The following is a 72089-nucleotide window of genomic DNA, read 5'->3' on the forward strand; positions in this document are numbered from 1 at the left end:
AGAATTATGCTGCTATAGAACTTGACAAGTATGTGCGAGTCTTGGAAGTAATTGAGAAAAAGGAATGAAGTTAATTACTTTTTGGGGTGGTACCAAGACAAGCTAAAAGAAAGAAACAGTGTGTGTATGTACGTGTGAACATATGTGTGTGTGTGTGTGTGTGTGTGTGTGTGTGTGTGTGTGTGTGTGTGTGTGTGTGTGTGTGTAAAAATTCCCAGTCTCAGAGCACACAGGGGAGGGGAAATGATAAGGGCCAGAGATGGGCCATACAGAGTCAAGACAACTCAAAAAAATATGTTAACTGCATGTACAAATACTTAAACACAAACACACAAATATCTATGTATGTATGTGTAGATACATATATATATATATATATATATATATATATATATATATATATATATATATATACACATCCACACATGCATATACATATATATATATATATATATATACATTCATATATAAACTTACATGCACATGCATACATATATATACATACACTTATATACATATATACACATAACCAACCAAATACACATACAAATGCAAACATGCATGCATATGCACACATGCAGAGAACTATATGTACATTTATGTATATATAAATACACATGCATATATGCACATATATACAAATACAGACAAACATAAACAAATACACATATATAATGTTTTGTCCCCACTCTGGGCCACTAATCAGGGAGCCTGAATTCTAACCACTGGCACTGCAGAGAGATGTTCACATGGAACAAAAAAGGATAAACTCAGTATTTCCAGATGCAGCTCTCTGCATCAAGCACAATTTCCCTTAAGAGCACACACAGAACACACTTAGTCTGGGGTCTGTGTTTCTCTGTTGTCTCCCTCAAGGTCCCCAATAAGACTCCCCCACTGGCACAGCAACAGAGTTTAGACCTCAGCTGCTGTGAAACCAGTGCTTTATGTTCCTGATCCAAGAAGCTGACACTCGCATACTTTGAGATTTGATTTTCACACACACACACACACACACACACACACACACACACACACACACACACACACACACACACACACACACACACACACACACCTGGGAAAGGCTGGCACAGAGTTACTAACTATGCCCCCTTTTGCCCAGACTATAAGGTAGTTACACTCCCACCAGGCACCCCAAAGCCAGCTACTCCAAGGCTCTTACAAGGGTACTCAATTATACTGAGTGAAATTAATATTAATACAAATGGTAATATTAACCAAACTACGCTGATACTGAACATGCATTTAATAACACAAAGCTTTCATGTCAAACAAACCCTTCATCAGTGTATAAAATACTAACACATGCTAACCATTTTTATATACTATCACAAATCACACAGCCATTAATTATTCAATTAAACAATCAATCTTAGTTAAAAACAATAGTTGCAGAAGCACAGAACTCTATTCCAACACATTTGTTTATACCTTAGTACAGGTTTTAAAGAAATTTAAACCTGGTAATACATCAGCACAAAGACGTATTATCCATTGATATTCCTTCATCTCAAGCTTATTGTTAAGATCTCCCCCTCATATATTCTTACATACTCTATCACCATAAAAGAGAATTTATGTGCATTTCCATATGTACTAATATGCTTAGCCAAGGAATTAGTGTCAATGTTTCTTCTTCTTTCTGAATGGTGCTCAGTTATTCTTTCCTTCAGTTTTCTGGTAGATTTCCCAACATAAAATGTTTGACATCTATTACAGGTAGCCAGGTATATTATATTCATTGTAACACATGTTGCCAAGCCAGAAAATATATAATTCCTCCTAGTTATTGGGTGTTGAAAAGTATTATTTTTATTAATGACTTCACAAGAGCTACAATTGTAACAAGGAAAGGTACCTGATTTAGCGGCTGTTACCCCCCCCCCCCCATTCTTGACACACGTCTTTATAGCATAACTTCTGCTTTAAACTCTGACAATTTCTGTATGAGAAACTGGGTTTCATGCCAACTATGGGACACAATTCCGGTAGAGATGTTAATATACACCAGTTATTATTAATAATTCTTCTTACCTCAGTAGTAGTTCTGTTAAAAGCTGTAACAAAACGTAGCTTACCTACATTTAAGTTAGTTTCATTAGTTATAAAGGGTACTTCCATTGTGTTCATAGACAAATAAGGTTTAGTACTATCATCCCTACAGCACAAGACATATTTAATTTCCATATCTAGGGACTCCCTCTTATAGCCTCTCTCCATAAATTCATTTTTCAGTTCCTGCATTTGTTTCTTACATTCTTCTATAGAAGTATTAAGTCTACTAATTCTAACAAACTGAGCTTTTGTGATACTTTTAAACACGTAGTGCATGCATACTGTTTTGATGGAGAAATGTATTCCTATGTGTAGGTTTTTTATAAACAGTAGTTTGAATTTCAGTACCATCAAACAAAATTCTCACATCCAAAAAGTTAATGCTAGTATCTGAACATGTCATAGAAAAATATAAAAAATCAGTGCTGTTGTCTAAATAATTTAAAAACACATCATCCCTACTACCAAACAAAAAACAAATCATCCACATATCTTTTAAAGCCACTAATATTGTGAGAATACTGCTGCGAGCCATGCTATACAAATTCAGTCTCCCATTTATCCAATACTAGGTTGGCATTTATATTAGCAATGGGAGTACCCATTGCTATGCCAGATATTTGATGGTAAATTCTTTCATTAAAAACAAAATAATTATTATCTACTACTAACTGGAGTAGTTCACATATAGTTTCACTGAATCTACCAGAGTATTGTCCGTTCCCTCTTTATGGCATCAATGCCATATATACCATATATAATGGTGTAAGTGCATCAGTTATCACCATTAGAATGTATTTTAGTACCAAGAGTATTAATGTGTTAAAACCAACCAGAGAAACTTCTCAAAATATCCAGTACCAAGTCATATAGTTTTTGTATATAGTTTTTTGCTGTTTTAATACATTCTGTAAATAACAACAAATGGGCTCATGAAATCAAATCCTCCCAGATACAGTTGGTTTCATGGGAGGGGGGGGTTCTAAGTTGGGTTGGACCTTTCCATATAAATATAAAAACATGGTAATTTAGGAGTTGGAAAATATTAATAATATAAAAGCTCTATGCTGATGCCATTCATCAGCTGTAAGTCATATATCATTGTGTTAATAACACTCACAGAATTATAAACATCATTACTACTTACACATTTAAAAGTACTAGCATCAGCTAAAAATAAAGACATGCTGTTAAAATACATTTGCTTGTCCATAACAATAACAGTGCTACCTTTTTCAGCTTCTTTTATAACCATACTATCCTCTTGTATCAGTTTCTTTAAGGAAGTACATTCCATAGTATATAAAATGGTTAGTATGTGTTAATATTTTATACACTAATGAAGGGTTTGTTTGACCTGAAAGCTTTGTTTTATTAAACACTTGTTCAGTATCAGCGTTGCTTGGTTTGTTTCATACTACATCCAGTTTTGGTCTTATGAACTAAGCTTTGTTCTGCAACTGTTTGGCTTTTTGAATATTAACCAAACAACCAGGCTTTCAAGAGTGGCCACAGTGTCACCAAATAGATACAAGTCCTCTCAAAGTTTAAAATATTCTCTAAAGGATCAGCCACAATGAAAAGTTTAAATATATTTAATAATAAACAATAAAAGAACATGAAAATACTAAATATCTATTTACAATACACACCAGAGTTTCAGGCACAGGCAATATTACAAATAACACAGGTGGACAGGTTCCCACAGTTACAGAAAACAATACTTAACTAATCTCGCTATATTTTCCTGACTGTTCTAAAGAATTATTTACTAGAGCAGGGCAAGATGAAGTAGGTGAGAGATCCTTCTTTGTCAGGTTATAAAAACAGTGTGTTTTGAGACTTCAATTTAACCTAGTATTAAACATTATTTTTAGTGATGGATTACAGAATGACACCACACAACTGGTCATCTGACTTCTAGTTCCCATGCTCCCCCCCGGCTAGAAGCCATCAGGATTTAGAACCTATGTGTCTGTAATATGCACACACAGAGACTTGCTAAGATCTGCTGCAGCTCTTGGGAGTCATAAAACAATGTCAAACCTCCACCCTTCCAGAGTAGGAATTAGTTCACCCAAAGGACAATGCAGAAAGCTTCCTAGTACAGACCTTTTGTCTCTGACTGCACTGAGAATTATAAGATACAATCTCAATCACCTAAATTAAGTAATTTAAATTTCTTACTATTTTCCAAAGTCATATGGATTGAGATTAACCTTCTCTTCCAGTATCCTCTGTTATAATATATACATTTCAGCAGTTATAATACATTACATTTCTTCCTCTATTCAGCAGGATACACTGTTGATACATTTTCAGCACATGCATTTGTGCAAATCAGTTTGATATTCAAACTGAATACAAAATTCTAGCTAGCTGTGCTGGCATATGTTATATATCCACTGCTCTGTTTCTCCTGGTATAGCTGGCAGTATCTCACACTGTCACATTTCTTCCCTTTTGAAGGCTCAAGCTAGGTTTTTCAAGTGGCCATTGAGAAACATTGCTTGGGAGGAATGGTCCTGTTGGGGAAAACCTTGACTCATGGCCTATCTTGAGAACCCATCTGCATTCACATTGCTGATCCCACTACAGTGCTGCACTGTCATGTCATATGCCCACAACCCTATGCTCCACCTTAGTAACTTGATATTTTGCTGGCTAGATCGATGGAGCCATAGATCCACTCAGACTCCTCCTGTCTCCTACTGAAAATACTTAGCACAAGGACCTTCCTATCATGGTAAGGCTTCATCATGTAAACATGGTACAATTTGATGCCCTTGCTGCCTGCTACCAGTTCTACCATGTAATTAACATCATTGACCTTCCTTACCACTTTGAAGGGTCCCTCCCAAAATGCCTGAAGGTCATTGTGTCCTACAAGTATGAGAACCATCACCTGCTGTCCCAGAGCATACTCTTGTGCTCAAGCATTCCTGTCATACCAGACCTTTTTCTGCTGTTGAGCTCTTGCCAGGTTCTCCTGGGACAGGCCCATGAGCTCCTTAAGCCTTGTCCTAGGTTTAAGACATATGCCACAACAGACTTCTTGTCAGATTCATACTCACCCTCCCACTCATCACAAATCAAATGTAAAGCTAAAATGAAATCTAAAGCTAGAATCAAATCTAAATCTAAAATCAAAATCAACTTCTTCTCTATAATCAACTTACCTTCGCCCGCAAAATACTATATCAATCAGAAAAAAACCTTGCTCTCAAGGATATCATACAGCCTTATTCCTCTTCAAGACACCTTCGCTACAGCAACAAACAACTTCTACATATCACCAAAGCTAACAATTCAGCAGGGGCATCACTGTTTTCCAACTGCACCTCCAAATACTGGAATAAATCTACCAAACTCACTAGTAATGAACTCCTCAAAACTTCAATTTAAAACACCTCTAAAAACACATCTTACTAACACCTGGCTGTGCACCTGCAACTCCCCTGGATAATTTATTCCTCCTTTCCACTCTCTTATCAGTATTCTTAATCTAGTAGCATGTTCTACCACTATTGGTAGTTTCACTTTTAACTGTACATAATCTTATGGATATAGTCACTAAATGTAAACAACCATTTTTGATATACTACTTAGGAGTCTTAAGCCACTGACCTGTATGTATTTGATTCTCATTTGGATGCATTTGTTTCTCTGTTGTATGTATTTGTTACTCTTGGAGCTTTTCTCCCCGGGCCTTCACTGAAAAAGGACCTGTATCCAGTTGGACATTCCTGGTAAACAAATGTAAACTAAATAAAATAAATAAAGGCCCCCTCACTCTATGCCCAAACAGCAATTCAAGGGGTGAAAAACCTGTGGATTCCTGGCGTACCTCTCTGTATGCAAACAGTAGATGGGGCAAATATTTATTCCACTCTCTCAAGCTGGTCTGCAAATGCCCATAGCATGATCTTTAGTGTAAAGTTTAACCTGTCCACAAGACCATTAGTCTGGGGATGGTAGAGCGTGGTGTTTAGGTGCTTTACCCCACAGCACTTCCACAGACAAGCCAGCAGGTCTGACATGACATTGACAACTCTGTCAGTTAGTATTTCTTTCAGGAAACTTACCCTGCTGAAATTCTCTAACAAAGCATTTACCACTTACTCTGCCTCAGTGGAGGACAGAACCACTGTCTCAGGGTATCTAGTAGCATAATCTATTACCACCAGGATATACTGCTTCCTTGTGGAACCTGGGGTACTCAGGGGCCCCACAATATCCATAGATACCCTCCAAAATGGCTCCTCAATCACAGGAGAATGCATCAAAGGAGCTTTGACCTTGTCTTCTGCCTTGCCTACTTTTTGGCACTGCTCACAGGTCCTGCAGAACCCTGTTACATCCCTTCCCATCCCAAGCCAGTAAAAGTTCTGCATGATATGTCTCTTGGTACGCTTTATGCCCATATGACCTGAAAAAGGAATATCATGGGCTATGTCTAGAAGTGCCAGATGGTAGGCTTTAGGCACTACTAACTGCTGTATTGCCTCACCCTCTAAGCCTCCTTCAGGGGTTCACTATACAGGTCTTTATACAGTAATCCTCTGTTCCAGTATACAGAATCCCCTTTTCCTTGAGAATCAGGCACTTCCCTAGCTGCCTCTTTCAAGCCTCTCAGTGTATGGTCCGAGAGCTTAGCCTGTCTCAACTCTGTCTTTGTAGGTCTTCCCAGCTCCCCTTCCACAGGAAGTCTAGCATCATCTGACAGCAGTGCCTCACTGTCAACCTGGGTACTACCACTCACCTCTGCCCTTGCAGTCACTCGGTCCAAGGGAACATCAATACCTACCAGCAGCTGTGGCTCACCTTCAGGCTCACTGCTACTGGTTAGCTCTCCCCTGAAGTAGCCACATCACCAGCCCTGGCTTCAGGTGTGGGTCTCCCCCAGGCTACCAGCTCCACATGCCTGTCTCCAAGCCTGACTGCATGTAACTGCATGCACACATATTACTGCATTATCAAAATCATTCCCTATCAAGACATCTTCAGGGATAACCTCAAACACACCTACTTGCTTGCTTCCTTTTCCACCCTCCCAGTCAAGGTGAAGCATGGCCAAAGGCATTTGGAATGGAGTCCCTCCTAAAGCTCTGACTGGAATGGATTACCAAGCAAGTAAATCTTCTCTTTAACCACTGCAGGCTTCACAATAATCATGTCAGAAGCCATCTCTTAGCAATAGCTTGTTTTCCATCCATTAATATAGGATATAACCTCTGGTGATACTTTGGTACCCCTGTTGTCTCCAGACAACTTACCACTAGCATACTGTTATTACCACTTGCTGGCTTCCCCACCTTTTGTTCCCCACCTTGCCTCTGTGGACATCTATATGATACATGGCCCCACTGATTACATTTAAAACATGTAACCCTTGATCCTGTCCATGTACCTGAACTAGTGGCTTCCCCTGTTACTGGTGGACTCTGTTGGGGTGGCTTAGGTTGCCTACCATAGGATCCCTTATATCCTTGTTCTGTACTGGGTATCCCTTTCCTGTGCAGTGATGCCCTGCTTGCCAAGTAGAGATCCCCCTTTTTCCCCAACTCATGTGCAGAGTTACATTCTCAGTCTATCAAACACACACACAACACCAGGATAAAGTACAGTGATGGGGGCATCTTATGCCCCCCGTTTACGCAATTTTGTTCAAGGATTATTTTGAAAAAGTTCATATGTACACCACAGGATTTTATAAAAGCAATGTTCTGAGGTTTAAATATATAGATGATCTTATTTTCATCTGCAGGGGCGAGACAGAAGAATTTTGTCATTTCATACAACATTGCAGGATAATCATTTTGGACTGGGTTCACCTTTAATACCAGTAGGGATGCAATGCAATATTTAGACTTGGAGTTTTTTTGTGGATGACAATTTTACAGTGGCATTCAAACCTTACATGAAGGATACAGCGGTCAACAATTTTCTGATGGCTGATAGCATGCATGCCCCTCATTTATTGGCATCATTGCCATATGGAGATTATTTGCGAATTGCAAATAACACTTCGGAGAAGGATAGGTTAATACATGTATTCAGCAAGGTTAGGGACAAACTCTTAAGAAGGGGATATAAAGAGGATGTTTTGGTAACACCGGAAAATAGAGTTAAAAGGAGGCTGGGGCTAACACACAATCAAAGATATGGAGAAGATAGAAGAAATAGAGACATGGTTCATTTTAGGAAAAAGGATAAGGAACAGGAATCTTTATTTTTTTGTAAACAAATACTTCCCATTTTTGGAAATACTGAGAGATTTGGTAGATAGGTTTTGGCCCATCATCCTCAATGATGAAAGATTTGGGAGGAATTTTCTAGATAGGGTTACTTTTCCTTGCAGCAGATAAAAGAATTTGAAAGAATTGCTATCCATATGTAAATTGGAAAGCAAACATGGTAGGAAGGGTAGTTTCCCTTGTGGAAAATGCATTATATGTAAGAAAATAAAAAATTTAGATGGGGTAAATATCAATGGCAAAACTTATAAAGCCAGGGATCAGTATAACTATGAATCAATGGGAATGATTTACATTATTGAATGTGGTTGTACCACTGTTAAGTGGTACATAGGTCAAACAAAAAGAGCCATGAAAAAAAGAATCATGGAACACGTGGGAGATATTAGAAGAGGCAGGATGGAAAGCCCTGTGGCAGAACATTTCATTCGATCTCATGAAGGCTCAGATAAATCCTTCTTTTTTAGTGTGTTGGCCAAACCAAAACAGCAGAAAGGGGATGAATTATTTAGTAATTTATCCCCATTGGAAACAAAATGTATTATTCATTTTAAAACTTTATATCCTAGGGGCTAAATTTGGAGCTGGATCTAAATTGCAATAATTATTGAGATAGTTCAAACATATAGTTGTTTAGTTAAAATAGGTAAAGGGAACTATTACACTATTAGTTCCATTTCCAGCCTTCCATCCTAGTTGGGGCTAGTTCACATATTTACATATACATATAATTTGTTTTTCATGAAATTTGTATATTGTTGAAATCAGTTTTAAAGTCATGTGTTTATTATATGTATATGCAATTTCTCTCTATGGTAAAAATGAGTTTTTAAATAGCAATGCATATGAAAATTATATATTTTGTAATAGAATGTTTAACAGGGAATACACTATAGGCACTTTAATGGATGTACCAATAATCTAAAAGCAAGGAAACAGTCTTCAAACATTCACAAAACCAGAGTAGAACACAGATAAATACATCCAACTGTAAGACTTCATCAGACAACCATTCATTTAAAACAACACATTTTATACATTCATGTGGTTGAAAGTAAATAATCCCATTAACTAGTTAAAAAATTCACAAAAAAAAATTAAGAAAAGTTAAAAACACTTTGATGCTCATAACAATAAATACACAATTCATTTTGTTTGCTGTGTTTAAAACCATTTGTTTGTGATAAATACTCAAACTTAAAAACTCAATAAATGTTTAAATAAATAGTTAAAATCTTGTTTCAGTAAATAATTCATTCCCTTGTCTTACTCACTAAAAAAATCATGGTTAAAATAGCACCATCTGCTGTTCTTACTAGGCTATTACTGACCTTCATCTAAATTCTAGCTGCTCTTAATTTTAGTACTGAGCTTAGATATATGATCATTCAGCCCAAAAATCTGCCACCACAACTTTTGATGATTAGCCTTTCCTCCCACAGGCCTCCCCTTGTTTCTTTCTTGACCTGTAGAAAGTAAAACACAGACTAATGTGTGCTTGTATAGATATTAGATGTGTTGAACACAGAGTTGAAGTGACCTGTTGCATTTATGTTGCAATCCCTTGCTGTTATGGCAACCTTAGCCTTATTACTAATATATGGAAATGACCACACTGGAATGTCTTGTGACAGGTGTGGCTATTTGCCAGAACTTCTCTGGTGTTCCATTTGTTGTGTTCTAGCAACTTTTGATACTTTTGCCATTTTTGTATACTATTTTGGTATATTCTTATTAATGTTCTGAAGGTCAGAAAAAGCAATAAAATTGTTCCATTCCTTCTGGAAAATCTTTTAACTTCAGTGTTAAATGAATTGAATTCCATAACCAAAGCTGATTTGTACTGATCATCATCCTTATCCCTAGTATTATTCATTTTCTCCTGTGGTGGAATGTTAATGTCTGAACAGATAAGTCCTTTGCCCTTGATGGGCTGGAATTTTGTAGGTCTGTTCAGTTCCACTTCCCTTCTAATATTAGAAATAAATTCTTGTGGATAGCCCCAAAAACAAGCTCTTCTGTATACATTCTTTGACAAAATCCTCATTTTTTTTAGTCATCATGACACCCCCTCACAAATTGTCCCTTAACAATATTCTCCTTTTTGTGGGGCAGTGTGCTAGTAAAATGTAAAATGAATTGCAGAAGGTGCTTTTTCTAAAGACCTTAGTTTCAAAGTCTCCCATTCTTATATATTTCTACATCTAAGTATTGTAGTCTGTCAGTAGACATAGTGTATGTAAATTTTAAGAAATTTGTGGTGTTTTGAAGATAAGGAAATTTCTCAACACCCCTTCCAAAATGACTATGTCATCTAAAACAGTATTGCTCATACCCAGAATTCAAAACAAAGTTCCATTGCTACACCACTTATTTGGTGGTAGTATTCATCATTGAATCCAATGAAATTGTTCTAGTACTACTTCAATTAATTCAACAACTGCTACTTTCTCTGAGTGTGTGAGTTTATTATCCAAAAATACCATATCCTCAAAAACCTCATCCCTCATTATGGGAATACATGAAAATAAGTCTATCTATTGTCACAAAAGTAAATCATTAGTTAATAGTTCAGGAATGTATTTATTGGTATTACACATATGTTTTGTTGTGATATCAACATATTTAGCTATGGGAGGGTCTCTGCCACAATGGGTCTCATCACTAACATTTTATGTACCTTGGGTATACCAAAGATGATGGAAAGAAATTGATGCAATTTCACATCCATGGTGCCCTCCATAAGCATATTATTTAAAATATTGTCTATTTTCTGGTATGCCAAAAGAACCTCGCTCTGAGAGACTATCCTGTATTTGTTGTCATCCCCTAGGATGGTATTCATTTTCCATCATAGATGATATTTTCCATGATGACCACCCTCCCCCTTGTCAGGTTTCATAATCCTTATTTGATTGTTCTGTCTTAACTCATTCAGCATCTTACATTCTTCTTCCGTTATGTTGTTCTTTTTTACTGAATTTGAATTCTTTCCTAATTTTCTTTTCCAAAACGGAATCCAAGTTTCTTATTTGGGGTGGTATGGTGGGTTGAATGTACTTTTCTAGTTAAAACTTGTTGCTGGAAACAGGATCCAATCCTAAAGTAACTTGTAAGTTCACTTTTCTCAAAACAATTTCATATCTATTATAGTTTGTACTATGTCACCTTTGTTGGGAATATATTTAAAACCTTTACTAAGAACATCAAAGTGAATTTTATTAATGGAATGTTGCTAAAATTATAAATAGAAAAATTGTATAATGAAAAGGTAGTACCTGTTTGTAATATTTCTTCATCCATTGGGCTGCAAATTCTGAGTAGGGAAGAAATATCCCTCTGCTGAAAATTTTGAAAGCGTTTATTATTACCTTGTTGCGGTATTTCATTCATTAATGGAGGAAATTCAGAATCATAGTCCATCCTGTCATAGAAATTGTTGGAAAAAACTCTAAAATCATTTCTGTTGTTGCCCTTATTGTTATTATTCACCCTCCCTTTGTGCTCCCATGTTACAGAAGGTGGCTTTGGGTAACTAACATCATTTTCGATGTATTGAAATTAATTTAATGCAACAATTGATTTTATATAATTAATTGGAATCAATGAATTAATTAGTTGGTGCTATAGCATAAAAGATGGCTGCTTGATGTAAAATGTATTCCTTGAACATGTAAGCCGAGGTACCAGATACATCTTACACCCTCTTACCCACCTAGGAAAATAAGTGCTTAACTCCGCAATGTAATCACACATACTTTCATCTCCCTTGCGTCTATGCTCACCAAACCTTTTTCTGTATGCTTTGGATGTTAACTTAAAAGCATTCAAGCAAACATTTCTTTACTTTTTCACAGTTTAAACAGTCAATATCAGGCAATTTAGAAACAGTAGTTACAGCTTTATATGGAAGTAGGGGGGTCAGAAACCATATCCAGAGCCCTTGGTCAACATTATACTGTGTACTCTTTCAAATATATAAACAAAACTATCACCTTCTGTAATTTGTGGAAGAAATTTACTGACCTTTATTGCTTCTGGGTTAGAATTATTCCCTTCCCCATTACCTCCATTATCATGGCAAAGAGTCAGCATCTCCCTCTCATGTTGACGTTGAGTGTCATTATTTTCAGCCTCCAAATGTCGCACTCTCTCATTTTCTTTAGCCTGCAAATGCAGCAGTCTCTCTGCAGATTTTAATTCCATCTGTTTTGCCTGCTGCAGTCTCTCATTTTATTCAGCCTTTAAATGCTCCAGTCTCTCTGCTGATTCTAATTCCAAATGTTTGGCCTCCATTTCGAGTCTCTAACTCCAGATGGGTTTTTAAGTCCTCTGAGGAAAAGGTTGAACTGTCATGCTTCTGAGGGCTGCAAATTCCAATCACTAGACTGGTTATCCTCCTAGTTGCTGGTCTGAGCAGTGACTAGGGCTGAAATAATTTCCTCTATAGTTAGGTTTGCATGCAACAGTCCTTTGGCTTTGCACACCTTGGCCAACTGGTTCTTTGTCGGCTTGCCATAATCCTCTGCTGACATCTTTGTCTGCTTTTCCCAATTAAACAAAAGTAAGAAATAAATAAATAAAACTGGTGTGAAATGAAACTCTGAATGTTTACTTTGTGGCTACTGACTAGAGACAACTACTTACAGGCTACAGAAGTTCAATTAATATTCACACCACTGCTCACCAATAAGTGATGTCCCCACTCTGGGCCAGTAATCAAGGAGCCTGAATCCTCACCAGTGGCACTAGAGAGGAAGATTCACTTAGAACAAAAATGGATACACCCAGTATTTCCAGATGCAGCTCTCTGCATCAAGCACAATTTCCATTAAGAGCACACAGGGAACACATTCAGTCAGGTGTCTGTATTTCTGTCGGTCTGTCTCCCTCCAGGTCCCCAGTAAGACTCCACCACTGGCACAGCTACAGCTACAGAATGGGGACCTCAGCTGAGTGTCCAAGCCAAGTTCTTCATCTATCTCTCTCTCTCTCTGTGAAACCAATGCTTCATGTCCCTGCTCCAAGTAGCTGACACACACACACTTTGAGATTTGATATTAACACAAACACACACACACACACACACACAGACACAGACACAGACACAGACACACACACACACACACACACACACACACACACACACACACACACACACACACACACACACAAACAGACACACAGACACACACACACACAGACACAGACACACACACACACACACACACACACACACACACACCTGGGAAAGGTTGGCACAGATTTACTAGCTATGCCCCCTTCTGCCCAGACTATGACTTAGTTACACTGCCACTAGACACTCCAAAGCCAGCTACTCCAAGGCTCTTACAAGGGTACCCAATTATACTGAGTGAAATTAATATTAATGCAACTGGTAATGTTGACCAAACCACTAGGCTTTCAGGAGTGGCCACAGTGTTGCCAAATAGATACAAGTCCTCTCAAAGTTTAAAATATTCTGTAAAGAACTAACCATAATGAAAGGTTTAAATATATTTAATAATAAACAGTAAAAGAAAATGTAAAATAACAAGGGTGACTTTGGATACACCTGAAATTTAACTTCTACACCCAAAACTACTTGGCCAAAACTGGAAAAATATGCAAAAGACTATAATGAAACAGCAGAAACTGCATATTACCTGTTCTTCTAAACTTTGTCTTTAAACAGTGTAGTGGCCGGAATCTGCAGTTCTAAGATAACTTGCTAACATTTCACTTGTGTTGAGTGCGCACCCCCCCACCCAGTACTTGTAATGTGGCTATCTCTTTTCCAGCTTAAACTTATTAATACTCATTCTAGTTTTTATATTGTCACTATGCTAGCAAGCCACAAACTACCTAATAATGCAGCTGATGTGAAAGCTGTGTGCATGACTTTATGACATTTTACTGTGCTCCCTACTCTATATTTGTCCTATAGCAAGCATTCTATTTTCATATCTATTGTTGCCTTTCTGATTGTTTTTCTTGGGAAACTTTCCTGAAGTGTATTGGTATCCAAGGTTTTGACCTACTTCGTTTGCCTTCGCTATGCTTGGGCTTACTCCGGTTCCCTACCCTGCCCCTAAATCCCACCCAATGCCACTACCTTTATATTTTAAACCTAGCCACACCACAACCTTCTTCTCTCAGTTCCTCCCTTCTCAGCCAATCATACAACCAACCTGTCTTCAAACATTTCAGTCTCATCCTATCCGTTTTCTACTTCCTTGCCCATACCTGCAGAAATTCTTCTGCCATCCTCTAGCTATCCACCAAACCATTATTTCTGACTATGCCTCTCAAATCTTCCCATCTTCCTAACTTTATATATTCTTAGCCTAGTATAACTCATTCATCATTCCAGTCATTTATTTAAAATGATTCTGCTCACACTCCTTTCACTAATACTCCTCTCTTTCTCTTCTCTCTCATTTTATCTAGTACCCATTGCACTACTCTCTACTCATCACCCCTAAACTATTTAACATATATTATAATTTATTCTTAAAACCCAAGGTGTTTGAAACACATCTATACTTATCTAATATAACTACAGACAATTTAACCAAAATAAAAGCCTACCTCTAGTACGTGTTCCTTAAATTTCTTCAGCTATGTGGGGACATCCACATTAACCCTGGTCCCAACATTACACAATCCCCAACTCAAACTCGTACTTCTACTAAAAGATATACTCTTAAATTTATCTCTGCAAACATACTTAGCATGTGCAATAAAATCCCTCAACTGCACTCCTGGATAACTGCACAATCCCCTGACATATTAGTAATCACTGAAACCTGGCTTAAACCACACATTGAAGACCTCAAAGTACTTCCACCTAGTTATAACATGTTCAGAACTGCCTGCCTGAAATGGAAAGGAGGTGGTATAGCAGTACTATATACAAACTCTACCTCCTTAACTCCTCACAACCAATCTGTACCATCCTTTGACAAAGCTGAACCACTGATCACCTACCTAAATTTAAATTGCAACAAAACTCTCTGCATCACTGCATTATATATGTCGCATGGTAGTATACTTTCAAGAGAGAGATTAGTTGACACCCATGAAACAATCATTTTAGGCGATATCAGCATTGACTGGCAGAAACTTAACTCCCAATTCCCCACCAATAGTATTAACCTCTATGGATTTTCTCAACTTATTACTTCCCCAAACCATACCAATTTATCCAGCAATAATGGCTCAACCGTTGATTGGATACTGGTTTCCCATCCTAATAATTTCACAGATTCTTATACACTTCCAGACTATTAGTGATCACCACCCTCTCGGTACGATTAGACTTGCCTCACACCCATGCAAACAATATACCTACAAGACTGCTCACAACCTAACTTTGACCAGCAGGCCTTTATAAGCAACTTAAACTCTATTAATTGGTCTTTTCTAAAGGGCAGCTGTGGGGGTGCAGCGGTTAGCATTGCCACCGCCCAGCAATAGGTTCTCCAGTTCGATCCTCGGCTGGCGTGCCTTCTGTGCGGAGTCTGCATATCCTCCCTGTGGTTGCGTGGGTTTCCCCCAGGTGCTCCAGTTTCCTCCCACATCCCAAAGATATGCTGTAGGTGGATTGGACACTCTAAATTGGCCCTAGGCGTGAGTGCATGCATGTGTGTGCCTTCTGTGGAAGGTTGGGTGCTGGGCTGGCAACTCGACACTGTAAAACTCCACTGCCAGTCATGAGCAGACAGATGATCCACTGTGGTGACTTCTAACCGGGAAAAGCCAAAAGAAGAAGAAGAAGAAGAATTGGTCTTTTCTAAAATACTTACCACTAAATGAGGCAGTTGAACAATTTAACTCTACATTCCTAGACATTTTGAGCAGTTTAGCTCCCACCACAAGGAAAAGAGTCAAAACCAACTATACCCCATGGCCTACTGCCTATACCAGATGAATAATGCAAGAGAGAGAGAGATAAGGCTTGGGCTATCTACCTAAAACAAAAGACACACAAAATCTACAACAGTACAGAGCTCTGCATAATCTTGTAAATAAACAGGTTAAACTAAGGCAAAAAAATTCTATGCTAAGTCTCAAGATCAGTAGAAATCCAACCCTAAAACTTTCTGACACACAATCAAAAAAAATTACACCCTGGAAATCAGCCCTCTCCTCAACCAGCCTATGACAATATTGCAGCTGATATAGCATCTCAGTGTAACTCTTACTTTATTAATAGCATAGCATCTATCAATAATAATTTCTCCCCATCCCCTCTAGCTTCTCTCAACCTCCCACCATCTATCTTTCCATGTTTAAACTTAAATTTCCTACTTTCTACATAAAATCCCTCTTGTGTAAACTCAAGCCTTGCCCCCTCTCCCCTTGCAGATATCTTCTCAATGAATTACAGGTTACTAGAGCCAATAACACTGCTGGAGAAGCACTATTCCCCAGCACTATAGCCAAATTATGGAACACCCTCCCCCCCACAATAACCTCTCTACCATCATGCACCCACTTCAAAGCTTTACTTAAAGTGCACCTAAAAACATGCTGGCTATGCCCTTATAAGTTTCCCCTCTAATGTCTCCCACTCCATCTACCCTCTACCTCTCTTCCACCCCACAAACTACCTTTGATTACAGCAAGCTCTGATACTTTCATGCCTATCTACTTATTATATGGCAGTAACTTCTTATTGTAACCATTGTTAAGATCTGCTATGACTTCGTGGATAGAACAGATGCTAGTTATCTACTGAATGTACTATGTTCTTCATCTGTAACTATGTTTGTAATATTTTAATTGCTAGGATTCTTTATCTGTAACTATGTCTGTAATATTTTAATTTGTGGAGCTTTTCTCCCCGGGCTTCCGCTGAAAATGGACCTGCGTCCAGTCGAACATTCCTGGTCAAATGTAAATAAATAAATAAATACTTCTTAAAATGGCAGCAGATTCAATGGCTTACCCAGTATCCATAATCATCAACAGATCAGTGAAGCTTATGTCCCTGCTTTGTGGAAAAAGTTCTTTTATCATTCCTCTCCACAAAGGTAGCACTTCCACAGAAACAACTACAGGCCAATTGCCATTCTTTCACCACTCTCAAAACTTCTAGAAATATGTATCCACAAACAACTTCAATAACTACTAGACAAAAATCTTCTCCCCCCTACCAACATGGATTCAGCCCTGCCCATAGTACCATAACAGCTGTGCTAGCCTTTACTGACATTGCCAATAAAGCCTGTGACTCTGGAAAATTTGTCTCATCTGTATTTTTAGCTCTATCACAGGCCTTTGACAGTGTCTCCCACCCCAAACTCTCAGCTTGGCTTAACTAAAACAACCCAACAATGGTTCACCAGTCACCTATCTAATAGTTATCAGTCTGTTAAATGGAACTCTCATTTCTCTCCACATTTACCAGTTAGCACTGGGGTACCCTATGGCTTCCATACTGGGTCCACTCCACTTCAACATTTTCATAAACCACCTTAACAACTCCTCAAGCAAACAACTCTACTTTAATCTGATCTACTAGTAATCTTGCCCATCTTCAAAGTATGACCCAAGACACATTCAATTCCATCGAGTCTTGGCTTGCCAACAACCATCTCCTGCTCAATCCAAAAAAACTAAACTTTTACTATTTGTTCCAAAATAATACACTCCGGATACTGCTAACTTCAATATTAATTCTCTTAACAATGCTTCAATTGATGTATTTTCACACACTGAGATGCTAGGTGTAACAACTGATAACCTGAAGTTTGGCCTGCATATCCTCAACAATATAAAAAAAGCCAATCAAAAACTGGGCATGTTGTATAGGGCTAAAAAATGCATCTCCCAACTCAACAAAATTGACCCTTGCCACCACTTATCTTTTACCCTCCCTTCTATATGCTTCTCCTATTCTAACCAATCTTCAAAACTTCCCTCAAACTAAGACTCAGTCAGTGCTATGATAATACAGCTAAATCTGTCACAGGGCAGACCCAACACTCTCATCACTGCTGCTTTTTCAAGTACCTTAACTGGCTCAAACTACCCCACCTACTGACCTTTAATCAACTAATGTTAACAAAGAAAATACTGTACAAGTCCTCATTTTCACAAACTACCTCATCACTTATTCAACATTATAATCCATTTTGAGACCTATGTTCTTCTCACAAGCATCTACAATCTATTTACAAACTCCAGAGATTTTCTATTGCATACTCTCTCTCTTTCTACTCATAACTCTACCCTTTGTTTATCTTAGAATCATTCCTGAAATTTACTGCTTAAATTCCCTTGCTTCAATCTGTATTTAGTGTGTCACAACTTTAAATTTGTCATGTATTATCTTAAAGTCATATATATTAGGTGTTTCTCAAGTATCATGTATTCAGTGTGCCCTAACTCTATTGCTTCTGCTACTATAACCACAAAGCATGGCTCTGATACTGTACTAGTTGTCTCTTGGTTCTTGCATGCTGACTGTCCTACCACACTGTTTCTTGTACTTAGAGTGCCCTATTATACCTCTTTGCATTTAATGTAACCACTAATTGTATATCTGTGATATTGTCTGAATCTTTCTAATATTGTCATTTAATCTGTTTTAATAATGTGTTCATTGGAGCTGTTCTCCATGGGCCTCCGCTGAAAATGGGCATTTACCCAGTCGGACTTTCCCAATAAACAAATGTCAGTGAAAATAAAATAAAAATAAATAAATAAAATACTAAATATCTTTTTACAATGCACATCAGAGTTTCAATCACAGAAAATATTAAAAACAACAGAGGTGGACAAATTCACACAGTTACAGAAAAGCAATACTTAACTAATCTCACTGTATTTTCCCGACTGATCTAAAGAATTGTTATTCCCTGGTTATTTACTAGAACAAGTCAAGATGAAGTAGGTGAGAGATCCCTCTGTCAGGTTACAAAACAGAGTGCTCTGAAACTTTAGTCTCACCTACTATTAAACATTATTTTTAGTGATGGATTACAGAATGACATCACATACAACTGGTCATCTGACTTCTAGTTCCCATGCTTCCCCCCTTGACTAGAAGTTGTCAGGAATCAGCACCTATGTATCAATAATGCACAGAAAGCCTTGCTAAGATCTGCTGAAGCTCCTGGAAGTCATAAAACAATTTCAAACCTCCACCCTTCAAGAGTAGCAATTAATTCACCCCAAGGAAAATGTGTGAAGCTTCCTAGTACAGATTTTGTCTCTGGCTGCATTGAGAACTCTAAGATACAAGATACAATTTTTATGTCCTAATTTAAGTAATTTAATTTCTTCCTATTTTCCTAAGTCAGGTTGACCGAGATTAACCTCTTCTCTTCCAGTATCCTCTGTTACAATATATGCATTTCAACAGTTACAGTAATACATGTACATTTCTTCCTCTGTCCTACAGGACAGTGTTGATACATTTTCAACACAAGCATCTGTACAAATCAATCAGTTTGACATTCAAGCATATAATTCTTTACAAAATTCCAGCTAGCTGTTCTGGCGTATGTTACACATCCACTGCCCTACTTCTCCTGGCATAGCTGGCAATACCTCACATTGTCACACATATATACATGCATAAATATATGCACACACAAAAATATCACACCAAGAGGGGTGACTTTCCAGATAATATATAAAGGAAGTTGTATAAATTGAAATCTTGTATGTCAACTTGTGCTTACCAAAAATTATTATTAAAAAGTGCTTGTGCCCATTTTTGTTAATGATGTAGAGGGCTTCCTCAGATTTTATTACGCATATATGCTAATGTGGTAGTTCATATTACTGATTACACATACTGTATCAAAACATGTGGACACCAAGTTGACATTAAATTAATAGATAATTACAAGAGGTATAAAGTAAAAAAAAAGTCTAAATAAACAACATATGAATAAAAAATGTATATATTTATTATTAAACATTTAGTACTAAAGAGAAAAATGAAAATAAAATAATCATGTGTAGCCATGAAAAAGAGAGAGAGAGAGGGAGGAGAACCGCATCCACAAACTGAAAAAAGCATGCTTATTGTATCATGTCTTGATGTTTCCTACATTTTAATACCACTTTGGGGCTATACTTATTTTTATATTTTTACATGTAATTTCAGAGTCTGCCCATATGGGGTCCAGCATCTTGACATGATTTTTTTAGTCTACCTGTAGGTATCCCACAATGCAGTGTTTGGCTTTAAAATATTATATCACAGCTGTCACTGCATTGGTTTCACATGTGTTTTCACACATACCGTGATTTATTTTAGTCAGTCAGGTTTAATTACCATTTCATGCTTTTTCAATGACTACTTAAAGGGAGAGTGTCAAAGTGTCATCCCACTCTAGGGTTGCTCAAAGAGTACATCCCATGTAGTTGACCTCACCGTTTCCCACCCCTTTCTTTCCCTACTTTAAATATACCAAAGCTGACACTTCCAGGATTGTTTTCATTCCCCTGATAAAACTAACTCTAAAGCAATTTATTTCCATTGTTTTTCTATTGAGTTTGAGCACTTTCAAATTTACACTAGATTAAAAGATGGCATTTGTTATTTTGTAGGAATTAAACGTATCTGTTTTTTTATGCTGTTCAAGTTCCATGTCTATATTTAGACAGTAATTGTAGTTTACAACTGCCAATCATGCTTTACCTAATAACAGCCAATTAAAGTAGGACTCGAATGTGATCAGCAACTGGAAAGTCCTTTTTTTTTTAAATTTACATAAATCAAAATAAGGTCACAAAGTCATTGGGTGACTTCAGTTCATGGAGCCACAATTTGCTTTACATGATTGCTAGCATATCACTCAACTGTCCAGAACGGTCAGGATTTTAGCTAATATGTGGTATTCTTGCAAAGAGTTAAACATTGCAGTCATTAAATAATGTTAGAGAATGGGAGACCTGTAAAGCAGCACCCTAATTGGACAAAAAACACAGGGTATTAGAGGTAATATCTGCTGAAAAACGATTCCGCAGCTTCTGTGGATCTCAGAATGAAAGCTAAAGTCTGCCATTATTTTATGCTCACTAAGCCTCTATACAGCACTTTTGCTGTTTAGTGAGTGTGCATGTAGTTATGTCATGTGCATGTCAGTGTATGCTTGCATGAGAGTGAGAACCAGAACAATCGCCATTATTTTACATTCACTAAGCAGTGCTTTTGCCATTTAGTGAGTGTTAAAGGAAAAGATATATAAAAAATAATGTGTGTGCACTTATGTGCGTTTATGTTTCTGTCTGCATGCTTGTGTGCATGAAAGCAGAAGTGTGTTTCTGTGTGTATGTATGTATATGTGCATGTGTGGGTGTGTGTGCGTGTGCCTGAGAGAGAGAGACTGAGCGAGATCGATAGACCAGTGGCAGACACATTTCAGAGGTTTGCATACCTCTGGACCTCCTAGCTGAAGAAATCTGGATAAAGCCTAAAATAAAGGGGCACAAAGGCTCAAGAATAAGAACAGGTTCTAAATATTGCTCTTATAAAATTATAAAGTTGAAAAACAAACAAGACACAGACCGAGAACAATAAAACAAAAAAGGAGACACAACCAGACCAAAACGGACTTCAAAACATTTAATGTTAAGTGCTTTCATTGGTAATCAACGAAAGACTTCCTCAGAACAAAAGTTACTTCAAAAAGTGCATTGCATTTATAATAAAAAAGGAGTCACCTGACTAATACAACAATTAATTTAAATTGAATAGACTGATTAAAATAAAATTATTAAAATCCAATTAACACCCACATTGCAGAACAGACACAAAAATATGAAAATGCAAAAATACACAGATAAACCTCAGGTTCCTAATACACCACCCCCATTACATTAAACCAAAAATACTGTTAAAAACATCATGTCACTAACACCAAACACTGAATACTAGTAACTGACCAATAAAAAATAAAAATGAAAATATACATAAGATTTTACACCCCACAATAATCTTCATGCACAATCTATCATAATCTATGTCTATTTAATTTAAATTAAATTGCTTTTTTATTAGTCAGGTGACTTGTTTTTTTATTATAAATGCAAGGCGTTTTTTCAAGTAACTTTTTTCTGAGGAAGTCTTTGGTTGATTACCAACAAAAGCGCTTAACATTAAACATTTTTGAAGTTTATTTTGATCTGGTTATGTATCCTTTTTTGTTTTATTGTTCTCAGTTTGTGTCTTGTTTCAGTTTTCTAGTTTGCACTATGGAGGAGAGCAGCAGGACTGACTCAGTGGCTTCTAATTTCCCACAGGATTTGGCCACAGCCATATGGAATCTTACAGCCCTTATGCAAGGGCTTACACATCAACGTTCTGGTTTTGGGAGATGTGGAGACATTTCATGAATGGGTTTTGGAACTAGTAGAGTTTGCATTTGGTATCCACTCAAAACACCAAAGTCTCTTTAAACATGCTGGCACAGAGGAGTCTGGTCAACCAAACACAGGGTTGGATGAGTGAGTCAATTGGACAGGCTGAGTTAGATGGATTTGGTTACACCGTTTCCACCAAAGAGTTGGGTTCTTCTCATAGCACATTAGATTAACAATTTAAAACTTTGGAAGCACAGACATTCAAGTTTCAGAAGCTTCAGGTGGAAAACTGTTACCCGTGTGAATATTTAAAAAGGGAACATATCCCAAAGGGACTTCTCAGTTGGAAATTTCCAACCGAATTGGTTTGTGGGTCTGATTTACATCATGAATTGATCATCTTGTTTAAATTGCCATGGATGTGAACTTCTAGAAGTCCTGGTAAGATTTAATGACAAGAAATTGAATGCTCTTAAGGACTCTATCAATATTTTAAATGACCGTATCACAAATGACTTGTGTTTTGACAAAATCAAAATCAAATGAGCACAGGGCACTGTTCATCAATGTGGATAAGACTATTTCCAATGTTAAAAAGAAAAAACTAAGAAACTAGAAAGAGACCGGGCAGATTATGAGGCTGGAAAGGCATACCCCATACCTACAGGGAATAGTATAGACAGATGAGTTTTGATGAAAGGAGCTTCAATGAAGTGGAAGAACAACACTGTGGTAACAATGAGAATGCCCCTTTATGGGCTGTGCCTTTGAGAAGATCAGAGAGACTTGTGAACTGGAGACAGCAGGAACAGGATCCGCATGGGCCAACAATGTGCCCCTTTGGGAATTCCACTCCACAAGGGTGAGGACATTCAGAGGGAGAGGAACTGGGAGGGGGAGGAGATGGTAATGAACAGGGAGGATGATAATTGTAAGATTGTGGTAAATTAACACGGGGGATTTCAAAATCTATAACTTGAGTAGTTATGAGATCACTACACAATGGGTCAATTTATTCCAAAATGGCCTAACCTTTGTTCCACCGAGAACAGTGAAGATTGATAAAGTGCTGGTGGATCTTAAAATGTACATAAGAAAGAAAACTCAATTGTTGTTTCTACTTTGATGAGAGCATTAAGACAGGTTTGCCCATAGGATGCAAGAGATCCAGTACTTTCAATCCAACTTTACATCCAATTGTGTATTTATTTGAAATGATCTGTGCTAATGATATAAAACAGCTACTTAGTGGGAGGCTGAATTATGTGCCCAATTTGAGTGATGATGAAAGGAAGTTATTATATGACATTAACCAAAAAAACAGTTCTCGACCAAAACCAAGAAAAACAGGCAATTCTCTGAAGAATGTCTCAAAGCACAATTAAATCCACCACATTCAAGAAGCAAAATGCAATTATATGACATTGCTAACAAGTCCATTAGAGTTATGAAACCTGATAAAGGTGGGGGACTTGTTGTTATGAACAGTCATCTTTATGACAGCAAAATGTTGTCATTTTTATACAGTGACAATTATGATGAAGTCTCACTGAATGAAGTGAACATTGCATATAGACATATTGTCATTTTGAATTATTTGCTTTTAGACAATCCGGTTACCATCAGTGAATTTTAATTTTTGTGTGTTTTCCCCATATATCCACCATCTTTGGTATTCCTAAAATCTACAAAAATATCATAGACCCCCCCCTTCCAACCTATTGTGGATGCAAAGGCCTCTAATACCTTCCCCACAGCCAAATTTGTTGATTTTCATTTGAAAGGATTATTGGCTGTGTTTATACACATATTGAAAGACTTGTGGGATTTTTTGACCAAAGTTTTTAAGCAACTTTATTCTGATTAGTTGATTTTTGTCACTGTTGATATTAGAAATTTATTTACAGTTATTCCTCATTATGAGGGATTAGAAATGCCATAATTCAGGGTTTGAGCCCTCTAGAATCTTGATGTTTAGGACCCTTATGGTGATAATTTTAGAAAACAATTTAATTACTATTGATCATCAGTTGTTCAGACAGAAGAGGGGTGTTGCAATGGGGCAGCTTGTGCCACCATTTTTGCAAATATTGTGTCAGAATGGGAGGTCAACACTGTTTTTTTCATCGGAACTTTTTAAATTCTGTCATTATTATGGTCATTATTTGGACAACATTATTATTTTTGGGATGGAACCAGGGACCAATTGGAAGACTTTGACTTTTTAAATTCTAGTCAGGGTTTCTTAGGTTCACTATGGACACCAATGAGGAGGCAATACACTACCGAGATATTTTATTATATGAGGACAGAGCAAATCAACAGTTTGCATCCTCCTTGTATAGGAAGCTGACATACTCCAATTCTTTGTTACATTTCAAGAGTTGTCACCCATTACATCAGAAAAGATTCCTCATGAAGGGACAATGTGTCCGTTTAGCTCGAATGATTAGTGATGTTAGTCTTTTTTTGAGGGGGATTAACAGCTTGAGGGGTGTGCTTACTAGAAAAGGATACCCAACTACCTTTTTAGATCCAATTTTTGAGGAAGTAACCCAGAAAAGAAGGGTATTTCTTTCTTTTGTTAGGTTTAGTGGACTATGAGGACCATACGGTATGGAACAAAACTAGTTCCAAGATGAATACCCCCAATCAATACAGCAATGCCTTGGTTTTATCCTATAATTTACATTATCAGGGCATTAATGACATTATTTTCAGGAACTGGGGTATTTATGAGGCTGAAAAAGATCATTTAAGAAAGGTAGACGCTAAACATGTGGTGGTCTACAGAAAGGATTTTTGTTTCAAAACTTTCATTGTGAGAAGTTCGAATATATGTTCAAGTGGGAGAATGAAAAAATGTGGCCAATGTCCCCAGTGTCACCACATCCTTGAAAAGGATGGTGTGTTTATAAAAGGTTTTGTAAATATTATGTTAAGATTTAAATTTGATTGCCATAGTAAAGCCCTAGTGTATGTGGCCATATGCCAAAGCTGTGAATGTTTTTATATTGGAAAGACCATTAACAGGTTCAGAAAATGTATTAATCAACATTTATATGATATTCAGAAATTTAATGGAAACAATGCTTTGGAAAAGCATATTTGTGACTTTCCAAACTATCTGTTCAAATTTATAGATACTGATCATGTGGAAGAGGGGCCACAAGGTGGACCTGTTGAGTCATTTTTAGAGTACAATGAGTTAATGTGTCAATTGAAGTGTAATGCCACACATCCCCCAGGCCTCAGTGAAGTGACCTCTGTGACGCCCGTCCCCCTGGCCCAGCAATCAAGGAGCCTCAATCCTCACCACTAACACCAGTGAGGGGTGTCTCATACAGGAGGAAAGGATAACAAATACACACAGTAAAGTGCAATTTCCCTTAAGAGCACACATAGATCACAGTCAGTCTGGGGCTGGTTGCTCCATTGCTCTTCAGGTCCCCAGTAAGACTCCCCACTGGCACAGCTATAGGGTCCAGATCTCAGCCAGCTGGGCAAGCTAAAATCTCCAGCACCCTCTCTGTCCAATCAGTGCTTCATGTCCCTGCCCAAGTAGCTGACACACACATACACACTTTCGAGTTTATACAACCACACAGACACTTCTGGGGAAGGCTGGCACAGGTTCTCCAACTGTGCCCCTTTTACCCAGACTATACGGTAGACATCACTGCCACCAACCAGCTAATATTTATCAGCTACTCAAAGGCCCTTAAAAGGGTCTCCAATTATTACTGTGTAAATATTATTATCCAACTGGTAGTATAACTAAACAGTAAAGGCTTATTAGAGTGACTTGGTACAGGATCCCTATATACATGCAATGTACTGTTAGAGCTTAACTTATCTCTACACAAAACAGCCACAGTTGAAAGGTTTTAAAATATTTAATAATAAATAATAAAAACACAAGACAACACAGTCTAGTCAAGAGTTCAGAGATCACAGAGAATTACTTAAAATAATTCAGTAGTACAGTTCTGACATCACAGAAAACACTTTATTTCTAGTTTCTTGCTATTACTAAGAGAAAACAAGTGTAAGATAAACTTACATATAGAACACAGGCAGAGTGCTGATGAGTTGGATGGTCAAGACAAAAATGCTTAATGCTCTGTGATTCTCTCTGTTTATAAAATCACATTCCTGGATCCCATTACATCATTCTTCACACTTCCCTGGATTCCCAGGGTAACATAAACTACATTTACATCTCCTTTTGTAGCTGGTTAGGAAGCAGAGCAATAAAAATAAGTTTGCATGTTTAAATCTAGCAATTTAACTCTTGGTTTAAACAATAGAAAGAATGTCTTCATCTAGACCGACTGGAGCCAACTTTAAAGATCAAAAACAGTCATAAAATGCTTGACATGGCTTCCTTACAGCAAAATGTACTGTTGTTACATTTTTTTCAGTTCCACATGTAACTCTATTTTTACCATTTAAGACAACAAGCCTGTGGTTTACATTAATATTTACACATGACAGAATTATCTATAACAAATTGTATCTGGCTAGGCTGGCAGCCTTCCCATATCTTCACACCCCCCCCCCACGGAAAACGCCAGTTAGTTTTTCAAGTGACCATTGAGAAACGCTGCTTGAGAGGGTTAGGTCTTTCTGAGTATACCTTACCCTATTCCCTGTCTTGAGAGCCCATCTGCATTGGTATTGCTAATCCCATTGCAGTGCTGCACTGACATATCACATGCTTGCAACCCTAGGCTCCATCTTAGCAACTTGGCATTTTGCTGGCTGGCTCTGTTTAACTATGTTAGGGGGTTGTGATCGGTAATAACAGTGAATTTTCTTCCATAAAGATAAGGCTGAAGTTTCTGCAGTGCCCACACTATGGCTAGACTTTCCTTTTCTACAGCGGCATAGCATTCCTCCCTGGGTTGGAGCCTACGACTGAGATAAACCACTGGGTGCTCTTCTCCCTCTGAAGAAATCTGGCTAAGTACAGCCCCCACCCCATGGTTCAAAGCATCCACCTGCACAACAAATTCTTTGCTGTAATCTGGACTGGCTAACACAGGGGGTACTCCCAAAGCGTCTTTAAGCTTCTGGAATGCCTGCTCGCATGCTAGGGTCCACACTACTTTATCTGGCCTGTTCTTCCTTGTCAGGTCTGTGAGAGGAGCAGCTATGGTACTATAACTGGGGATGAACTTTCTGTAGTACCCTGCTGCCCCTAAAAATGCCCTCACCTGCTGTTTAGTTACAGGTGCAGGCCATGCCTGAATGGCTTCCACTTTGGCAGGTTCTGGCCTTATCTTACCACTCTCCACTCTATGTCCTAGGTAGGAGACCTCTACCATATCCACCTGACATTTGCTCGGCTTAGTGGTCAACCCTGCCTCTATAGTCTGCCCAGCACCTCCCTGACATGCTGAAGGTGCTCTGGCAAGGAATGGCTGTAGATGGCAATATCATCTAGGTAAGCAAGGGCAAACCCTCCTGCTCCTGCTAGGATATGATCTACCAGCCTCTGGAAAGTCACTGGGGCATTCTTCATCCCAAAGGGCATCTTTGTGAACTCATACAAGCCAAAACGAGTCACAAAGGCTGACTTCTCTCTAGCACTGGGAGTCAAGGGCACCTGCCAGTAACCCTTGGTACGATCAATGGTTGTAAGATACTTAGCCCCACCCAGCTGCTCTAGGGCCTCATCTGTCCTAGGCCTGTGATAAGCATCTGACTGTGTGTGACTATTTCCTGTAGTCTACACAGAATCCGGTGCTGCCATCCTTCTTTGGCACCAGCACCACTGGGGAGGCCCAGGGACTGTTGGACTCTTGAATCACCCTTAGTTCCAACATCTCATGTACCTCCTCCCTCAGAGTCTGTTTGACTCTCTCAGGCACTCTATAAGGGTCCTGCCTAATTGGCCTTTGGGGTCCTGTATCCACCTGGTGCTGCCCTAGGTGGCTGCACCCTGGTTTCCAAGTGAACATGTCCCCAAATTAGTGCAACACTGCTCAAATTTCTCGAACCTGGGTAGGAGATAGCTGCTGGGACATTGCTACCTCTTCCACTGAGGTGTCAACCCGAGCCTCACTGAGGAGATCAGTCCCCAGATCTCCCCCAGACTCCTCTTGCAAACCACTGCAAATGCTCAGTACAAGGTCCTCCCTATCATGGTAAGGTTTCATCATGTTAACATGGTACAATTTGTGCCCCTGTCTTCTGCCTAGCAGTTTAACCATGTAGTTAACATCAATTACCTTTCTTACTACCTTGTAGGGTCCCTCCCAAGTTGCTTGCAGCTTTTTGTGTCTGACAGGAATGAGAACCATTGCCTGCTGCCCCACAGCATACTCTCTAGCTCAAGCATTCCTGTCATACCACACCTTTTTCTGTTGTTGGGCTTCTGCCAGGTTCTCCTGGGTCAAGCTCATGAGTTTCCAGAGCCTTATCCTGAGGTTTAGGATGTATGCCACAACAGACTCCTTGTGAGATTCGCACTCACCTTCCCAGTCATCTCACTTTAAATCTAGAGGTCTCCTCATACCATGCTTTTTGGCCCCAAAACTCGGACCGAACCACAAGAGGAGGGGGAGTATCCATATTCATCAAAGATACCCATACCTCCAGGCTAGTGGCACTGCATGAAGCATCTGAGACCATCCATGTGCAACTAACAGTGGGCAAAACTGCCTTCCAGTTTGTAGCCTGCTACAGACCACCCTCCCAAACTCAGGAACCCAATTCGGCTTTCCTGAAGACACTGGAGAATATGAAGGTATCTCCAAGCACCATTATATTGGGTGACTTTAACTACCCAAACATAGACTGGTCAAGCCCCAACACTCTAGCCCAACGGTTCCTAGAATTTATAAACTTCAAAGCTATGGAACAACTGGTCAACACTCCCACAAGAGGGGGAAAACATATTGGACCTGATCATCACCAACATGGGGACTCTATGTTCCATACCAGAGGTATACCCCTCATTGGTAAGATCTGACCATAAATTAATCACTATGGACATTCATATCCCATCCCCACCCCCAGCAAAGGAAACCACGGTCAAATACTTCTCAAAAGCAAACTTCCCACTTCTCAAAACCGAGGTGGAATCCTTCAAAGCCCCAGGGCCAGTGGAAAATATGGCCCAAACCGCAGAATCCTTTACAAACGCATTCTATGGATACCTACAGGAATGCATGGATCATGCTATCCCAAATAAAATCAAGACACACTCCTCCAAAGGCAGGAGACCTGTCTGGTGGACCCCAGCCATAAATAAGCTGTACAACAGAAGGAGGAAACTACTACATGATGGAGCAAAATCCCTGAAAGGTAAGGCAACTCTGATCAGTACTAGCAAGAAACTACGATCCCTCATAAAATCATCTAAGGCTAGCTTCGAAAGAAAAATTGCACAAGACGCTAAAGATAATCACAAGGCTTTCTTTAGTTATGTCAGAAACCTGGGAGGAAACTCCCAGATATGCTCTGAGTTAGTGTAAAATGACAAAAAATACACTGAACCCACAGACATTGCCAACATCCTGGCAGACAGGTTCAGTGCAAACTCCCCCCCCCCACCCAAATGAGCAAATCACTATCCCAACAGAGTGTAGCCTCCCTGACATCACAGATGCACAGGTGAGAGCCGCCCTCTCCAAAGCAAAAAACACAGCATCAATGGGACCGGCCGGTGTCCCGGGCTGCATTTTACATGAGCTCCAAGAAGAACTGAACCCTTACTTAAAATCACTGTTCAGTCTCAGCCTTACAACAGGATATGTACCCAAAGAATGGTGTACAGCAACAGTGGTCCCACTCCATAAAGGTGGTGCCACAATGGACCCCGGAAACTATTGCCCTATAAGCCTAACTAGCCTGGTCTGCAAAGCTATGGAGCGTATCATCATGGAACTCATAAACAAAGACATTGGGAATCTCCAAACACTGGATCCTACCCAATTCGGCTTTGTTAAGGGCAGATCTTGCCTCTTGAACCTGGTCAATTTCTTTGAAACAGTCACCAAGGCCATAGACGAAGGGAAGGTAGTCCATACAGCCTACCTTGACCTTGCAAAAGCCTTCGACACAATACCCCACTCGGGCATCATAAGTAAGCTCACCAGCTTAAATATCAATCCCTGTGTCACAAGATGGGTTGCAAACTGGCTTAGGGATAGAACCCACATGGTCAGAATTGCAGTTGCCATGTCAGACTCTAAACCAGTTACAAATGGTGTCCCACAAGGCTCAGTCTTGGGACCTCTCTTGTTCAGTATATATTTCTCCGAGGTACAGGCTAACACAGGAGGACTATGGCTGAGAAAGTTTGCAGATGACTGCAAACTGGGGGGCCATAATCAACTCACCGGCTGACACAAGCATCCTCCAAAAATGTCTCACAGAGACGGATAACTGGTGCCAGAGCCATGGCCTAAATCTAAATGCCAAAAAGTGCATAGTCATCCCCTTTGGGAAAAACAAAGTGCCCACAAATTACCACATAGGTGGTAATCCATTAAACTGGAAGAAGTAATTAGGGATTTGGGGACCCAAGTAGATTGCAATCTCTCCTTTGACAATCACATTGCCAAAGTGGTTAGAAAGACATTCTATATAGCCCACCTTATCATGAAGGGGTTCACATCTAGATCAAGAGAGGTCATTGTGCCCCTCTACTCATCACTTATCAGGCCCATAATTGAATACAATGCCCCATTTGGGATGTACCTTACCCGACACCTGCTACAACTACAAAGACCCCAAAAGTACCTCACCAAGAGGATCAAGGGACTCAAACAGATGCCCTATGCAGTTAGGCTAAAGAAACTCCAGCTCTACTCAGTTGCTTACCGCCTACTCAGAGGCGATCTGTGCCTGACGTTTAAAGCCATGTCCAACCCAGAATTAATGGACATGCTCCACCTCAAGAAATCTAAATCCATCAGAACTACACGCTCCAGTGACTTAAACCTCAGCACAGAAATAAATAGAACATGCTGGAGGGACAGATTCATATCCCAGAGGCTCCCCTCACTCTGGAACAAAATCCCAAACCATGTCAGACAGAGCCCCTCAATGACCCTGTTCAAGAAGAATCTTGACGTTTGGATGGGAGATCGTAAATTTACCCCTGGGATCTCTTCTGTGTCACTGCTAGACAGAGGCACGGTAAACTAACCTTAAATGGGCTATCTTCTGTGACCTACTATACAGATCTAATCTAAGAAGGGTGGCGAAAGCCAAACACACTCTGGCTAGGCTTGTAAATGCCCTAGGGCAGATAGCCTAGTATCACCCTATGAACCTATGAATTATCCAGTCTAATCCAGTATAACCAACTGATCATGACTTATAAAATCCTTTATAATCCGGATAATACTCTTTCACTTAAAAATCTTATCACCCCTTATAACAATCCACAACCGCTTAGATCCTCTAACAGACTACTAATTCTGCCTAACAAAATTAACATCGCAGCTGGTGACTCACTCTTTGCAAACTCTGTGAGCAGATTCTGGAATACACTTCCAGCTGACATTACTTTACTCTCCTCCCTAGGTCAATTTAAAACTAGACTCAAACAACATCTGGCACTAAACTGGCTATGTCATTGTATCAAGCCTGGCTATTCTAGAATGAGTAAAATCTGTTAAATCAGCTTACTGTTTTTCAATTACCCTGACTTTCATCAGGGATTAACTCCAACCTGTGGAATACGTTTATTCTTGATTGTTTATGTACTCTTTGTCAAAACTATATTTGTAGCATGTTTTAATGTTTCTGTGTACCTTGGAGCTTTTCTCCCCAGGCCTCTGCTGAAAATGGACATGGATCCAGTTGGACTATCCCGGTCAACAAATGTAAAATAAAAATAACCAGTTTTCTTAAACTGAAATCTGATTTTTTTTTTTTTAGGTTGTATGGGTGTTTTCTTTCTCCTTGGTTCTGTCATTCCAGGGGGTCCTTATGCACAAAGATTATTGTGGGGTATAAAATCTTATGTATATTTTCATCTTTATTTTTCATTTGGTGCATTAGGAACCTGAAGTTTATCTGTGTATTTTTGCATTTTCATATTTTTGTCTGTTCTACAATGTGGGTGTTAAATGGAAGTTAATCATTTTATTTTAATCAATGTCTATTCAATTTAACTTAACTGTCGTTTATTAGTCAGGTGACTTGTTTTTTTATTATAAATCCAATGCAGTTTTTGAAGTAACTTTTGTTCTGAGGAAGTCTTTGGTTGACTACCAGCAAAAGCCCTTAACATTAAACATTTTTTAAGTCTGTTTTGGTCTGGTTGCATCTCCTTGTTTTGTTTTAAAATTGCAAAGTTGCTAGAATAACGTGATTTGTTTCAGCATGCATTTTCTGAAGGAAATAAACTGAAACTCAAATGCATGTCATTATTTAGTGATGTCAGTCCCAAACGACTGACAACACACCACACATTTTATTATTTATTATTTGCAGTTGGTTTACCAGGATAGTCCATTGGGCCAAAAAGAACCCGTTTTCAATGGAGTCCTGGGGAGAAAAGCTCCAAATACAAGCAAGGTTACAGTCATGGCTTTAGGTTACATTAAGTACAAATACTACAGAATACTAAAAACAGTTACATTAGAAAGAACATTGTATTATCGAATAATAAAAAACATTTCATTTTAGAGAACATTGCATTTTAAGGTAATTTTTTCTGACGAGAAATACTCTTTATAGTTTCTAAGTAGTTTGTTGCTTGTGGGTTAATATAAGCTAGAGCAGAGAGTGTGAATTAGAGAATGAAGAGAAGCAGATGTTGCCAATGTAAAGTGGAGAAGAGATTATGTGGGATGGGAGCAGGAGCATTCCCACAGGGATATTAGATGCGAGTGAAGTGATTTTTTGAATAGAGAGTGATTTGTGGTGGTGCATATGGAAGGTGGTAGGGAGTTCCAGAGGCGTGCAAGGGTAAAGGATAGGAAATTTTTACCTGGGGGACGAGTTGGTTTGTACAGTTCTATTAGGTTGTGATTGTTAGATCTTAGTAGTCTATCTGGGAGGTGCATTTTGAAGGTAGAGGAGACGGAGGGACAGAGGGAGGGGTTAAAGATGAGCTTGTGAGTGAGAGTGAGTTGAGTGTAGGTGAGATGATTGGATAGTTTCAACCAATTTATTTTGTGGAGGGATACACAGTGGTGAGTGGATGACTTATGGCTGGTAGCGAACTTGGCAATTTTGTTGTAGCATGAGGAGAGTCGTGTCTTGGGAGAGGACTGTAGGTTAGTTAGGAGTGGGGCACCATAGAAGAGAGAGGGGATGAGAAATGTGGTAGAGAGGTTAAATTTAGTGGAAGGGGTGCTGTAGCGATTTTGGTGATAGAGCATGCCAAGTTTTTGGTAGTTTTTTTTAATATTTAGTTGTAGGTGGGAGTTGAATTTGAGCTGGTTGTCTATAAGGAACCCTAGTAGTTTTGCCTCAGGTACCAAGTTGATTGTTGTGTTGTTGTGGCTAGAGATAAAGAATGTGCTTATATTAATGGAGGTGGCTTTAGAGGGGGTAAATACCATTAGTTTGGTTTAGAGGCATTGAGTGCTGGGTGATTTTCTTTCATCCACTGTTCAATGGCCGAGAAAGCATCTTGAGTAAGTTTTAGGAGTGTGGAGATGGAGGTGGCAGAGCAGATTATAGTTGAATCGTCTGCACATTGGATAAGATTTGTGTAGGGGATGGAGCAGTGGAAGTCATTTATAAATATACTGAAGAGGAGGGGACCCAGTATGGACCCCTGGGGAACCCCAGTGGGGGTATTAATGAATGAGGAGGTGGCTTTGTTCCAGTTTACTGCTTGTTGTCTGTTAGAGAGGTAGCTGTTGAACCAGTTTATAGAGGAGGGGGATATGTTTGGTTTAGAGAGTTTAGCAAGAAGGAGATTGTGAGAGATGGTGTTGAAGGCTTTAGATAGGTCAAGTAGGAGTGTAGATACAATGCTGCCAGAGTCCAGTGCTTTATTTACAATTTCAAGGAAGGAGAGAAGGGTGGTCATGGTACTGTGTCCGGGTCTAAATCCATGTTGTGTGGCAGTTAGTAGATTATTGTCAATAAGATAGGGAAGGAGTTGAAGATGAATGCACTTTTCTAGAATTTTGGAGATAGGATGGCGATGGGACGTAAATTAGAGATATTGTTATTGTTGCCTCCTTTGTGCAAGGGTATGATAAAAGCCTTTTTCCAAATCTGGGGTACAAGACCTTCTTGGATAGAGTGATTGATTAGAATACTGATGGGCAGGGCAATGGCTTCTGCAGCTATGCTAAGAAAGTATGAGGGGATATTGTCAAGGGCATTTGAACATGGTTTCAGTTTCTGGAGGAGTTTTTTATGGTAGATGTGGGTATGGGATTTACTGAGAAAGGTAGGGGCTGAGAAGAGAATGTGTTTGAGAGTGGATGAGATGGGGAAGATGTGACAGGAGATGCAGAAGAGAAGGGTGAACTGTTGTTGGAGAAGGATGGGGAGAAGTGGAGGGTGTAGTGTTAGGGAAGGATGAGGTTAGTTTGGAAATGGAGTCAATGAAAAAGGAGTTAAATTGTGTGGCAAGATCAATGTCTAGTGCATTTGGGTATGGGCTGGGTTTTTTTTTGTTTTGCTGGGATTGAGGAGGTTGGAGATACCTTTCCAGAATTTTTGTGGATTAGTTTTATGGTTGTTTTGAAGCAAGGAGAAATAATTCTGTCGATCTACAGTGATAAGCTTTTTAACTTTGTTGCGGAGTGTTTTGTATTCATTAAGGGTGGAAGGAGACTTGTTTTTCTGGTGATGTGCCCAGGCTTTATCTCTAAGGTGCATGATACCTAGTGTGTTAGTTAGCCAAGGGGCAGTTTTGCTTTTTATTCTTTTTGATATTATGGGGACATGGCAATCTAAGAGGTTTAAGAATGTTGAGTTGAAGTAGGCAACTGCACTATCCAGGGGTAGAGTTTTTAGAGGGCTCCAGTTTATTAATTTTAGGGAGTTAGAGATGCTATCAGGGTTGACATCTTTTTGGTTGTGGGTGATGATATAGTTGTGAGTTAGATGTATGGGTGAAGGAAGTTGGTGAGTAAAAGTGGGGAGGTGGTCACCGAGGGAGTTGGGAAGGGTGCCACTGTTAGAGAAGTTATGAGGATGGGAGACTAAGATCCAGTCTAGGGTGCTGCCTTTGGAGAGGTTTTTAGAGGGTCTGGTTATGGAGTCGATAAGCTGAGAGAAATTATAGAGATTTATATTTAGAGGGTTTGTGGGAGACTGAATGGAGGACCAATTATGTTCAGGTCACCCATAATTATTGTTTTGTTGTTAATATTGGTTGAAAGCCATGAGAGGATGTCTTCAAGCATTGAAATATTGTCACCAGGGGGGATGTAAAGAGAATCTATGCATATGTATTTGTGTCTATTTATTTGAAGTAAGGTTAGGAGTAATTCTGCATTGGCGAAGATGGGAGTAGGTTTGTTATAGGGAGTTACTGATAAGGAGGATGAGTATAGAAGAACTGCTCCTCCCCCTTTTTATGGGTTCTATCTTTTCTGATGATTGAATAGTTGCTATTTCAGAGAGTAATTTATTTGAGGTTTTAACCATGTTTCAGAGATGGACAGGATATCAGGATTATTGTGGACAAGCCAGGCATGGAGGCTGGGGATTTTATTGGCTATACTTTGAGCATTTAGAGAAGCTAGTAGGATGGATTTAGATGCAGAGGGGGAGGTGTGGGGGCCTGGGGTGGGGTGTATATCTCCAGATAGCAGGATGTTAGTTAGATGTTGGATTAGGCTGGAAAGGTATGAGGACTTAGGGTCTGGGTTGAGCTTTGTTAGAATTGTGAGGGTTTTGATGGTTTGTGAGGGGGTAGATCAGTTGAATGAAGTAATAAGTTTATAGGGAAAAAGTAGTAAGTTATTTATGGGATATAGTGATACGCGAGTCTGAGAGTGGTGGGATAAGTTCATCAGTTATGTGAAAGGATAGTGAGTGGTGAGTGGTTAGTGGAAGTGGGCTGGGTTAGGTAGTGGATGTAGGATAAGTTGAGATGCAATAGTAGTTGGATAGAGAAGGATATAGGTATTGAAAGCATGGTGAGACTTGAGTTGCTAAGAGTGGGTATTTGGTAGCTGAATTAGAATGTAGGAGCAGGTTGAACAGTAGAATTAATGGGGGGATGGGAGTAGAGAGGTATAGTTGGTAAAGAGGAAGTAGGTGTGTTTATGTGTGTATAAATGTAATTGGTAAAGAGGAAGTAGGTGTGATTATGTGTGTATAAATGTAGAGGTTCTAGGGGTGGGTGAGATTTGGGGGTAGGGAGGAGAGAGAAACGGCAGAATAATTCCCAGTTGAAGTGAGCAGTGAAAAAAGTATCAGCTGGAGCAGTTAAGAGCAGCACTCAGTAACTGAAGTAGCAGGCACCGGGGGAAGAAACTAACAGTGATCCTGTTCAAAAGAGAAGGAGGAGGGAGAAAAATGGAGCTCTGCTGCCACCTACTGGCAGAAATACAGGCTTACAGCAGAGAGGGAGTGGAGGAGGTATAGTCCCTGTTAGTGTGCACGCTATCAGGGAAAATTGTACAGTAACAAGTCTTAGTACAACAGGCTATTATAGCACAAAGGAGCAGTACACTAAAAGCCCGCAGGAGCTTACATTTGAGTTTTGCAGTAACAAAAACTGCACGTGTCTTTTGGGGAAACTTGGTCCAGCAAGAGGTGTCAGAGACTTAGATGGTTCCTTAGTATCAGGACGGGAGGGTGTTGACGCCAAGCAAGATTTGAGTTTTGCAATAACAAAAAACGCATGTGTCTTTCGGGGAAACTTGGTCCAGCAGGAGGTGTCAGAGACTTAGATGGTTCCTTAGTATCAGGACGGGAGGGTGTTGACGCCAAGCAAGATTTGAGTTTTGCAGTAACAAAAACCGCACGCGTCTTTTGGGGAAACTTTTAGGAGTAAGAGACCCCCACAAAAATGAAGCAATTATCAGGATATTTTTTGAAAATGTTATATTTTTTGGGTATAAAATATTTCCTCCAGCACCATTCATATATACTAACAGCAAGTTTGAAACATTAGGCAGAGGGACTACTTTACATCAAAAATATAAAAAAAAATAATATACTAATAAAAAAAGTAAAATGCAACAATTTTACAGACAGCCCATTCTCTACGTGGAATAATGCTCTCCAGGATATGTGTGTTATTATGGAAATAACACCCTTCCAGGGGTGTAAAGGCCCTCTGCCTGCGATGTCAGGCCTCATAACACCTCTGGGTGGGCATTTACACAGTAACTCACACCCTGTTGGACATTATTGTTTGCATTGGAAATGGTACACGAGTTTCCACTTTTTAACGGAGCATTCTCATTTGTCTGCTAGTGCTTGCTCTTAAGAATAGCAAGGTAAAGTGCCGTAGTTTGCTAAATGTATCTGTGCTGTTGTACAGACTAACACATTGCTTGTACACCTGCTGAGCGGCAGTGACAATGTTCATATATGGTCTTTCTTTCGGCCTTGCCGATTGTTCAAAAATGATTAAATAGCATTTTAGAGCATTATGTTATTGAAAGCTGACATGCAGTAAACCTTTTTAAAGATGCAGTGAAGTTTTTCCTAGATATGATATACCAATAAAAACTCCAGTGCCTCTTTAAAAAAGTTCACTGACATCTGTCAATAACGTAATGTTCTAAAATGCTCTTTTGAAGTTACTGTTAGTCACTTTTTTTTTGAAAAATCAGCAATGCCAAAGAAAATTTTACTCTATAGAACTTTAACAGTTTACTCTCATTTGATGATATTATGGTTAAGGAAATGGAAACACGGATTATTTACATATTAATGTAATGCCAGATCATATGTATGGAGGTGTACACTCCAGATATGTTTCCTTGTCCGAGATAAAAAAAACAAACTGCATATTTAACTTTTGTAGCTAACCTGATTTGATTTATCACTGCGTGAATTTTTATCTTGGTTTACCTATATAAATACAAATAATATTCAAATATTGTTGTTCACTATGGCCATCTGTATTATATTATTCTAACAATTCCTCCTTTTTTTATTTACTGTAAGAGATTCATGTTAAATTGATGTTTCAGTGTTTTACGAAGCTGTATTAACAACTAGTGTCATTAAAGCAAATAGAATAATTGCGACTTGAATGGCTTCTGTATACTCAGCAGAATTGTACTACGTGTACCACCTCCCAAACTGGTTTGTGAATAGGGTAGTCACAACAACTATCAAAGTGAAGTACTCATGCATTGGGACCCATATCCTTTTAATTAGCAAACTTTATTTACCATTAAATCTATTAGGGAGGAGATTTATGTGGCACCCATATTGTTCCTGGCTTGATCTTGAAAAGAGGCCCCCGTGAACAACAGATTTAAACCTCTAACAAATTAATAAAAGGCAATAACAATAGCAAACCAGCAATTAAAGCAATACCACCAACAAAATATCCTTGGTAAATAATAGTTTAGGTCATGTCAACCTCGGGATAAATACACATAGGGACTTGTCATCTTTATTGAAATCTGGGCTGTGGAGACACATAAGAGGCCTGGTGTCTTTAAATGGCTGCAATGGGGGAAGAGCAAGAATTGCTTAACAGAGGAGAATGGGAGCAGTGGTCAAGAGAGGCCTACTGATTTGTAGGAGACAGGATCAGTAAATAAAAGATAAGGTTATGAGGAAAAGGTTAAAGGCTATGGAATATTATACTTTTGTAATGTTGGCAGGCTGAGGAAAAGATGAGGGGAACTTCAAGCACTTTTGGTGAGGACGTGGCATTGTGAGGGGGTGGCATTGTTATAGCAAATATCACAATGAGTTGGTAAGTGGTGTGAGGTGTTTGGACATGAACATACTCAGCCAGATTCCATAACCTTAGAATAAACAGTGGGTATTGTTCCACTGGGACATCAGTGCTCCAGATACATTGGTACCTACTTCATGCATAGAGATAAAACTGTAGGAGGGTTTCTGTGTTTACCTGAATGGTACCCAAGCATATGCAATGACAGAGTCCCAAGACATGTAACAGATGTCTTCTGGATCCTAAATGAATGGGTTCCCAAAATCAGTATTAACACCTACATCTGCATTCATACAGTCTGTAGTTACAATCAACTGATACAGCATTTCAGCAAAAATTCCAAAGTTTACTAAATGGTGGGAGTCATATTAAGCAAGGAGTGCAGCAGGGTGTGGAGCTTGCTCCCCATTTCACTCAGGACTACTAAGTTATTTCTTCAGGAAATAATTTTTGCTGAAATAGTCAGCAGATTGAGACTTGGCAGACCACACCATGACAGTGCAATGTGATTGCATCTCATGCAGTCACATTAAACTGTGCATACACCTTATCCCAAAATTATCTCATCAGAAAGCATTACATAGAAAGCCTACATGCCCAAACCTCTTAGTGCAAAAAATTCTGGAGAAAGCCATCATAACAGGGAGACAAAGGCTCAAAAATAGGAACACATTTTAAATATTGCTCTTATAAACTTAGAAAATTGATTGCTAGAACAACAGGATTTGTGTTAGCATACATTTTCTGAATGATATGAAGTCTGAAAGTGAAATGCATGTCATTATTTAGTGACTTTAATCCTTAGATCATCCCACTGATTTGTCACAAAAACACAATTTTTGCAAGGATCACACCAAAAATATAAGGCAAAAATCTGGACATTCTGCAAAAATCTGTACAGTTGAGAGGTTCGTCAATAAGGGAACCTCAGAGGAGGGATCATGCTAAGGCTAGTTGTCTGAGGCATTAAAAGGCACAGACAGCAAAATACAGCCACACTAAATGAGCTGCAGGTAAGATAATTGTAGCATTGCTACTTCTCGGTCCACTATGTAAAAGTATTATATTATAGTGTAGAGCCAGGGAAGGACAGATTGCTAATAAAATACAGCATATAGCTAGCTAAAGCAGGGTGCAAGTAAAATACAACATACTGTTCAGCTAAGGCGTATAAGGCATACCAGCCTGGTTGCTAGCATATTCAATATAGAAAAAAGTAAGAGTGCACTACAAGATAAAACACAAGCAACAAAATCCATCATTTAGTACAAGACAATGACTACTGTTGGTTAAAATCTAGACATACAGTGCTGGCAGGTATTCACAGCATAACCAGCTGAGTATTACACATCACAATGTGGTTTTCAGAGTATAGGGTTTCATTAACAAGGCTGCCATAATTGTGCCCACTCATTACCATTGTGGGTGCTAGCATACAAAGTATGAATAGCGCTTTTAAAGGGGTATGTCTAAAACTTCAGTCAGGCAGCCTAATTGTATTTGCTTCTGGGATCAGAAGAGCTGACAGTGTCAGTTGCTATTTAAACAGGACTAACAAGTGGGTGGTCTGTGATGGTGTCTGTTTTTCATTTGCACACTTCACATAAAGAAGCATCTAAAGGTGCAGCGGTAGCATTGTTGCCTCACAGCAAGAGGTTCTCCCATTCGATTCTCGGCTTGGGTTGGGAGTGCCTTCTGTGTGGAGTCATGTCCTCCCCGCGGTCAAGTGGGCGTTCGAAAGACATGCGTTGAATGGGCGTGCCTTCATTGAAGGTTGGGCATCGGGCTGGCAACTCGACACCATAAAAACCAACTGCTAATCATTAGCAGACCGGAGTTCCGCTTGGCGACCCATAACCGGGAAAAGGCAAAAGACAAACAACAACATAAAGAAGCATCTAAAACTACTTTCTAACTTCCCTGTCATGACTCTCACATACTCAATTGCAATACCTCTTTCTCAGTGCAACAGTTTTGTAATCTGGCCCATTAAGAAAAAATATCATTAATAAAGTACAGAGTGTATGGAAAAGGCATCTGTTTATACAGGTTAAGGTGTAAACTAGTAGATGATATAAGTTTGGACTTTTCTGAGGATAAGAAAGAAGAAAGTGGCAAGTGCACTGCTTTAATAGATGAAGTTGTGTTGAAGGGAGAAAGAGAAGAAGGCCTTATTTTCTCCATGAAGAACATGAGCATTTAGAGTGTACATTTATACCCACTCATTCTCACAATGGACAAAATGATCATTTCCTTTGTAGATCTGCCAATAGAAAGGCAAGGGGAATGCAGTGTTCTTGAGGAATTTTAATCTGCAGGGAAAAGAGTGGAATATAAGTATTTGGGAGGGGTGGTAGAGGAGAAGGGAAGTCTGAATGAGGAGATCAAAGCTAGAAACAGAGGGGCTACAGCCAAATGGCAGTTAGTATCATTATAGTATCTAACAAAGGAATTACAAAAAGCTAAAAAGAAAGGTGTACAAAACAATGGTGTGACTAGTACTACTGTTTGGCACACTAACTTGGCAGCGAAAGCAGAGTAGTTGAGGAAGCTTGAGGCAATGAATATGAAGTGACTGCAATGGATGGTAGAATTTACACTGTGGGTCAGTTGAAGAAATAAAGACATCAGAACAGAAGCAAAAAAGTGTCCCCAATAGTAGATATGGTCAAGGTGAACAGATTATAGGGCTTTGGTCACATATGCAGGAAAGAAGTCAAGTTGCTGAAGAAAATCTGAGAGAGAGATAAGAATAAGGCAAGAGGAAATGAGGGTAACCCAGCAAGAGATGGATGGATTGTATGACGGCAGGTAGGCTGTAGAAGAGGGACATTGGATAGAGAGACATGGAAACATCTGATACAGCTCCATGACCCCATGTAAAAAATAGGAAAAATGGTGAGGATTTCAATGATATTGTTTATGCTAGGTAAGGAAAATGGTGAGGATTTCAATGATATTGTTTATGCTAGGTAAGGAAAATGGTGAGGATTTCAATGATATCGTTTATGATAGGTAAGGAAAATGGTGAGGATTTCAATGATATCGTTTATGCTAGGTAAGGAAAATGGTGAGGATTTCAATGATATTGTTTATGCTAGGTAAGGAAAATGGTGAGGATTTCAATGATATCGTTTATGCTAGGTAAGGAAAATGGTGAGGATTTCAATTATATCATTTATGCTAGGTAAGAAAAATGGTGAGGATTTCAATGATATTGTTTATGCTAGGTAAGGAAAATGGTGAGGATTTCAATGATATATTTTATCTTTTAAGCTAGGTAAGGAAAAGTAAATGTCCACTTTTTGCACAGGTCACATAAAAATAATTAATTTTAAATTTACATTATGTTGGAATCATTTCCTTGAAGTGACCACAATGTGCTACTTGCATAACATTCTCAATTTAGCCTGAAAAGTAATATGTTTATGCATTAATCATATTATGTAGACGTTTCTACTTTACACAATTACTCTGTGTCATTTTGTTATACAAAACTTTTCCTTCTAGTGCATCTTTTTCATTGCACTTACATACTACTCACATCACTGGCTTCTTTAAGTTTCTCATCTGCCATAAACCTCTGTGTTTTCTGTTCTCTCTTCCCCCTCTGATACCCCCCCCAGAAATGTTGAAATGTACATGTGATATATACCCACTGCTAGTAAGCTAGGTCCAACTTTGACACTGTTTATATAAAATATAATTAATAGCATTCCAGACCAAGAGACAAGTTTCAAGATGTTTGTAGCTGCTCAAATACCTTAGAAAGGTGCATTTCAGCCAGGCATACACAAACACTTAGTGTGCCAGAGTAGCTGCACTTAGGCATACTACACTGGTTTTGATAAATTGTTTTATAGTTTTATGACCAGCAGTTTATGTGATTTGGTCTCCATGGCTTACTTTGTTAAAACAGACACTAAAATGTGATGCAAGAGGGCTCCAGTACACAGCAAAATGTAATGGCACTTGGCATTCTGTTTTCCGAGTAGTGTGGCCTTATAAAGATGATGCTTCATTATCAGGATGAATACATCTGTTTGCTTATGCCAAGCCTTTTTATTGGAAATTGTTGACTTTTGATTGCAAAAACAACTTTATTCAATAATATTGGAATGTGTTCTGTGATGTGTGTCTTTTTCTATTATTGATATTTATTTTTAGTATTAAATATCTGGTTAGATTCTCTTTTGGTGTATTCCAGTCATAGAGGTCTAGACATAATTGGACCAGACATTACATCATGGACCAGGCAAAGGTCACCAACAAATAACCTATAATGAGCATTATATACTGACACTTTTGTCAAGACTGTTTTAATGGCTTGACCACTTACTTTGTAGTCACACATTTAAGTCGATTTTGCAAACATTGTTCTTTGAGATGCATGTCTTACTGTCACTAAGGTCAATGCATTGCTACTGGATCAGGTATAGATTTTTATAACATTTTGAAGAATATCAGCATCTTTTAAAGATATATGGTATCTGTAATGTGCCAAGATATCTGTCTTTGCTTTAGGATCTATATCCTAATGCAGGGAGAATGAGGGCTAGTGGGCCTCAAAGAAATGGCAGCAGTAACAGTGGAGGGAGTGGTGTTGAACTGTGTTGTGGCACTGGTTTTAAGGCAATGGAATTTGGATGGATTGAGCAGAAAGTGTTTCAGTTGTTTATGGAAATTATGGGTTGGTTCTAATGATTTAATATATTTGGGTATGGTCTTCCAATCTTTGGAAGCCAGTATAGAAAAATAATGCTCTTTAAATTTCAGGCTAGACAGCAGAGTTTGCATATGGAGTGCAGTTTGAAAAATGGACTTAAGATTACAAAGAGACAGAGCTCTTTCTGTAATTCTCAGATCAAAATATGGGAATCTTTTTCTCCTCATGCCATTTGTACAATACAGTACTCAGAAAGAAGGGTAGCTCTTTGTGATATGTGCAGCCATTTGGCTTTTTCAAAGGTAAGGCAGTGGTGCTCACTTTTATTGGACAGGTTAATGAACCAGAAAATGTTATTTAGATGACTTGTAGAGCAGTGCTGTTATTTTGTGAAGAAGCAATGAGTGGGAGACCATATTGATGGAGGAGGACTACTTTCCCTATTTATGTCCTAGCTGGTGGGTGGAAGATGTGGAAAATATTCCTGGACCAGAAGAGTAATTTATTATCTTTGGCTTTAATCATTTAAATGTGTAAATAGCAAGTTGAATGTGATACAGAAAGTTGATCAGCAGCGTAGCTAGCTTGGAGGACTTCACTGGTGGCCAGTCCCTTTGTGGAGGTGGCCTCACTGATCCTAACCTTTTGGGTCCTATCAGTGAGCCAGCTAGCTATCCAGCATGTTACACAAGAGTTTATGCCTAGTTCTGCAAGTCTGATGACAATATCTGAGAGGGGTATTGTAGCAGATGCTTTAGTATGATCTAGAAAGAAATTATGCACCTCTTTCCCTTAATCCATCGCCTTAGTGACCTTTTCAAAGAAGCCCATCAGGTTCAGTAAGCATGACCTTCCTTTGAAAAAGCCAAACAGGGATGGATCCAGTGTCTTGAGGTATTCTATGTCCTTGTTGATAATTTCTATGATAATTCTTTCCATGGCTTTGCAAAAAAGACTAGTCAGACTAGTGGGTCTGCAGTTTCCGGGATCTGTTGAAGGTCTTCCCTTATGAAGGGGGTTGACTGTCACAGTCCTCTGTTCTTCTGTAGCAAAACCATTTTAAGACTGTAGTTAAATAGGGACCTTCATAAGTCATGTTCTAAACTGTTCAGAAGGCATCCCAAGATTTTATCTGGGCCCAATAACATGGTGTACTTGGCTTTGGCAAACACAGCCAGTACATGCTTCCTAATTACCATTGGAGGGATTATGTTCAAGGGTGTTTCTTAGGGGATGGTTGGGGATGAGAGGGGGCAAAGTTGGAACCAAACATGTCCATTAACAGGCTTGTTATATCACCAGGCACCATTATCCACCAGTTCAGCACATTGCGGTTTGCTGCTCTTGAGGTTTCTGACATAGTTGAAGAAGGTCTTATGATAATCTTTCACCTGGAAGGTTATCTTAATCTCAAGGCTGTATTACTCGAGTACTAGCATTAGAAAAAAATACATTATGATAATATTTCACCTGGGAGGTTATTCTTAACCTCAAAGCTGTATTATTAGAGTACCAGCATTAGAAAAAAATACATTACAAAATATATGTTTCAACCAGAGAAAGCAGTTTTATTTTACAATATGTTACTACCGAGCCATACACAAGTATTATTAGTGGTGTGGGACATCTGCAGCAGTCTCTTTTGAAGTATTATATGCAGAAGTGGTGTCAACCTTCGAAAATACTTTAGAATGGGGCAATGGGTATCAAGAGTTGGATAAAAAAAAATGTTGGCTGAGCATGATTTGGAAGTTATGTGAAAATTTGAAACTGAGCACATCGGCATGGCTTAGCAGTCCTTGTTTACCATCTAAGCCTGTTTTTCAGTACTGGTTTCTTCTGCTTATAATTTCACCACATAGGAGACCTGGCTTTCCTTTATTACTCTTGTATGATGTCACTTATTTCTAGTATATGCTTGTTTTATGCTATGTCATTTATATGTTTTCATAGTACCTATACAGGTTCACAGATAATTAGTTTCATACGTACTTACTGGGCTATTGATCTGTTAGGATCTTAAGGCTAGCCTTACATTCCCATGGTAGTTTTAGCCCTTATATTTTGCTTACAAATAACTGAAAAATATGAAGAACATTACTTGTAGCCCCTATTCACAATGGGACCGGAGTGCTAAACTGGGGGGAGGGTGAAATTGCAGTTACTCATCTATTCATCCAAATTATGCTCGAATACAGTTAGCCAAGTACTTTAATTTATGTGGCATGGAAGACCGCTCCATACAAGTGATATTATCTATCATACACACCTATCCCTTCATCTTCTATTTATATTACAAAAGAAATAGAGATACCTTAAGCAGGTGTTCATGCTACCATAGGACTTGCAAATGACAGGATAGCTCTTTGTGAACTGCTGAATACATTACAAAACCATAAAATTCATATATGACCACTACAAATAATCAAGTGTATCATTCAAAGTACTTTAATTGTACCTTTTTTCTGCTTCATACCATCTTGATGTACAAGTTTAAGTAGACTTAACCAAAGTTGTATGTCATGGGGCTTTGGTTCTTAGAGGGAGACGAAATGAATATGTCTCCCATCATACCAGATTTTGTTCCTACAGCTTTCCTGTTGGATAGCAGATAATTATTTTTCTATAGCTATTGCCTGTCTGTTGCAGGCTTATAAACATTGCACTTAAACTGTATATGCAGTTTTTGCATTTTCTGCACATAGTCTCCAAAGAAAAGTCACAGTTTCTTAAAATTTAATATATTAACTAAAAGACCGATTATGTTAGAAAAATAGTTACAAACTTTAGTTCATCCCCCACCCCCACACCATACCCCCAAATGCACTTCATGTAGTAAGGGAATTTGACTTAATCAGTTTAACTTATTATTCTAAGCCTGCTGCCATCATCCTTGGAAATGTGCGAAACAGCTGTAGATCCTAGATGCTGGAATAAACAATAGATGCGAACAGAGGTGAAAATGGCTGTATTCACCTTAATTAGGCCATAACTACACCGTGTTCTGGATTGATATTGATTTTCCTTTAATTGAGTGATGGTGCAGCTGTTAGCATTGTCGCCTCACAGCAAGAGGTCCTCTGGTTCGATTCTCGGCTGTAGCGCCTTCTGTGTGGAGTCTGCATGTCCTCCCTGCATCGGGTGAACTTTAAAGACATGCAGCTAGGTGCATGAGTGTGTGTGCCTTCTGTGGAGGTCAAGGGTCGGGCTGGCAACTTGACACCATAAAAAAATTACTGCCAATTAGTAGCGGGCTGTGGCGATCTCTAACCAGAAAAAGCCAAAAGACTTTTTTTGAGTGGGAATCTTACATGGTGATTGCTTAAAATGTCAATGCATTTTTTAGTTGAAGTTGTGATTTCAGGCTTTGATGGAATGCATTATGTGGGGAGACAAGAGTTAGTAGAGTTTTTGCTAATTGTTTGGGGGTGACGATGTTGGGATATCTTATGAAATGATGTATATTTGTCACTTTCCACAGAATTCATCTCAAATGACAACTGAACAGTCACACTGGAAGGTTAAAGAGGTGGGTGCAGCCTTCTTATCAACTGCTATTTTGTTAAGAATTTTGCTTTTTGTGTCTGGTAGCAGTGGGTTTATGACTTACATTTAGCATGATTTCCTTTTGGGGCAGGTTTTACATATAATGGCCATATTTTGTTGCTTAGGTAGTACGTAGATTTTATGAAAGTCATTTGGAGAAATGATCACAAGGTAACTACAAGAATTCACATAACTTGATTGTACCACACACTTGGACATTACAGGTAAGTGAACATTTTTATGTTTCAGAGATTCTTATTTAAACTGAATTATTTATGCTATCTATTGTGTTTGGTCGTATTACTAAAGACACTAAATAGAATGTATGCATTTAGTTTACCTCTTGTTGCATTATTTTAAGATTTAAATAGTGTAAAGCTTTGCACTCTAGCTATTATTTATTTCTTTGTAGGTTTTCAGTTTTACTGTGCATTGTGTGAGCAGTTATTTATACATATGAGACCAAAGCTTTGCACTCTAGCTATTATTTATTTCTTTGTAGGTTTTCAGTTTTACTGTGCATTGTGTGAGCAGTTATTTATACATATGAGACCTGCACACATTTTAGCTTATTTTTCTTTATTTATTTTATTTGTTTACTGCTTTTGGGTAAACATATGTTTCTGATATACAGGATTTGTTTTTACCTGTGTGTTAATTTCCTGGTCAGTCTTTCTGTAAGACAATTATACAGATTAAGTAAGTATTTGCAGTGCATATAAAATTAAAATGCAGTGCCAGTGGTCCACCATGTGCAACTAATACTGGCATATCAAGAAGACTGTGGTTCCTATTCCAGCAGTGTGCATCTGGCTTCACTTTTCAAATACAGATATTGCAGTGCAACATAAAAAGATTGCTGAACTCTTGGGTATGAGATTCTTTGAATGAGATTTTAAGACCCTATCTACCTGAGCTGGTGGTAACTCATGTGGATGTAAAACATCCCACATCAGTTATCAAAAAAAGAGTAAAGGGAATCCCCCCCCCCCCCCATCAGCATTTAAGTTAAATTAAGTCTCCACTGAAAAGAAGCCGTAGATTTACTGGAACTAACCTGGTCAACAAAATAGAAATAACCTATGCATGTGTGTATGTGTATCATAATTCTAAAATGTCAGTTCTTTTGCAGAATATCACTGATTTTGACTCATATTTTTTTTATTAACTCAATGAGGATTAGTCACTCAGTATCCCAGACATTAGAGTTTCTTACTTCTTACTCTACAGAGAAAGCATATTAATATAAAATGTGTTGTACTATTAGCTTTTTGGATTTTCGGAGATCCTTCCTTTTCTGCATTTCAACAATTTGGTGCCAATGTTCTGTCCACTCCATTATCAACAAAGTTAGACCTCTACATCCTCAGCTTGTTTTGTACCCTCAACTCCACTATAGTTCTACAAACTCCCCATTTTAAATTCCCAACCCCAGCTCCCACGTTTTTAGCACAGTTTTAATCAGCACTAATATACTGCCCCTTTTCTTTCACCACTGTCAGTGGCCACACTAACTTGTCATCTGATTTCCTCCACTATAGCAGGCACGTCTTAAAGTTTTTCATGTTTAACTATCTTTTAGCATTTATCTTTTACCTTTGTCTCTCCCAATGGACTTCTAACCATTTTGTTATTCAAATACTTTTTGGTGCCAACATATTTTTTTTGGCATGAACTAACAGCCTCTCATTCCCTACCCCTGCACACTCCTTTTTGTAGGTTCATAGGTTGGTACTAGGCTATCAGCCCTAGGGCCTATACAAGCCTAGCCATAACAATTCCCTGGCTATTTCTTCCCACATTATTTACTTCTTATCCCAACACTCATAGTTCCCCTTCCACCCAGTGTCTAGATAACTGACCATCCCCACTAAAGCAGGGACATCTATATGTTCACTTAGTTGATTTATTAATGATTTTTTTAGTTTTTATTGTCTCTTACAAAGGCCTCCTAACTTTGTCGGTAGTTTTAATGCTTTTTGTCATCGACATTTCTTTTTCATTAACTGACAGCCTCCCATATCCCAACCCTGCACATTTCTTTTTATTTTAACCCAACACTTAGTTTCCCTCGTCGCTTGTCATTTCTTACTTATCCCCACCATTTTTTATTCTGACCATTAGCTCCCCTTTTTACAATCCTACTTCCCATTTCTAATCCGATTCCTTTTTTCTGTGGGTTAAGTTGTCCCAGGCAGACATACTCATAGGATCGACCATCTTTACTCTTTAGCTCATTAGAGACAGATGACAGCTAGCCCATATCCATGCAGCTGACCATCTCCCACAGTGAAATAACCTAGAACCTCCTGCTTGTGGTTCAGTGGAATTTACACAGTTAGTGAGATTTTTTTTCACGAACATCCACCAATGTTTTGGACCAAGCACTCATGATGCAAACAGATAGCTTGTCAGCTAACTTCTTTCCCTCTCAGCCAGACTGCCGCAGTTTTATTTCACCCAAGTGATTTTTAATAGACAACTGACCACCATGGTCATAGATGCTATTACTATATTTTTAGAAGTCATCCCTGCCTCATATGATTATTTAGTTTTCCAAGTGATCTACACACATTCTTTATAGCTTGTGCAAGGACTCACTATGCCAGCCCGCCCTAGTACACACTGCAAGCATTTTCCACCACCATGGGCACTTAACAGTCTAACAACTTCACACTGCTACTGGGTTAATTAAAATTCCATTCTTAGAGTGTAGTTAGTTCTTTAGGCTATGCTAGTTTATCTTAGTGTTTTTAGGTTTATTTGTTCTTCTCGTTTCCTGCATTCACAGATTAATTTCTTAGGTAGATTTCTATGATTTGGAGTTCAAAGACTTTTTCATTTCCATTAAATTATTCAGACTATCAAGTTTAAGTGGATCTCCCTCTCACTATCAGTTAAATAGCAGATCTATGTATATCATTATATATGTTTTTTAATTCACTTTTAAAACATTAGTTATATAGGATGCCTCCCTGAAGAAGGACCCCGAAAGTGCTCTACAAGGACTTAGGTCTCAAAATAAGAAAACTAGAGAATGTATGCTCAGGACAAACTCTGTACTTGCCTGTGATCACTGGAAACAACTATGTGCAATCTTAGGCGATGGATTATGATTCAACAATAGTATCTGATGTTTCCATTTTTTATACAAACTATTTTGTTATAGAATCTGTTTTGTTATACAATCTTTTTTGATAAAAAGTGTGTTTTATTAATTTTTCAAGAACAAATTTATTGTTTACTATTATGTTTCTGATCTCACACCAACAATGACAAATGATGTAATTAGTTTTTTTCCCTGGGCTCCTCTTATAGCTCCCTCTGATTGGTCCATTAAAGGCCACACCCCCAAGGGACTATAGGCTGAACCCAGGACCCAGCCCTCTTTCTTAACTATAAATTGTGAGCTCTTTACATGCTGATTGTAACAGCACTAGAAGAGCACCTAGCACTGATACTACTCTCAGAAGAATAACAAAGACGATATTAGGTAGCATTGTCACCTCACAGTTAGACGTTGCCCGTTCGATTCTCAGTTAGAGCGTCTTCTGTGTGGCGACATGCGTGAATGGGCATTCCTTCATTGAAGGTTGTGCATTAGGCCTGGCAAGCCAGCACGTAAAACTCTACTGCCAATCATTAGCGGACCGGAGTTCCGCTGTGGTAACCCCTAACCGGGAAAAGCCGAAAGACACAAACAAACAATTAGACCAAAACAGAGTCTCCCGATTCTTCATTTACCTATCTGTTCTATCACTGTAAATATTTTGATTTTACTAGATTTTATTGTTTTTACTGCATCTGTCAAATGACAGTTTCATACCTACAGGACTGAGTGGTTTACCCAGGTAGTCACTACATAGTCCTCATCACAGAGAGCTTTTTACCGAGGTTGCTTCTGAGGTTTTGTTGGCTCTCCACCAATAACTGAACCACGACAAGTCTCGTCACTAACTAGAGACCTGACAGTTGGACACATACACTTCGTATCAGGTGTAGAGCGAACTGGGTTTCTTGTACTATAAGCTTTTGGAATAAATTGTATTAATATTTTAAATTTTTGTCTTGATTTTGGGCCTCTGTCCCCCGTTATCACCTGCTCTATAACTGAATTCAAACTATCTGGAAACAATTCTATACTTTACCCATTCATAAAGGAGGTAACTCCACTGAACTTTCCAACTAAGGACCGATAGCAAATTCTGCCCCCTTTCTCAAAACTCCTGGAGAAATGTGTACATAAACAAATCCTGGACTACCTAATTCAAAAAGAAACTTACTTACCTCCACTCAGCATGGCTTCTGTCGCAACCGTAGTACCTCGACAGCCATTATTTCTTTCTCTAACTATCTCACTAGCGAGAGACAACAACAAACTCATCTCCTTTCTCTTCCTAAACCTATCCAGAGCATTTGACACAGTATCTCACCTCCTGCTCCTTGCTAAACTCTCAGACCTAAATCTCTCTAGCTAAAATATCTCCTTGTTTGCTAGTTACCTCTCGGATAGACAGCATGGCTTTCCTCACTATCCTCTCTTCTCCCCATCAAGGTGGGAGTCCCTCAAGGATCAATATTAGGTCTCTTATTGTTCAACTTCTTTACTAATCTGCTATACACTTCCTGTCCACAATTCTCTCTCCTACAATATGCTGATGACTCCACACCTCTGATAACCTCTCAGATCTGCATACCCTTACTCAATTATCCTTCAAATCTATTGAAAACTGTCACACCAATAATCAGCTAATCTTAAGTTCAAAGAAGACCAAATTCTTGCCTTTCTTCCCAAATCCTTCAATCATCTAAAACCCTCTTTTTTATTTCATCCCTTAACAATATCATAATCAGAGTCGAATCACATACTAAGCTTCTGGGAGTCACTTTAGATGACTTTCTTAAGTTTGACCTACACTTGCACAATTCCATTAAGAAAACCCATCAAAAAATAGGTCTGATTTACAGAAATTAAAAAAATCCCAACGGAGTCCCAAATCAGTCTTTCTCATGCTTACCTTCTCCCTAGTCTCTCCTATAGGTCACAAATCATCACCAACCTCCAGGCCTCTCTCAACTAAACTCAAAACTACCAAATAATAAAGTTGCCAGATTTACTGCTAACCAAACCTATAAATCCCACCACTGTCACTCTCTCAGGACCTTAAACTGGTTAGAATTTGCCCAGCACTACTTCTCTCCCAACTACTGATCATAAATTCCATCCTCTAAAAGCCCTCCTTCAGTTCAGACATATCCCTATACACCGCTTCCAGGACACTCAGAAGTACTGACCAAAATTCCATAACAATTTACAAACCAAAAAGAATAATTGGACAAAGTCTCTACAGCTACTCTCCTTCCTTCTCCTAGAACAAGGTTCCCCTGGTTATTAGAAATATAAATCACCGTCAACAATTCAAAACCCCTCAAAGACTTTCTAACAAATACCCGGGCATGCCACTGCAAACACCCTCCTTGAAATTCTCACTCTCCCATCCACCTAGCCTAGAAACCACCTCTTTATTGTATTTCTCAGCTCTCATCTCTAACTCCCCCCTCACCTTCTCTCCTCACCCTTCCTAACTATACTCCTCCTGGTAAATCTTTTCTGAAGTCTACTGTGCACCATTCCTCCTGGTAAATCTTTTCTGAAGTCTACTGTGCACCATTGGCTACAACTAAATCCTAGACAGTTCCTCACAGTACATAAAATAATATTCCAACGCTACAAAATTTCATAAATGCACGCAATCACTATACTTAGCACTGTCTGCATAAATTATTTATTTTATTTACATTTGGTAACCGGGTAGTGTCTGATTGGGCATAAAACAAAGCCCATTTTCGGACCCAGGGAGAAAAGTAATTACACAGTACAGTAAAGACAAGTTAATAACAGATGATATAATCAAATCAGAAAATCAAAAATCAATCAAATTAAGTTAAGTAGGCAAAAAGACAGGAATAGGGTAGGGAGTTAGCTTAGCAGAGGAAGTACAGGAGCATAACTAGTGATTGGAGAAATATTTTGTAAGGAGCTGTTTGACGTTATGAGTACTAGGAATAGATAGTAGGTGCTGGGGAAGGGCATTCCAAGATCTGACTATGAAGTAACTGTATCAACATGAAAGTTGTGAGTTTTGATAATTTTGAGCAAGATTTTATCCACTGACCTAAGTGAGGTAATATTAGAATAGTGTTGAATGAGGTTGGATAGGGCTGGGCAATAGTCTGGTTTATGGATAAGAGTGAGCTACTATTAGCTGGTTTAGGGTGAATAAGTTTGGGAGTTCAATCCAGTTGAGTTTTTGTAGGGTGATGCAGTGGTGAGATTTGTGGGGAAGGTTAGTGGCAAATTTGGTGATTTTTATTATAGCAAGCATTCTAGGTTATTCAAGTTGGATTTACGAAGGCTTGTGAAGACTTGAAAACATAAATAAACTTGAGTAAATAAATAAACAGTAGAGAAGGGTAGATAGTAGGCGAGTCCTGGCAGTGGTTATTCTCACATAATTAGATAGATATGGTTTAGCCTTGTAGAGAACACCTACTTTTGTGTGGACTTTTTTGATTGCTAAAGCAATATGTCCATCACGTTTTAGGTTGCAGTCTACGGTAACATCAAGGAGTTTAATACGTCTGACAGGTAAAATTTTTGTACCGTTGAAGGTAACGATAGAGAGATGTGTTTGTTGTTTTTTATTGGCAGAATTTGGTGAAATGAATATTCTAGCATCTACTTCTCTAGTAGTGTGAAATGAAACTTGTCTTGTAAATATTTTGTTCTAGTAAGATGTATTGAGAACTGTCACTTCAGAACTATAGATTAGCTATATTATTGTACCACTTGTTCTTTGTATTTTCTGTGGAGCCCTAACTCTGCCAATGACTTGTACTCCCAATGTGTCCATGAAACTGTCTTGTATATAATAATTTCCAACTGCTGTTATATTATCCCCAAACTCAATGTTCACAAACAGTTGTCTCACTTCTAAGAGTTATAGCTTTGTTATATTAATTTCAGTTTGTTTTTGTTCTGTGCATTACGCATGGAGATTTTCTTCCTGCGCCTCCACTGAAAAAGGGAAATAGCCCATTCGGACTATCCTGGTTAACAAATGTCAAATAAATTAATTAATGTTTTGGCTTTGCCCTGATTTCTTTGCAAAGAAACTGAGAGCTTTAATGTCACAATGTGTGTGTGTGTGTGTGTGTGTGTGTGTGTGTGTGTGTGTGTGGTATGTGTATGTGTGTGTGTGTTTATGTACACAAGTGTGTCTATGTATGAGATGCATACATTATGTATATTGTATATGCATGTAGTTTTGGAGTAGTTTTGCACTAATTGAGGGAAAGGACAGGACTGTGGATGCCTAGCTGTAGCTTCATGATAATGATCTCAGTATCTGCAGTCTACAGTGATACACTTAGTGGCATATTCTAATTTACTGGATTGTTTCTCAAGTACCACTCAGTGGATTTTGTGCTAGATGGTACCTAATTATATTGATTGAAAGGCATGAGCGACAAGAGTCCATGACTGGCTGTGCACATGACCTGTTAAAACTTTTAGGGAAAAAAAAATGCTTCCTGCTTGCTACAGTTTATGCCACAAAAATTAGTAAAGTACTTCAGTTCATAATGCAAATACAATTATTCAAATACAGGTACTGCCCTGAAGAATGATCTTCAGTCAATTATGCTGCTGAGCACTTCGTGGCTGTGGTAGCTGCCCCTTTTACCCCACCACAGCTACAGTACTGTGTACATCAAAGAAGCTAATTTGTAACATATGAAGAAGAGAGAATAGTAAAAGTTTTATTTACATATTATAGCATGAGTTGAACACAGCTGTAGGAGAGACTTGATTTACTGTGATAGCTAGCCCTTGATTTTGTTTCTTACCTGCTTGAGGGGGTATATCCTTAGACTATCCTTTTTTGCGTCAGGAATATGATGCTGCTTTGAGGGCATCTGAGGTGGTGCAGCACCTCACAGCAAGAGGTTCTCTGGTTCGATCCTCGGCTGGGGTGCCTTCTGTGCGGAGTCTGCATGTCCTTCCTGTGGTCGAGTGGGTTTCCTCCGGGTGCTCCGGTTTCCTCCCACATCCCAAAGACATGCTGTAGGTGGATTCGACACTCTAAATTGGCCCCAGGAGTGAGTGCATGTGTGTGCCTTCTGTGGAAGGTTGGGTGCCAGGCTGGCAACTCGACACCATAAAAACTCCACTGCCAATCATGAGCAGACAGGTGATCCACTGTGGCGACCCCTAACCGGGAAAAAGCCGAAAGAAGAGGAAGAATATGATGCTGCTTTGAACAAGCTCTTGTTTAGTATATTTTTGAAACTGTGTAGTGTGTCATCTCCTATAACTGTTGTGCCCGTTTTTCATATAACCAACAACAAGACCCACCATAGCAAAAAACTGAAATGGGTATGCACATAAAAAGCACCCCAATGAGCAGCTATATAAGTAAACACTGCTCTGTACTATGCTATAGAATGTATCAGCAGTAAACCTAAGCAACCAAACGTATTAAAAAATCGACTGCTCTGTCTACTTGCAAAGTGAAAGACTGAACCACTTGGATACAAAGAAAAAAAGAAATAGCTCATATAAGCACTACTTCACTACATTTCTAAATTATGTGATCATGCTTTCCCATTAGCATGGAGCTGTAAATAAAAGGAGCACACAAAGGAAACTGTTAGCACTTCCTAAAGTGCAGATTACCCTTCCCCAAGATACTGAAACCTGAGCCCTCACACTAAAAGTTGCCTGAATGTAAACAATAAGGTCACATGACTATCAGCTTAATCAAAACAATGAGAGCTGTAGGGAATCTTGGCACTCCACTTTTTTTCTAAGTATTCTCAGTATTCTAAGTGCCCGTTATGGCTATTTTTTTTCATTCTTTTGTTATGCCTGAGTTGTAGTCATTAAACTCGTCTCCCCTCTACCTGCACACCTCCTCTTCGTAGCTGTCGTAGTGCCAGAGGTAAATTTGAGCTGTTTGCTACTGTGATCGATAGCTCATAGCAGGGACCAAATTCATGTTCTGTTGCCTTGTACAAGCCTTTTTCTACTGTTAGTGGGGCACTTATTTTTTACTGTACCATACCCTCCTTCTGTCCTCAAATTGTAATCCATACTCAGTACTAACTTTTTTAATATGTTGTTTGGCAAACCTTGCAACTTAATTTTACAGGAGTTCATGAGAAAACAATTATGTCACAAAGACTAAAACAGAACTAGCTTTAAATATGACTGTGATGTTCTTAAAAAAAAAAAAAAAAAAACACTTTTGCATCAATGTGCATTTTCAAAACAGTAAATCAAGATTACTGTATCATATTATTGACTTACAGTAATCCCCATTGCTTTATCCAATAAAAAAAATTGAGGGACAAGTCCAAAGTCTGATTACAACATCGGTAACTTTCTGCAAAATCAGGGACATAGGATATACAGTGTCTTGAAATATTTACCTGTAAATTGTCTCTTGCAACTGTATGACTTTTCCAAATTTTCTAGAATATTTTTTACAGCAGTAAATCATTCCTAATGCAGCAGCTCAGATTTTTTCATACATTAGTCAGTATGCAGTCCCATTTACTGTTTTGTTTCGGACTTCATTATTTTACTTCTGATTCCAGTCCTTTCAGTCTTTCAAGGTGTTGCTAATGCGTGTAATGTTTTTCCTCTTTATAAATCCTCTCTACATATCACTATTTATTCCCTATAATTAAATATATTTAAATATGATTGTTATATTCTCTTCCCTTTTCTGTTTTAAGACTTTACTGTATTACTTATTCCAGTGAAAGTTTTTTTTTTATTATTACAAATGTGACGTTTGGCTATATCCCACTGGACTGCCACCAGTAAAATCACACCCCTTACTATCCTGGATCAGTAACTAAGGAGCTTCAATCCTCACTACTGACTCCAATGTGAGACAGTTACTTAAACAGAAGTAATATTTCACAATTTTCTCCTAAGAGCACAACAGGAACATGCTCTATTTTCATGAGACTGGATGATAAAACTCTGTCAACCCCAAATGTATTTTCTTATTATACACTTCAGAGCAATGTGTCCCAGTTTAAGACCTCTGATACACTCACACTCAAAGTAAATTTAAATCTCACACATCCAAACACTTCTGGGAAAGCCTGACAGATTTCCAGCTATGCCCCTTCCCCAAAATAATATGGTAACACTGCCACCAATCAGAGTGCCTCATGCCCTTCTAAATGGGTGTCCAATTATGAACATTAAATGTCAAAAATAACTGATAGCTATGGCCAGAACATCCAGGCCTTCGAGGGGACCTGAGGAGTATCAAACAGGTATAAGCACTCTCTAATCTCTAAAAGAAAACACTGATTTTCAGCCACAATGCAAAGATAAGTAAAATTATTACAAGAATATAAATCAACAGCTTTCAATAAACACCAGAATTCAATCACCAGAAATTCAAAATTAAACAGCAGGATACGAGTCCATTACTCTACTAAAACTATCTTTATAACTAAGCTTTCCTAATCTAACTAAATAATACTGTCCCTGAACTAATCTAACACGTAACTGCAAGGCAAAAGACAGGCATACAGTATTTGGTGAGTTCTCTTTTATGTGTCCACTGACTGCAACTCTTCACAAACTGCTGCACTTGACAAATTGCTCAGTATTTGACAAAACCGCCAGTTCAACTGTCTTTAGCAGTCTTAACTGTCTAATTTAAAAAATAGCAGTCAGCTGTTTGAAAAAGTTCTTTACCTGTCATTCAGCTGTTTATATAATCACTTAGCAACCCGGAACATTCTAACAACATCACTCACTGTTCAGTCGATTCTCCACAGTACTTTAGAATGTCCTTCTCAAACATGCACAATTAGAAAAGTATCAAAACACTGATCTTTAAACATTCTGTATATACAGGGAAACACAACATTTAAAAAATATATCTATTTCACAATTAGGTATGTTGGCATGCAATGCAAGTTAATCCTGAAAATATGCACAAATCTCCCATGAGTCATGCTAACACAGATGACAGTGTTTTCGTTTTCTTCACAACAAGTCATCCAGGTTCATATCCCTGTACCAGACAACAGATGAAAGCGCATACACTGAGTAGGCAAATACTACCTTGCTTGAACAGAATGCATTACTTATCTCTCTTTTTGAATGAGTGATAGCTGGGGGAATAGGACAGTGAGTTAGTAGTAGAACTGGGAAAAGGAGGGTTGGAAAATAGAGGAGAGGTATAAAAGTAGATGAATGGGAGGTAAAGAGGTGAGGGGACAGAGGTAGATTAGTATGTACTAGATGGAGTGTAGTAACCAGAGAGAGGTCAGAATGGTGAAAATAGTTGGATGGAGATGACTGGGGGGAGGACAGGAGGTAAGAGTAACAGGACAAAGGTGTACAGATACTTACAGGGACATGGTTGGGAGTAGAGTAAGTAGGGTTACTAGGTGATAGAAATACATTAACCTAGGCTGATACTTGTGCAGATCCTATTGGTACTGATGTAGTCTTTTAGGAGTTTTTTTTTAAATGGGATGGTTTGATAGTGGCTATAATGTGCTAAGTGATAGTATTCCATATTTTGGAGATGTAGTTAGATCAGAGAGAGAGTCGCCAGCTCCATTCTTGCTTTGGGGACTTGTAGTAGTGATCTGTAAGATGACTGGTGTAGTTGAGCATTAGTATAAGTCTGAAGCAGTTGGTGAAGGCTGGGGGTTTTATCAGGTTGGTGTAGTAGTCTGTGAGCTGAGATGAGTTGAGCTAGTGGCAAGACCTATGTGGACAGTTAGTAGCAAATTTTGCTATTTTATTGTAGCAGGTTTTTGAGCTTAGCTAGATCAGTCTTACTTAGGTTTGTGAGGATAGGAGAGGCATATAGCAGGGTGGGGAGAAGCTGAGCTCTAGCTATATCCTGTGTGGTGTCTTTAATACAAATCTTCTTGATAGACTGTAATAGGTGTAAGGTGAATTTCACATTATTGTCAATTAGTATACCTAGTAATTTAGTATGGGTAATGGCAGATATAGTGGTGTTATTGGAGTGCATTTGGAATGTAGTTGGGGGAATGTGTGATTTGGTGGGGTGAAAGAGCATCAGTTTTGTCTTGGAAGGGTTCAGATATGCAACTCCCAGCACTAAAAGGAAATGTTAAAAACATGCTCAACTCCAAATATCTTTTCCCTTTAAGTTCATAGAAAACTTGGCTAACTACAAAGTTCAGATCATGGTAAAATACTACAAGTATAAATATGGTCTACTTGGATGTAGGGAGGCATTACAGAAGCAAGACAAAAAAAAAAAAAAAAAAAAAAAAAAAACTGGTCCACTAATGTAAAACACTCAAACAGAATAGGACTAAGGAATTACAGTTAATTCTGGAGATGGGAGCTAGAAGTAAATGTATGACAGAGTTCATTCAGCATGGTGCAATGTGTTAATAATAAATACAGGACAGGAGCTAGGTTAAGTAGAATTCAAGTGTGTGTGTGTGTGTGTCTGCGTGTGTGTGTCTGCGTGTGTGTGTCTGCGTGTGTGTGTCTGTTTGTCTGCGTGTGTGTGTCTGTTTGTCTGCGTGTGTGTGTCTGTGTGTCTGCGTGTGTGTGTCAGTGTGTCTGCGTGTGTGTGTCAGTGTGTCTGCGTGTGTTTGTGTGTGTGTGTGTGTGTGTGTGTGTGTGTGTGTGTGTGTGTGTGTGTGTGTGTGTGTGACAGAGTAACTAGAACAGTTGCTATTCCCTGCTCCACAGAGGTGGTCATTTTGTGTCTGAGCCACCTGACAATATTTCTTTACTCCACAGGCCAGATTTAGGTTAGTTACTATACTTACACCTAATAAAATGTTGCCAGGCTATGCTACTGCAGCATGTTGTCATCAAGTGAAAAGACAGCTGTTTCTTTTGTGGCTATACACTTGAACAAGTTTTTTTTTTTAATTTCCAGTTTTCCAGCATGCAAAGTCAGGCACATTTTCTCATAGTCATGTACAATAAAAGTTAGCCAGCTTAACTCATTTTCTGTACTAATGCACTCTCTCCCAAGTGGCAATTGCTAACACTGGTGATCATGCTCCCACTTAGCTTGTGCCTTGGCTAGCTAACATCTTCACCCCATCCTAATCAGATTATTGGTGATGCTTGCCCTTTGAGTGCCAAAATGGTAAACATATTGAAAGTGATTTGTAAATAGTCAGTATTTGATACATAGTCTGTGCTAACCTGTGGTGCATGTACAGTTTTCTCTGCTGCTTAAAAGGATTTGCAAATTATACCTCTCAACCTCCAAGAACAATAAATTTAGACAAAGACAAAAATAATGGTGGGACAGATTTTATATATTTCTCAAATAAACTTAGAAAGTAGTTAGAATAATAGGTTTTGCATTGACATACATTTTCTGAAGAATATGAAGTCTGAAACTAAAATGTATGTCATTAGTTAGTGACTTCAGTCCTCAATGACTTTTCCAGAAAAAAAACACATTTTAGGATGAACAGACCAAAAATATGGAATAAAAATATGGACATTCTCTGAAAATCTGGACAGTTGAGAACTATGTTCCACATATATGCCTGTAATCAAGCAATAATAGTATTTTGTGTTTTTTAAAATCATGGCTAAGGCCCTATTAATCAAATGTCAGCCTGTTAATGGAAGGGGAGAATGCATCTAGACATTGATTTTGGACTATATGCTGCAACAAAGAAGATACAAGCTTGAAGAACCCAAAGTAGCCTGGGCATTTTCTACTAATGTTGCAGACAGGAGGAAGTTGTTTGAGGCGACCTTTGCACTGTGTGAGCATTAGTATAGATATCAGAGTCTTGTATACCACATATCAGAAAATGTGTTTATTAGTTTATCATTAATTAGAAATGCAAACACAGGAGCATATGCAGGCTTTCTCAAAATGTACTACCCAGGGTGTAGAACTGCCCATCTTCAACCATGCGGCACCCCAATTCCACCCAAGCTGCCTTGTCCCCTGAACACAGCATGGCTGACAAATGTCTAAGCTTCCACTAAATAAGAGTGACATTATGCATCAAACGTTTGCATCATGTCACAACAGCCAGTCCCAAAGAGGGTAATTTCACTCTCTGGACCAGTTAGTCAACACCCCAACCAAGAAGAATAAAATCCTGATTTTCAACAACACAGGACAGCTCTGCTCTTTACAGACTATAACTCTTTCCCTAGTACAATTGAACCATAAATCATTCACATTCACATCAAGACTGAAGCCATAAGCATCTGCCAATACCTTTGTAATCACTGATTTTGCAAGGCAAAATCTAATGAAACTGATCGATGACCTGGCTAAATGCAACACCCCTTTCCAAGTTGCTGACCCCATTGCATATGGAGAACCATTGACTTCCAGATTAAATGCATATGTGAAGAACTGCATAAATGCATCTACCCCTACAAAGTACATACAAATTCAAAAATACACCCCTGTGGTGCAAACCAAATAGAAACATGTTCTAAAATGGAAGAAAACATTGTATGTAAAAAAAAAAAAAAAGTCTCAAGATGCAAACAAAGCTCATGGTAAACTTAACAGGAAACTCTGGACAGGAGATAAAAATTGCCACCATACAAAGAACAAGCACAAAGTCTTCTTTGTGAAAAAGAGCCCAGCACTGTGCAGAGCTGTTAGTAGTGTAATAAAATATAGACAATTAACCAGTTTTGAAAGCAAAAGCAGTGAAATAACAGATAGCACTTAACAAAACAAAGGACTGCTGGTAGTGTACAAGATGTAATATTTAAACCAGAGAGACTGAAAAAATGTAAGAAGTCTTTGAAGTACTATGTTATCAAAATGGAATGAAAACAACAAGGCATATAAGCCACCTGCTTGACAGAGGCACTTGAGATATGCTACCCTGCATGTTGTGAAGTCTTTCTTTGTAATGGGAGTATCATAATCAGGGTATTTCATAGTAGCAGTTAACTGAACATCACCGTGACTTGGACTGCAGTGGAAGCAGACCCTTCGGTAAAAAAAACAACTTTTTTTTTATCTGTGTCAAATATTGTCAAGGTAGAATCCAACAACTCACGGAGGCCAAGTCCCCATCAGTAGCTTACTAATGCTCTTTCACATAAAAACACACATTCACACTTCCTCTGAAAGCAATCTGTGATAAGAGGGCTGCAGCAGTGTTAGTCATTGTTCCCAGACTTTCTTACTGCTGTAACTGCTAACTACTGACCCAGCTATTTAAAGATTATAGCTAATATTACCTGGATACTTGTCACCAGGAGTGTAGCCAGGAATTTTAAATTTGTACTCACAGCTCCTAAACTTCTGTTCCTCCTTATCCCCACCCCCAGGCAGACACACATTAGGTTGCTACTCTTGACCCACCCACTTACAAACTGCTGTCCAATCCACACCCCATGACATTGCTTGCCCTTCCCCACCTCATCTCTGACAAATATATGCCAGGATTCTAATCATTACATGAAAAAAAAAAAAAAAAAGCAGGCATTGCAGTTCAAATGCACATTGTTTTTTGGTGGGAAAGCACATAAATCAGCTTTTCATTTGAATTTTCATTTACATTATGGCAGACTTTTCTCCAGTGAATCTGTACCCAGATATCTAGTTATTTTTAATACAGTTAAACACAGCTTACCCAGACATTTAAAAAAGTGCCCATGATTGCCTTTTAATAGCAGCGATGGAGTGGGACAGTCTGCATTGCTACACCACATCAGGCCTCTATACATAGTTAAGTTAGCCAGTAGTACAGAGGTCCACACATACCACACACTAACACCATAAAACGGTATCAGGCAAAGACAAAAATCAATACATTATCCAAGTAATAACTAACATCACAGAGCTCTCCCAAACAACTAACTTCATATGTCAATACTAGACTTCCAGAACCACAAAATGTCCTGCCTTTCTGTATACTCATCTCACTCAGCCAACTCAACATCATTATCACACAAACTTGGTTAACCATAAGTACCAGTAACAGTAAAGAACAAATTCTCAGTGGGTCATAATATTGAATACAGGATGACTAGCTGAACAAACTGGTTATTCTGGTTCATGATAAATTTGCAGTAAACAATTTTAAGTTAAACACATTTCCCAAACAGTTCATTGGCACACATCACTACTTATGTCTAAAACACTTGCACTCACTGCATTACTTAGAATTACATTTCCAATGATTTTTAGCAAACAGACACTAAGAAAAGGCCATTACAACTAACAATAAAAAACGGACTCCATCAATCTTGGCAGTAATAGCTGGATACATAGTAGCAGGTAAGTATTTTGGTATTCTGGTTTTGTTACAATGGCAATGGTAATCATCTAAACCATTAGCAGCAAACAGCAACTTGTTCTATTTCCCATTCACATTCAACTGACTAATAAAGAGTTACACCACATAAGAACTATATGTTAAACAATTTAACTACATCACTATAAGCAAGCTAACTGCAGATGAGTTGTAAAGGGCTGGGGGGGGGGGGCAATTAATTAAGGCATTAGGATGGATTTCCATGCTACAAGTGATGTGGTATTAAGTCACAGCACACTGACAACTCCAGTGGACATGAAGATTTTCTTCAGAAATACTTTATGTTCCCAACACCCTTTGTCAGGGATGTATCCTAATTTGTTCCACAAATTACAGATGCAATAGCAGCAGTCTCCACATTTCTTTGTTTTTCTGATTTGTAGTAACAGCCAGCATTAACAAAATGACTTCATTATGCCCCCCACTGTCCAGTTTATCCCACACCCCAATTTCGCCGATCATCACCTACTCATGCCACCATGACAGAGGACCTCTTTATGCTATTTTCAGACTATATCTTACGCTAACATTTTCCTCCATCATTTCAACACATCCTAAATGACCAAGCCTGCACTGCAATAACCGTAGAGAAAATAACTGAATTAAGGTGGGGTTTGAGGGTCACGGCTCCTGGAACCACTGAAGTTCTAGATACTGTGAGGTGCAGTTCAGAACTTTTTTCCAACTTTTGATCCAATGTTTGCATAATTCAAAGTCACAAGAAAGGAAAGAAATTCATGTTTTCCCCTTTCAAAGATGAAAGACCACATCCAAGGCTTTATGTTCAATGCTGATTAAATCGCAATAAAATGAGAACACAACTGCTTGAAAAGATACATAAATCATATTTGGGAATAGTGCCTGTCTACCTTCCTCCCAAACAAAATAAAATGACAGTAACCTTTTGTGTACTGCTAAGGTGTTAGATTGGGATGAACATGAAAGAACAAATAGCCACAGGCAAGTGCTCTCCTATACAACTAGACAAGGAACTAATTAAGGTCTAATTAAGTCCAACATGTCCAACTACAATGTCAGGATAGCCTTGCAGGCTAAGGACAATCATAAGGTGTTCAACAATGTCTGGAACCACACACAGCCGTGTGCTGAACTGGTGGTGAACAGTACCTCCTTCACTAATCAGGGTGGCATAGCAAATTTACCGGCTGATACATTCAACTCAAACTTCACTCTTTCACCCCTCCCCCCACCCCACCAAGTGACCAAGTGAAATCCCCGCCAACATACTTCCACCAGCTATCAGCAAGGACCAGGTTCAGTATTCAAAGCCAAGAAAACTACCTCCATGGGTCCTGACAACATCCTGGGCTGCCTCCTGAATAGTCTGAAACACAACCTATCAGGACCATTTGAGGCACTCATCAAATTACAGCCTATAAACAGGCTACCTTCCAAGTGAATGGAGGAATACAACAGTTATACCCTTCCATAAGTGTGGACCATCAACTGACCCAGGGAACTACAGACCCTTCAGTCTAACAAGTTTAATATGCAAAGCCACGGAAATGATAATCAAGGACATTGGCAAGCTACTGGACCCATCCTAGTTCACAGACGGGACCCAGGAAGTCAGGATCAGTGAGACCACCTCCACTAGGAGATCGATCACCAGGGGAGTACTCCAGGGCTGTCTGCTGGGCCCGCTCCCATTTAGCATCTATTTCTCAAAAGTCAAGGCTAATATTCAAGGCCTCTGGCTCACCAAGTTCGCAGATGACTGTAAGTTGGAAGCTATCATAGATGCCCTTAATACATCAACATCTTGCAAATAGGTTTAACAGAGACAAACAACTGGTTCTAAAACCATGGCCTAAAATTCAATGCCAAGAAATACATTATAATGTCCTTGGGGATACTGTCAACCATACTTAATTACTCCATCCATAAAATCCCGAAGTGTCAATCCAATAGTAAGGGGAGACACCGCTCCTAAGCTTAGTCTGAAAAGGTCCATGGAGATCAGTGTTCTACCCTAGAAAACAAATAAATCTGGGAACATATGTAGACCACAGTCTGGCCTTTGACCAACATGTAGCTAAGATAATAAGAAAATCATTCTATATCGCCCAACTTATAGGTAAGGGTATGGCATTCAGGTATAAAGAAGTTATAGTACCATTCTAACTGGCCCTTATCAGACCTATCATTGAATAAGGTGCCTCCTTTGGCATATATCTGATCAGACACTTGCAATAGTTGGAATGCCCATGAAGGTTTCTTACTAGGAGAACTTAGGGCATAAATACCCTGTCCTACACTGATCACATAAAGGCTCTGTCTCTGTATTCAGTCTTCTACAAGCTGCTAAGAGGTGATCTTTACCTGGCTTACTGGGTTTCCTCAGACCCAGCCATGATGGATCTGGTGCACATATGTAAAACAAACAGCAGCAGAAACACTAGATCCAGATGCTTGTGACATAAAGAGAATGTGCTAGAGAGACAGATATGTTTCCTAGAAGATCACTGCGTTATGGAATAAGCTCCCCGTCCATGAAAAGTATCATTCTAACATCCCCTTAGTTACCTCCTTACTAATGTGCCCTTCCATACAGATGCCCATGATACTCTGGATCTAAATGGTTTGGGTGCATGATTAGACTTGTAAGGGTCCTAGTGGTCATTATCCTAATGACAACTTATAAACCTCTATATATCAAAAGTTGTTCCAGTCATGTGTGTACAGTGCTGGCCTCTTCACACCTATCCCCAAAGCCATGCACCTTCTCTGTATACCGTCTTGATGCTAAGCTTGTATGAATATGAAATATATAGTCACAGTACTATATTACAACCTGCTGCTGTTAGATACACAGCACTCCATCTTAACCTGACCACAAATGAGAGCCACTTATATTCATGTCTGGTGTACAATTTCAGCAATGCATTCCAACTTGTTGGTCCTAGACAGTACAGTGCCCTTAGGCAAGCTATAGTGACCTTCTGTGTGCACCTCTTAGGTTTGATTGTATGAACAGCTGTCAACTGGATAATGTACGAAAGACCACATCATCTCCAGCCACCAAACAATCTATAGTAATCTTCTGAGTACAATCCTGAATGGGGGCAGTTTCAGGCTTGGCTGGAACCAGAGAACATGATGAGGCTAGGGCCCCCCCTCCACTAAGCCTTTGTTAACTCCTCTTAGACAGCTGTGATTCTGGGGGCAACCAGCAACCTGAAGAAGCTCTAAGGGTTTAGATGTTATGCAATAGAATTTTATGCCTTAGTTTTTAAAGATATTTACTTAACTGTTATTTTTTCTCTCATAGAGCACTCTAATTTTTCTATCTCTATATAAAACGTTTCACCTACAGACACCAGCCTGGAAAGGCAAGCCATCTAACCTTTAATGATATATCTCTTTTGAAAGAACATTGAACAATGAAATTAAAAAATCAAAACTGACCACTGCACTTTACAAAGATTCACTGCAATATTCTTCTATTAAAAGATTTTGGTTCTTTATAATTGATAGAGTTTACAGTGCAGAACGTGGTGGAAATAGCGAACTACTACTTGTACAGAGTTAAAGTGACAAATATGCCTTAATGCCATGATTAAACCAGGGCTTAATGAGATGCTGTCTTTAAACAGCATTTTAAAGCATTATAATATGGTACTTTTGTGTATATTTTTAAGTGTATTTTTTATTAGTGGCACTTGTATATAATTAATTGAATTATTAGAATATTTATTTGATGCTTTTCATTGGTGGTTACCTAGTATATAAGAATGTGCACTCAATGTTTATTCTTATCTCTGATGAAGTCTTTATATTTAACACAAAAACACATAGATCTATTAAAGTGTGGTTTCTACTTTGCAGTTCATGGATTTTATTCCTTGTATTATGTCAGCACTGTTTTATTTCCATTTGTGGTGGTTGTGGTTCACTGGAGGTGTTTGGTGCTTTTGCTGGGTTTTTTCTTTATAAATAGCAGAGGGGTCAGAGCTGAACCTTGATGCACACCCACTCCCACTGGGAACCCCTCTGTGAGTCTGAACACTGTTTGCACTTGTGTTGCAGTGTTCTTGTTCTTATATATAGTCTGCACTACTTCTATCAATGTTTCTAGGACTTTAAACCATTGCAGCACTGCCCAAATCAGCTTTCTGGGAACTTTGTAATGTGCATTCTACATGTCTTGGAATGCCCAGATGAACTCTTTCCTTATCTCTAGCTTTTTCTCAACTATCTGTCTCACTGCAAACATTAAATCAATTGTGCTGCATCCCAATCGGAATCTAAACTGCTGATCTCCCATCTTATGTTCTACTATTCTGTTTATTTATCACCTTCTCCAGAACTTTCATGAGTGTGGCAGGAGTCTGATACCTCTGCACTGCCAACATTGAGAACGTCTTCTTTGTTCTTTTATACTGGCATTAGTATGTTTGTTCTCCAGTCATCTGGGATATGCCTATCTCTTGATACCGCTACGAATAACTCAGGCAGCATTTTGTTCATATCTGTTGTGACTTCATCTGCGCCTGCTGTTTTCCCCGATTTCATTCCCCTAAGTGTTGTTCTTACTACTACTTGGGTGACCTCCTATTTTTCTTTCTTCCTGGGCTATGTCTGGAGCAGGGGTCTATATCACTTCAACGAAACGGCTGAAGTTTGAACACCATATGTTCGAACTTCTAACCTCGAAGTGCAAAAACATCAAAGTCTTAGAACAGCGATTTTTTTTCCCAGGGAAAAAATCGCTCTTCCAAGAAACACACACACAACACAAGTACACCAAAAAAACAGCAATCCACAGACATACACTTAAAATCCTACATCTAACCCTACACTAAACTGTACATACACTACTATCTATCCACTTACCTTAACCCAAACCTTAACCCTAAAGTCTGTCACTATCGCACACTCACCTGACCTGCACCCTAACCCTAACTCACCTATCCCGCCTTAACCCTAAAGTCTGTCACTATCGCACACCCACCACCCGCGCCCTAACCTAACTCACCTATCCCACCCTAACCCTAAAGTCTGTCACTATCGCACACCACCCTCACCCATGCCCTAACCCTAACTCACCTAACCCGCACCCTAACCCTAACGTCCGCACAATTGCACACTTACCTGAACCCAACCTGTAACTTTCTACCACAGGCTGACTGTAGCGAAGCCACAGAAACGGCCCACCGAATTATTTCCCTGGGAAAGAATTTGGTGTTCCTCAGCTTTGCGATAATCAATATTCAGACGTCACAGTTCGAACATATGGTGTTCGAACTGCTGATGTTTCGACGAACTGATAGGAATCCTGGAGCAGTACAGCTTCTGTTGGGATTTTCTTCATTCAAAAGCAGCTGGAAATACTTCTTCCATCTGCCTTTGATGTTGTGGGGATGTAGCATCTGCAATAAAGTTACCAAATTTCACTCATGGCTTGCACACTACTCCCCTGATATAGTAGTAGTTACTGAAACTTGGTTAAAACCACACATTCTAGATACTGAAATAGTCCCACCAGGATATAATATTTTAAGAAATGACAGAACCCATAAAAAAGCAGTTAGTGTAGCGTTAATCTATCGCTATACCTTTGTAATAACCCCCCCCCCCTCTCCAAACCTGTTCCATCTTTTGGAAACACAGACTTTCTCTTAGTAGCCTACAAATAAACAATTCTAAACAAATATGCATTGGAGTAGTCTATATACCCCCTCGACAAAACATCACAATACTAGAAGATGTTCTTTCCTGGAATACCAACAAATTACCAAAGACACTATTATTATGGATGATATAAACATTAACTGGCAAAATCTAATCATAGACTCCCCAAAAAATAGCATAAACCTTCACCCTTTTGCCTAACATCACCAGCCCTACTAGAATGCAAAATAATAATCAACTAGGTGCAACCTTAGATTGGACCCTAGTAAAAGATCCCCATAAATATTCCAATTCCAGCACTCTCGCAAACACCCTAAGTAACCACTTGTCAGCATATGCCTATAAGACCCCCCCTCAAGAGCCTAAACCTCATACCTATCAAAGAAATTTAACCACATTCAAACAACTATTTAACATTCTAAAAGCCATAAACCAGTCCCCATTAAGGACACTACCACTGGAAGATGCTATTAGTTACTTTAACAAAGTCTTTTTAGACACCCTTAACAGCTTAGCTCCCTTCCAAACCAACCAGAGACCAAGTCTGGAAAGAATGTCACAGAAATAAAAATCAAGCCAACAAAGTTAAATATAAGCAGTTACGAAATAAGGCAAAAAAAAAAAAAATAGTCATCGGTGACAAAAAATGATTTCTCTCAACAAATATCCAGCCAAACCAATAACTCAAAAAAGTTTTGGAAAATTATCTCAGCACTCCTTTGTCCTAGAACCTCACAAAACCCATCATCAGCCCCAGACAAAGAGCCATCTCATATAGCTGACATGTTCAACTCCCACTTCATTGATAGTATACTTAAACCTGTAAACTATTCTACAAATAATACAAACTTCAGCCTTATGCAAAACCTAATCCTAGCAGATTCAGATAATATGAACCCCAACACAAATACCTCTCCTATCCATGGAACTTCTACAGTTAGCCCTACATCTTCTACTTTCTCTCTACAATCTTTACCTACCTCACTAATACACAAGCTTCTCATTAAACCAAAACCTTGCTCCCTATCCGCTGATAATCTTCCAACAGAATAGTTAAAACTTGCTGCTGATGCAATAGCCTACCCATGAACTGATTAATAGATCCATCACAGAATCTGATGTTCCCAAACTCTGGAAAAGTCTATCATAATCCCCTCACACAAGGGAGGAAAAAGTAATGAATTAACAAATTATTGACCCATCTCTATCCTCTCCCCTTTATCTAAATTATTTGAAAGGTGCGTACACTTACAAATAGTAAAACATCTTTCAGATAATCTCCTTGCACCTATCCAACATGGTTTTAACCATCACATAACACTACCACTGCACCACTATCCTTCAAAGATACTGTGAACAAAGCCATGGACTCTGGACAACTAACATCAGTAATTCTAATAGACCTATCAAAGGCCTTCAATACAGTGTCACATCATAAATTAATACAACAACTATCTACACTAGGATTCTCTTAGCATAGCCACAAATGGTTCTCCAACTATTTAACCAATAGACAGTAATGTGTTAGCTGGCAAACTAGTCTATCAGAATACAAGGTTAATAGAACAGGAGTCCCTCAAGGATCCATTCTTGGAACCATGATTTTCAATATTTTCCTTAATAACCTTCATACTGCCTCCATTCAAAGTACACTCATCCAATATACTGATGACTCCACTATTATCTCCTCCTTCAACAACTTTCAACATCTCCAAAAAATGACACAAGATGCCTTCACCTCTACTAAACCTGGTTAAATGAAGCACAATTACCAAATCATAAGCTACTATTGTTCTCAACAAAACCACTTTTACAGGATTTCAAAATATACTCACAAAATACAGAAATTGAAATCATAACTCAGGCAAAGCTATCAGGTATTTCACTTACATGAGCTTCATTAGAACAAATTTTTTTCATTCAAAGTCCTTTATAAATGGTTACCAATTAAGTCACATGACATTCTTAAAGAAATCCTCATATAAAAATACTAAATGTATATAAAGGTGTACAAATACAAAAAAGTATAATACTCTAATGTAATAACAATTACAATGTAAATATACATAAAATATACATAAAATTAAAATACTATAACATATAAAAATATAAGTGTATACATGTATATTTTTATAAAGCTATCAGGTATCACTATAAATGACAAACTCACCTTTGAACCACATATACTTAGTACAATTAAAAAACACATTTCAAACTTGGTAAACTCTATAGACCCAAACAGTTCATGGACAACCTCACCAAAAACACTTGCCAATGCCATCCTGTTTCCTTCCTTTTTGTATTGTTCCCCCATTCTCACCAACCCCCATATGTCCCTAAAGAACAAACTTCAGTCATGCTACCATGAAATAGCCAT

This window comes from Protopterus annectens, chromosome 8.part1, assembly GCF_019279795.1.
Source record: "Protopterus annectens isolate FY-2018-M chromosome 8.part1, PAN1.0, whole genome shotgun sequence".
NCBI lineage: Eukaryota > Metazoa > Chordata > Ceratodontiformes > Protopteridae > Protopterus > Protopterus annectens.